The sequence below is a fragment of the Lepus europaeus genome, chromosome 17, assembly GCF_033115175.1.
Source record: "Lepus europaeus isolate LE1 chromosome 17, mLepTim1.pri, whole genome shotgun sequence".
In the NCBI taxonomy this organism is placed as follows: Eukaryota; Metazoa; Chordata; class Mammalia; order Lagomorpha; family Leporidae; genus Lepus; species Lepus europaeus.
The window spans coordinates 68,282,364-68,351,433 of NC_084843.1; the positions used below are offsets into that span (position 1 = coordinate 68,282,364).

The 69,070-nt window shown below is 55.3% G+C and overlaps 2 protein-coding genes across 2 annotated transcripts in view; one reads left to right on the forward strand and one right to left on the reverse strand.

The window, feature by feature from the left end:
- The first annotated feature begins 9,604 nt into the window (after nt 1-9,604).
- Nucleotides 9,605-53,758, forward strand: ANXA11 (annexin A11). Its single transcript, XM_062214263.1, has 15 exons — nt 9,605-9,764; nt 37,667-37,726; nt 38,614-38,726; nt 39,841-40,233; nt 41,357-41,444; nt 41,631-41,725; nt 42,436-42,549; nt 44,236-44,326; nt 44,654-44,733; nt 45,210-45,266; nt 47,517-47,610; nt 50,524-50,619; nt 51,056-51,114; nt 51,236-51,358; nt 53,021-53,758. The coding sequence occupies exons 2-15, from the start codon at nt 37,675-37,677 to the stop codon at nt 53,078-53,080; spliced, it is 1,515 nt and encodes a 504-aa protein (XP_062070247.1). The 5' UTR covers nt 9,605-9,764; nt 37,667-37,674; the 3' UTR covers nt 53,081-53,758.
- Nucleotides 53,759-59,837: 6,079 nt separating this feature from the next.
- Nucleotides 59,838-69,070, reverse strand: part of PLAC9 (placenta associated 9) — a 19,722-nt gene continuing 10,489 nt past the window's right edge. The window contains exons 2-4 of the mRNA XM_062215133.1: nt 63,230-63,321; nt 61,764-61,887; nt 59,838-61,375 (exon numbers count right to left, since the gene is read on the reverse strand). Coding sequence (XP_062071117.1) covers nt 61,365-61,375; nt 61,764-61,887; nt 63,230-63,321 — 227 coding nt within the window. The 3' untranslated portion in view covers nt 59,838-61,364. The remainder of the gene's footprint in view (nt 61,376-61,763; nt 61,888-63,229; nt 63,322-69,070) is intronic.

Below are 69,070 nucleotides of genomic sequence, written 5' to 3' on the forward strand. Positions count from 1 at the left end.
TGCTGGTGTTGGCAGCTGGGAGGACATCCAGTGGCTCTTCCCCAGCCATGTGTCCAGAGGTCCCAGGTAGTGCTGGCTGGCCTGGCTTGGTGATCACTTAGAACCTTCCCAACACAGTCACTGCACACTCCATCTACCTATCCATGCTGGAGACCTGCCTCCTTCTACATACCCATAAATTCACCTACCAGCTGTGGCTAACATGTGCCCTGGAGGCTTACTCCCTGCTTGTCCAATGAGGAAGATTGGCTCTGGCCCACACAACCCAGAAGACTTTCCTGCTACCCAGGGAACTGTGATATGCTTCTCCAACAACGTCTTATCTCCAGCCTGGGTGGAGGACCAGTCCAAGGCTGTACTTCCTTGAATAGTCTTCCTAACTGAAGGGACAGTAGCCCTCCAGGACTCCCTTTATATCACATAGATATTCTTTTTTTTTTTTTTTTTTTGATAGGCAGAGTGGACAGTGAGAGAGAGAGAGACAGAGAGAAAGGTCTTCCTTTTGCCGTTGGTTCACCCTCCAATGGCCGCCGCTGCTGGCACCTGTGACCGGTGCACCGCACTGATCCGATGGCAGGAGCCAGGTGCCTCTCCTGGTCTCCCATGGGGTGCAGGGCCCAAGGACTTGGGCCATCCTCCACTGCACTCCCTGGCCACAGCAGAGAGCTGGCCTGGAAGAGTGGCAACCGGGACAGAATCTGGCGCCCCGACCGGGACTAGAACCTGGTGTGCCGGTGCCACAAGGTGGAGGATTAGCCTATTGAGCCACGGCACCAGCCTCACATAGTTATTCTTTTATCCTAGCTTAATAATGCTATATTTCAAACTCCTATCGCATAAACACCATGCGGTTTCCATCTCTTGATTGGGCCCAGACTGATAGAGTACCTGTGGCCTCCAACATGGTAAGATCCACCATACCTTGTCCCAGATGAGATGAAAATATAAAATCTCAGCTCATTGCCTCACACATAGAAAACAACCAATCTCATCTGCCACATTGCTAGTATATGTTGGAGATGGAGATCAGTTCACCACAAAAGTTGGCAGCTCTGGAGAATGGCCCGTAGGCATTCTTTCTTGCCTGTTTGGCTCGAGTGGCACTCTCTTCTGTTGTAGCAATGAAATAGCAAGTAATTAGAGCTATTTATGAAATACCCGCTTCTTATCAAGCAGCGTGCCTGGAATTCTATATGTTCCACTTTGCAGATGAAAAAAAGCCTATGCCTAAAGAAGTTGGAAACCTGCCCAGGTTTTCACGGTTCACCTTGGAAATTTGAGCCCAGGTACATCCAACTCCAAAGACCAGACTCTTCACCACCACAATGTATTTCTTCATAGCAAACCTCTCTGTGTGAGACGATTCATGGTTGTCATGTACTGTATTTTCCACAATACCCCTGTGTGGGAAACAGTGTTTTATTCCTACTTTATAGATGAAGAGACCGAATGTCTGATCCAAAGCCACTGAACTAGTGAGTGGTGGAGGCAGGATTCAAAATCAGCCCTCCCTGACTTACAGCCCACACTTGTAGTATCTGCAGTGTCTCGTTTCCCTGGCTCATAGGACAGAAGTGAGTTTGGGTGAGAACGGACCTAGACATGGGGGCAGTGATGGGTGAAATAATGGAAAGCACGTGGCATGAGACCCACAGGCATACCCAGTGATGTTGTCTGTGTGGAGGGTAAAACATAGAAAGCTGATGGGGAAAAAGACACAGGACTACAGGGGCCATGTCATCACCCTAACACACCTAACCCTAACCCTAACCCATCCCTAAAGGAGAGGAATGATCTGCAGGCACTCATTCAAGACTGGTTTGGAGGATGGATGTTCATCTCCAACACCCACCTCCACCACCAGGAGGAGGTCTCTGACACTCAGCTCCCAGATCTGCCCATGGCAGCTTGGCCCACTAGATCACCTTGCCATGCTCACCCACTGTGCCAGGCTCAGGGATTATTCCTCTATGTCTCTGGCTTGTTCATCGAATTAACTCTAAGACCCTAGCAGCTGATGGGGAGAGGGAATGCTAAGATCCAGAGTATTTGCTGGTGGCCAAGAATCATTCCAGATCCTCAGTCCAAAGAGCATATTCTCCTCTTGGTCACGGTGGAGAGGCCACCTCGCCAGAAACACTCCCATGAGAGATAAGGGATCCACGTGAAAAACCTCACTTGGGGAGCTGGCGTTGTAGAGTAGCAGGTCGGGCTGCCACCTGCGACACAGCACTCCACATGGGTGCTGGTTCCTGTCCTGGCTGCTTCTCTTCTGATCCAGCTCCCCTGAAGGTGCTCTTGGGAAAGCAGTGGAAGATGGCCCAAGGGCTTAGTCCCCTGCACCCACATGAGAGACCTGGATAGAGTCCCAGGCTCCTGGCTTCAGCCTGGCCTAGCCATGGCCATTGTGGCCATTTGGGGAGTGAACCAGAGGATGGAAGATTCTCTCTTTATCACTCCCTCTAACTCTGCCTTTCAAATAAATAAATAAATCTTAAAAAAAAAAACACATTTTGTACAATGTCCCTGGGTGTACTGGATGGTCCTCCAAGCCAAGTACAAAGAATTAAAAGTAATTCTTCAAGGAGCCAGGGAGGCAGGCAGGCAGACACCTTGCTCTGCTGCTCTGGCTATGTTGTACTATATTTAAAAATAGTGCATATGTCTAGAGATCGAATAGAATATATATTGAGCTGAATAGAATATAGATAAGAGTTTGTGGGCACTTACTCACTAATAGCACTTGTCTTAGCCAGCTTTTGAGAAGTGCAGGAATGCTATGAGGTCATATTCTATTGGAATGCAGTGCTTTCCATTGCCAATTAAGAGAAGAATTGCACACCGTAACTGAGCCGGGGCTTTCATGGATCCTCAATGAAAACACCAGCCCCGGAGAGAACATGTTCCTGAAGAGAAAGCCAAGCCAATGTGTGCCAGGAGCAGCCCTGCAGGCAGAGCCAAGATTCTCTTCAGGAGGAACTGGGAGAGCTCTCTAACCATGCAGCAAACGGGTGATTGAGGCCCTGCAGCTACACATTATCACGTGCAATGGCAATTAAAATTAGCCAGGAAAAATTGTAAAGCAGGTGTACAATTGTACATCCCACTTGGCCACACACACACACACACACCCCTGCAGCATATCAAATTTCAAGCAACGGGCCATGCCGGTTAAACTGGTTGTGAAATGTACAGGTTAAGTAACTAAATAAGATGATTTCCTGTTTGTAATTATTTTCTTTATATTTACTTTCTAGAAATCACCTTAATGTTGGAGAATGTCTATCTAAATGATTATTTCAGACCCAGAGTTGGTAGCTGCTGTTCCTTTTTTTTTTTTTAAAGATTTATTTATTTATTTGAAAGAGCTACAGAGAGGCAGAGAGAGAGAGAGAGAGAGAGGTCTTCCATCTGCTGGTTCACTCCCCAAATGGCCGTAATGGTCAGAGCTGCACTGATCCAGAGCTGCACTGATTCGAAGCCAGGACCAGGAGCTTCTTCCAGGTCTCCCACATGAGTGCAGGGGCCCAAGGACTTGGACCATCTTCTACTGCTTTCCCAGGCCATAGCAGAGAGCTGGATCGGAAGTGGAGCCACTGGACTGGAACTGGCGCCCATATGGGATGCTGGAGTTGCAGGTGGCGGCCTTTCCTGTTACACCACAGCACCGGCCTCCAGTCCCTGTTTCTTTTCTTTTCTTTCTTTTTTTTTTTTTTTTTTTTTTTTTTTTTTTTTTTTGATAGGCAGAGTGGACAGTAAGAGAGAGAGAGACAGAGAGAAAGGTCTTCCTTTACAGTTGGTTCACCCTCCAATGGCTGCTGCGGCCGGCGCACCACACTGATCCGAAGCCAGGAGCCAGGTGCTTCTTCCTGGTCTCCCATGCAGGTGCAGGGCCCAAGCACTTGGGCCATCCTCCACTGCCCTCCCGGGCCACAGCAGAGAGATGGCCTGGAAGAGGAGTAACCGGGACAGAATCCGGCGCCCCAACTGGAACTAGAATCTGGGGTGCTGGCACTGCAGGCGGAGGATTAGCCTTGTGAGCTGTGGCGCCGGCCGAGTCCCTGTTTCTGACAGCAGTAGTACTGATGGTCTATGAGACCACACCTAGTCCACGATATGGACATCAGACAATCTGCATTCAAGAGGATGAGCGGCCAAGGGTTCTCTAGGACAGGGCAGGGCAAGATGCCAGGCACAGGCCATATTCAGCACCTGCAGGCACACACTGACGCTGGCTGGTGGGCTGCACTGTGCCTAGTGGTTAAGCAGGCCAGCAGGAGTAGCTGTTACCCGTTCTTCCCTGGCTCTGCCATCACCTGGAGCTGGGTCCTGTTTCTCTCTAACACAGTTTATACCAGGATACTGATGCTGCTGTTCTGGTCACCTTGTCTGGAGGTGTGAGGTTTAGGGAAGTGTTCACGGGCCAACTCTGCCAGTTCCTGTGGATTGGTTACTTGTCTAGTCACCCGCTGTAGCTGGTTGTGAGCCGAGTGCATCTCCCCAAGGCTCATGTGCAGGGAGCCTGGTCTCCAGTGCAGCAGTGTTGAGCTGGGGCAACCTTTTAGAAGCAGGGCCTAGGGGCATTGTGGTGTAGCAGGTTAAGCTGCCACCTGCAATGCTGGCATCCCATATGGGCGCCATTTAGTGTCCTAGCTGCTCCACTTCTAATCCAGCTCCCTGCTAATGACCTGGGAAAGCAGAGGAAGACAGCTCAAATCCTTGAGCCGTGGGAGACTGGGAGGAAGCTCCTGACTCCTGGCTTCGACCTGGCCCAGCCCGGGCTGTTACAGCCATTTGGGGAGCAAACTAATAGACAGAAGATCTGGTGTTAAAATTAATAAATAAAAAAAAAATAGGGCCTAGTGGAAGGTCATTAGGTCACCAAGAATGCTACTGTAACTTGGAAGGGATTAATGTAGTTCTTACGGGACCCTGGTTAGTCCCACGATAGAGGGTTGTTACAAAGACAGAGCATAGCTCCTAAACCATCTCCTGTCTCATCACATGTTCTCTTCACATGTGTTCCTGCCACTGTCATGCTGTCACCATAAGGCCCCTCCCAGAGCCAAGCAGATGCTTAAACCTTCCGAACTGTGAATTAAATAAACATCTTTCATATTTGAAAGACAGAGAGACATAGACAGTGAGACAGACAGATAAAGAGAGTTCCCATCTGCTGATTCACTCCCCAAATGCCCCAAACAGCCAGAGCGGGGCCAGGCTGAAGCCAAGAGCAGGAACTCAATCCAGGTCTCCTACGTGGGCGGCAGGAACCCAAGTACATTGCACACATCAGCAGGAAGCTGGACTGGAGAATGAAGCAGAGACTCTAATTCAGGTCCTCTAATATGGGTTGCAGGGGTCCCAAGCAGCTGTCTATCCACTACAGCAAACACCTGCACCATCTTTTTTCTTTGTAAAGAACTCAGCCTTGGGTAATTTTTAATAGCCATAGAAAACGGACAAAGACACCCTCCAGTCAGTAGCCATTTGGCCCCCTCTGGAGATGGAGAGCCCCTGTTGCTGCCCCGACACATGTAGTATATATTGCAATGCACACAGACAGGAATATGTGAAATGTATTCTTGGTCATTGCTGGTCTGCAATGGGAGCTCTGATCCTGTCCTCTTGCAGCTTCTCAGAACTTCCTCAGTACTTCTGATTCCCTGAGCATCCCTCTCATCTTTTTGAGAACAGTAATTTATTCTTCCCTTCTCATTTCTGGGAGTTGAGGCTGTAGAGGGAGACCACTGCTGTGAGAGGGAAAGAGCATTTCTACAAAAGAGAATTTTGCAGAATCTTGGCGAATGAGTAAGAGCAGCTAGAGTGGACAGGGAAGAAAGGGGTAATGCGACCGGCGCCGTAGTACACTAGGTTAATCCTCCGCCTGCGGTACTGGCATCCCAATATGGGCGCTGGATTCTGTCCCGGTTGCTCCTCTTCCAGTCCAGCTCTCTGCTGTGGCCCGGGAAGGCAGTGGAGGATGGCCCGGGTGCTTGGGCCCTGTACCTGCATGGGAGACCAGGAAGAAGCACCTGGCTCCTGGCTTTGGATCAGCGCAGTGCTGGCCATATTGGCCATTTGGGGGGTGAACAAATGGAAGGAAGACCTTTCTCTCTCTCTCTCTCTCTCTCTCTCTCTCTCTCTCTCTCACTGTCTGTAACTCTACCTGTCAAATAAAAAAAAAAAAAAAAAGAAAAGAAAGGGGTAATGTGGGCTGAGGAGACAGCCTGAGCCAGGTATGGAGGCAGGGCAGTACCAGGGAGGGTGAGGGAATGCAAGCACGTTGACTTTCTAGAGCGGCCAGAGTGCTGTGGCAACAAAGGGAGAGGCAGGGACGAAGACTCCCGCGTGTCATAGTGGCACGCTCCTGCACAAGTGCAGTCTGGAAACCACCAGGATGGGAAACTGGGAACGCAGAACAGAAGGATGGAGAGAGGGGGCAGAGTCAACAAATATTTGGAAGTAAAATCCATAGGCAAGCGGATTTTCTTTATTTCTTTTTAAAAATGTATTTATTTATTTGAAAGACAGTTACAGAGAGAAGGAGCTACAGATGGAGAGATCTTCCATCTGCTGATTCACTCCCCAAATGAATGCACTGACCAGGACTGGGCCAGGCCAAAGCCAGCAGCCAGAAGCTTCACTCAGGTCTCCCATGTGGGTGGCAGGGGCCCAAGTACTTTCCCAGGCCATTAGCAGGAAGCTAGCTTGGAAGTGGAGCAGCTGGGGATATGAACTGGTGCCCATATGGGATGCCAGTGTCACAGGCGGCAGCCTAACCTGCTATGCCACGATGCTGGCCTAAGATTTTCTACTATTGTTTTCTTTAGATATAATACAAATATCCTTCAGCATTCTATCAATGGGTTTTTTTGTTTTGTTTTGTTTTGTTTTTTTGGTAAAATTTGCAAAAGTGAGCTGTTTAAATCACAAACACTAGCACTGGTCATAACATGCAAGTTTTGATGACTATTGTCCAAGTTGGAAACACTTCTATCCAGTTTCAAGTCGGAACTAGAACACCCTAAGTATTCCTAGGCAGCATCTAATCGTAATTCTTCTGGAATAGATACAAGCATTATCCAGTTTGTCATGGTTGTTCTTATCGTAGGAGGTCAACAGCTCTGCACCAAGCAGTGTGGAAGAATTCTGATTTGAAACCATGGAATGGGGTACACCAGGGTGTTCCAGATGAGTATTAGCTCCACAAGATGTCAGTTATCATTATGAACTGTGAAAATCACCAACTAAAAGCAGAGACTTAGATGAATTTTGAAAATCTTGTAAAAAAAAAAAATGGCGTGTCATTTCCAAGAGACAAACCTAAACCAAGATACAGGAAGTCTTGGAAATGCTAGGGGTGAGAAAACGGAGGACGCGCAGCGTGAATGTCAGAAGCTGAGCTAGAACCCTCACACTGTGTTTCCCAAGCGGCACCCCCTGCCCCTGCCTTGAGGACCAAGACCTTGGCTAGGGCGCCTGAGCACCCCTCCATCCGCGGGCACGGTGCAGGCACCTCGTTGAAAACCCTAGAAAGGTGAGCACAGCGGTGGTTGCTAACCGTCCGGCCTTAGGCTCTGAGGCAGGTACGTGTGTGCTACACGCAGGAGGAATTCCTCCCCCAGAGATTTGTGCGTTATTTTTTAACGTGGTATTCAATGAAGCATTCGTTCAGGCCGAGAGAATGCTGGGCCATCAAAGAAGCTCCCCCGCTCGGCTGCAGCAGCGGCTGGGGCACGCGCGGGGGAATGAGGGGTGCCCCAGTCCAGTGTATGCGAGCCCACCACGGCAACAAGCAATGCAGGGAGAGTCCTTCCTGGTGCACCTGACTCACTAGGGGTAGGAGCAAGCAGCTTGCACTGGCCTCACTCAACATTTGCTGACCCTTGTCCAAACCATGCTGTCCAGGCCGAAAGACAGCCGTGCCCTCAGGTCCCTATTGGTTGACACCCCCACTTTCGACGTCACCCCCAATCCCACCCTCAGGGTCCATTGTGGACCCTGGCTCTTTTAGTTCTGAGCGCCCTTGAAATGCTAAACGGACCAGCATTGTGTTTTTTACAGTAAAAATTGGGCAACCATCTAAAGGTCGTGTGTTCAGGAGCTAGGAATAAAGAATGATGAGGTTGGGGCTGGCGCTGTGGCCTAATGGGTAAAGCCACTGCCCACGATGATGGCATCTCATATGGAAGCCAGTTCAAGTCCCGGCTGTTCCACTTCTGATCCAGCTCCCTGCTAAAACGGCCTGGGAAAACAGAGGAAGATGGCCCAAGTCCTTGGGCCCCTGCACCCACATGGGAGACCCGGAAGAAGCTCCTGGCTCCTGGCTTCCGCCTGGCCCAACCTGGCTGTTGCAGCCATCTGTGGAGTGAACCAGCAGATGGAAGACTTTCTCTCTCTCTGTAACTCTGGCCGTTAAATGAATAAATAAATGATTTAAAAAATGGCGAGGGCGCATATCGTGTAGCTCTTGGCAAGAAGCAGGTGGATCCAGATGTGTTAGCATGGGCACTTCTCAAGACACAGGGAGTTTTAAAAAATACCGCAAAAACCGTTTCTTTGAATAAATACACAGAGACAGAAAGTTCTGAAAGGACACTTCCGGGCTGGGGGAGCGAAGAGCGGGTCCGTTTTTATTTTTTGAATTTTTTAAAAAAATGTGATCTACGTATTTATTTTCACATTCTTTTAAACCAGCCAGGGCTGGCCGGGCCAGGCCAGAGCTGAGGCAGGAATTGCACGCGGGTCTCCCCCGTGGGTGGCAGGGACCCGGGTCCTGGAGCCACGGCCTGGGGTGTGCCGTGGCAGGAGGCGAGCGCTCCGAGGTGGGATGCAGGGGTCCCCGTCGGCGGCTGCACCGCTCCGGCTCCTCACCTCCACACGTGTAGGTCTGGTCATTGCAGAAGGTCCGTCCCCCGGACTTGCGGCTGGTTTTCTGTTTTTTTTCATGATTACATTGGGGCACCTTTTTCATGTGAAAAGTTTCCTTCCCTTTAAAGGAGCCGCTGACAGCGCACCCGGAGCTGCAGAGGGCTTGGGGCACGCTGTTCCGTGCAGGAGCGCAAATGCTGCTCAGTGCGTGCCGGCTTAGCGTCCTCCTCCGTCCGCCGGACCGAGTCCTACCTGCTTCCTCCTCAGCCGACCGGCAGGGCCCCGCCCCCGGCCCGCGCCCCGCCCCGCGCCCCGCCCCGGGGCACGCAGGGGCTGCCATGCCCGCGCAGTTTTCCGCCCAGCGGGCTCCTCCTCGGTCCCGCCCCCAGCCTCTCTCCTTGCCCTTTGCCTCCGCCCCTCGCCCCGCCCCCGGGCCTTGTCCCGCCTCTCGCCCCGCCCCGGGGCACGCAGGGGCTGCCGCGCTCGCGGAGTTTTCCGCCCAGCGGGCTCCACCTCCCGCCCCGCCCCCTGCCCTCGCCCCGCCTCCAGCCCCGCCCCACGCCCCGCCCCACGGCACGCAGGGGCTGCCGCGCCCGCGGAGTTTTCCGCCCAGCGGGCTCCTCCTCGGTCCCGCCCCCTGCCCTCGCCCCGCCTCCAGCCCCGCGCCCCGCCCCGCGCCCCGCCCCGCGGCACGCAGGGGCTGCCGCGCCCGCGGAGTTTTCCGCCCAGCGGGCTCCACCTCCCGCCCCGCCCTGACAGCCGCGGCACCCGCGGTCCCGAGTGCCCCGAGTGCTCCGAGTTCTCCGAGAGCTGCGGTGGCCCGGAGCTCCTGGAAGAACTAGATCGCGGCTCTCGAAAAGTCGTCCGAGAGAGCCGCTCACTGGGGCCAGGTGAGTGGGGGCCCGGGCCCGGGCGGCGGCTAGGGTGCGCCGGGGCACCCCCGGCTCGGCCCTGCGGCTTCCTGGTTGCGCAGCTTGGGGCAGGGGTGTCGGCCGCCCGGCTGCCCCGCCCGACCCACCGCGTGGCGTTTGAGGCTAAGGGGGTACACCGGCGCTGGGCACTCGTGTCCGGGACACGTGATCTTGCCGCGGGTGCCGGGTTAGGGGCTCTGTCCAGGGCTTGGGGTGGGTGAACCTGCGGGCAGCAGGCGACCGGGCTGGAGCGCGGGCCGTCCGGCCACCCTCGGCCCCTCCGGCCCAAATGAGTTGAGCAGCGTGCGTGCCGCTCCCGGCCGGCGACCCGAGGAGGAGGAGGAGCAGGCTGCCTTCAAGGTCTCTCCCGCGGGGCTGGGGGGAGGCGGTTCCTGGAAGCCGCTGCCCTTGTGGCTTCCTTGTGAGGGATCTAGGGAGTGACTGGGAGAGTGCGGGTCGGCCCCGGCGCCCGCCTGCCTCCTGCGCTCCTTGCAGGGGACTCGCGACTGGAGAAGCGGCCAGGGGTGCTGCTGGGCAGACTGGGGAGGGGGAGGTCGGGCTGGAGACAGCCTGCCCGGGACCCGCCCCTCTCACCGGGGACCTCTCTGAAGAGCCCTGGGCTGCCCCCTCTGCCGGCCCTCACTTTGCCGCTCCCCGCTGCCCTGCCCAGGTGAAGGGAGCCCGGCCCCGCCCGCCGGGGTGAAAGACTGGCAGGGCAAGGCTTGGGAGCCGGCTCGGCCTTTATGGCCCTGGTTATGTTGCCGTCAGTTATCTGGGATTCCAGAGGCATTAGCTGGGCCCCCTCCCACTGGGCACTCTCTGTGCTCCAGGCTATGCACTGACAACAAAGGCCCTGGGGTCCGTGCTGGATCCCTCATGAGACCAGTCCCTGCCTTGGGCTCCCCATCTGCAGAATGGGAATAATAAAACCTACCCCGCAGGCTGGTGAGGGTTCAGTGCTCACGTGCAGACCGGTTGGCACGTGTGCTCGTTGGTGCGCCCTATCTGTGGATGTCACAGGTGGATGCCCCCCCCCCCCCCCCCGCCCGGGTTTAGGTGTAAGGCAGGGCTCAGCTTGAAGGGGAGGAGCTGTGTGGGTGAACAAGGTAATAACTGTAGCAGTTATGCCCTCGCAGGCTTGCTGGCTTCCTTTCCTGAGCCTTCTTAGCGTGTGTGGCTGTGTCCTCCTGCTGTGCCCTCATTACCCCATCTTACCCTCTCACCACCCTCCTGGGAGCCATCCAGGTGCCCCTCTGTGCCCCGGCAGTGGAGGAGGTGGCCCTGAGCCACCCTGCCCTCCGCCATTCCTCTGTGACTCACCTTGTGTACTGTTTGTAGGGCCGTGGTCTCATGGTCCACTGTCTCTAGGGGGTGGGGTCTGTTTCGGACTCACCTCTTGGTCTTTTGCAGGGCCCGGGATGGGCCTTGTCTTCTCGGGTGCTCAGGCAGTATCCACTGACCGAAAGCATCAGATCGGGGAAGTGGTCTTCCTGTGGTTAAAGTATTGGCCTGCAAGCTGGCTTTGGCTGGGCAGAGCCACGGTCAGAGGGTGAGGTGGAAACGGATCCAGCTGGGGAGATGGAGAAGGAGCTGTCGGAGGCCGGCTGGCCTGCTTTATTTAGCCGGGACAAGGGTGCTGGAAAGGGCCCTCCCTGCCTGGACTGCTGTGTCTAAAAGGCCAGGATTGATTAGTGATTCCTTGGCCACGCGGTTGGGGAAGTCTGGGATGACGGAAGTGAGAGTTGGGCCACAGCAGGTTAGGAGCTCACTGCAAAATAAAGAAACCCAGTGTGGGCAGGAGGTGATGTGGAACTGCTAGATCTGCCCGGGCCCAGGGCCTTCCGGAACGCCGCTCCTAGATGCACCACTGTCTGCCTCTCTCCATAGCTGCCAGCTTGCTTCTTAAGCCTGAAGCAGCTCCTGGCACTTGGTCCCATGAGAGAGTCTGGTGGGTGTGTTCCACAATGAAAGCCAAGGGAACGCACCCACCCGGGTTTCCCTGGACTTGATCTCTTTGCGCTGGGAATATCAGGAATTCGAGTGGTACCCAGATAGGAAAGTCCTGGGGCCACATGAAGAAGCCCAGGTTTCCCGGGCAGGAGTCTACAGACTTAACATGAGTTGTTGACGTTGGATAGAACTTCCTGATAACTTCCTGCCTGACCCTAACCCCTGGAATCCAGGAGAGAAAGGTCTGATAGTCACATGCTTGGGAGGATCCTACTAGTCCAGGCTGAGCACTGACCTGAATCGCAGCTGGCCTTGTCTACACTGATGGGAGGAAGTCATGGGTGGGGGCAACTGAGGCAGCAGAGCACAGAGTTCCCATCTGTGTTGGGTAACCTGGACCGGAGCTGCCCAGGGCCCCTGGGTTCAGGACGATAAAATGAGAATCAGATGAGCAGATGCCTGCAGAGGGGGGTGAGATCAGTTAGGGGGCCGTGATGATGCTTTGGGGTCGTCGGTGTGTTACGGAGCCTGTGCAATGGGAGAGGTGTAAAGTCATAGTGTTCAGTTTCTGGGGCCTGTGCTTTGCTGTGCGAGGGAGAGAGGTACACCTGGGGTGTGAGGAGGCTGGCCTAGAGGAGGTGAGAGGAGGCCGAGGGATTGTGTGGCTCACTGAGCCTGGGGCCCGGTGGTGTCTCTTGGGGGAAAGGGCGTGTATGGGGTGGGGGTGGGGGTGTGATAATACACAAGGCCATGGCTATTTTTCAGGGAGTAGGTGACAAGGCATGTTTCTACTGAGCTCTCTCCCTTAGTGAGTACCTACTGTTTGCCTAGCCCTGTCCTATGTGCACAAAAGGAGAGGCCACCCCCACTCACCCTGGGCTCGTCCCCAGGGGTGTCCTTGGGACATGGGACACTGGATGAGCACTGGGTCGGGTCTGGAGAGCGGAGGAGATCTGAATACATTTAAGACGAGTTGTGGCTGCAGTGCCTTCCAGATGCCAAGCCGGCTGATGGAGCTGGGGCTGGGGAGGGGTCTGGGCTAGGCAGCCGGTTCTGTCTGGGTTGTAGTTGTGATTCAAGTCAAGGGCAGGGTGAGATCCAGGAAGGCTCCTTGAACAGCTGAGTTAAGGAAGATGAGCTGAAGTGGGGCGGGTGAGTCACAGCAACCTGGGGAGGCGGCTTCCGGGAGGGAGTCGGAGAGGCTAGTGTGGTAGGTTGGTGGGGGTGGTGGGAACAGGCCGGTTTGGAGTGAATGAAGGGGGATTGCAGGCTTTGAAAGAGGTGTCGCCGGGAGAGACTGGTTCTGCCTGCCCAGCTCACCCGCGGAGGGGCCTGCAGCTGGACGCCCCCACCCCCATCCCTAACCTTGTTCAAGCAGACAGAGGCACCTGCGCCTCTCAGCAAACGGCTTCGTTCTGTGCACTGTGTTCTGCAGTGTGTGTTTCCGACTTGCTTGTCGTGGACGATGGCTCTGGGTCACCGTTCTTCAGGCAGAATTGCCTGGTGTGGAGTTACCGTGGTTGTCTTTCCCTGCCTGCCAGGCGCTGAGATTGTTTCTTGTTTTTATGGACTTGAAACGCTGTTGGTGTAAACAATCTGTAAAGACCCTGATGGGGCTGTCAATGAAGGCCTTTATGTAGGAAGAATTGACATTTTTATGACACTAAGTTTTCCAAATCAAAGATTTACAAGCCTTGTAATAGTTCTTTATTAGATAGTAAGAATGAGATTCTTTTTCTTAAAGATTTACTTATTTATTTTGAAAGAGTTACAGAAAGAAAGGGAGAGACAGAGATCTTTCATCCCCTGGTTCATGACTGCCAGCACTGGGCCAGGCCAAAGCCAGGAACTTCATCCGGTCTCCTGCGTCAGTGGTAGGGACCCCAGCACTTTGTCCATTCTCCCTGCTTTTCCTAGGCCAGTAGCAGAGAGCTGGATCGGAAGTGGAGCAGCCAGGACGTGAACCAGTGCCCGTATGGGATGCTGGCGTGCAGGTGGCAACTTTACTGCTGTGCCACAACACAGGCCCCTGTGAATGGGATGTGCTATAATTTTAAATGTATATACATAATGTTTTACCTTTTTTTCCTGTTCTTTGGTCATTAACTTCTTGGCTTATCTTTATTCACTGCTTAACTATGATTTATTTTGTGGCTCTCCTTTTAATATATTAATTGGTTTATTTAATTATTTTAAATAAAAAAGCCTATAATGGTTAACTTCTTCGTTTGAGTGCCGTTCTAGCTGATGGAATTTTGTAGGAAGTGACCACCTTTCCAGTTTATCTACTCACCTTGGAAATCAGAAGATGGGGTCCCGAATTTCCACAGAGACAGATTTTTGGAATATGGTTATTTTTTCTTGTTGACTACTAGTTTTATTGGTTTGTGATTATTGAATGTGATCTTACTGGAGTGGATCAAGTTTTCTTTGTGATCAGTATTAAAAATCTTCATGCATTTGAAAGAAGAAAATAATTTTTTCTGTGGGACACAGACGTTGGACAAATCTATTAAGTTGAACTTGCTATTTATAGCCTTATGTAGCCATCTATCAAATTCTGAGAGATGTGTCAAAAACTCCCACTATAATTTTTTTAAAGTCCAGTTCTGCTTACATGTGCAGGAATTCTGGGTTTAGGAATTTATAGCTTTCATGCTTATTGTACCGTGCGCCATTTCTTGCATATTTTATGCTTTTGGTCTTTTTTTTAAAGATTTATTTATTTGTTTGAAAGAATTACAGAGAGAGAGGGAGAGATTGAGAGAGAGAGAGAGATCTTTATCTGCTGATTCACTCCCCAAATGGCCACACTGGCAAGGGCTAGGCCAGGCCGAAGCCTGAAGCTTCTTTTGGGTCTCCCACGTGGGTGGCGGGGGCCCAAGCACTTGGGCTGTCTTCCAATGCTTTCCCAGGCCATTAGTGGGGAGCTGGATCAGAAATGGAGCAGTCCAGACACCAACCAATGCCCATATGGGATGCTGGCATGGTACACACTGGCCCCTGCTTTGGGTCTTTGGCCTTAAATTCCATGTTTTCTTTTTCTTTTTTTCTTAGAATTTTTAAAAATTAATTTATTTTACAGCTAGAGTTACAGACAGTGAGAGAGAGAGAGAGAGAGAGAGAGAGAAAGGTCTTCCCTCATTTGGTTCACTCTCCAAATGGCTGCAGTGGCCAGAGCTGCACCAATCCGAAGCCAGGAGCCAGGAGTTTCCTCCCGGTATTCTATGCGGGTGCAGGGGCCCAAGCACTTGGACCATCCTCCACTGCTATCCCAGGCCACGGCAGAGAGCTGGACTAGAAGAGAAGCAACCGAGCAACCAGGACTAGACTGGTGCCCATATGGGATGCCGGCGCCGCAGGCAGAGGATTAACCTAGTGCACCACGGCGCTGGCCCCCATGTTTTCTGCTTTAGGAAAATATATGGCCAGGTATCAGGAGAATCCCTTTTTCCTTTATAGTTCTAAAATTAGCAAGTGCATTTTATAAGACAGTGAGGCTCAGAAACTTAGAGGCAGGCATTGCCCAGAGGGCATTCAAGCCGTGCCCGTAGGTTCACTCGAGCAGTTAATAAGCAGGTCTTGCTTCTCAGCTGGCTGCTAACTGTGAGTTCCCGTCCCTGACAGTCCTGCTGGTCTCCACCGTAGCCAGGCCTTTAGGGTGTGAAGGATAAAACGAGATTTGCCAGCGAACTCCAGGGAGGTGGCCTGGAAACCTCTCTTAGTCTTTCAGTGTTGCTATGATAAAATACCTGAGGCTGGGTGGTTGCTAAAGAAATGAGATTTATTTAGCTCACAGTTCTGGCGACCCAAGAGCATGGCCCTGACAACTGCTCAGCCTCTGGTGAGGGCAGTGGGCTGCGCCTCAATGTGGTGGGGAAGCAGCACGTGCGAGAGAGACTGCACAGGGGATGCTGGCCTGTGTGTCACAGTCAGCGCTCACAGCCACCCACCAGGCCCACAACAAAGCCGTTCCTGAGAGATGGGCATTGATCCCTTCCAAAGAGGGGGCTCCTGTGGCCTAATCACCTCCCACTAGGCTCCATCTCTCTCTCTCTCTCTCTCTCTCTCTTTCTCTAGGTTTATTTATGTTTTTAAATTTGAAAAGCAGGGTGACAGAAAAGGAGAGAGAAAGAGAAAGAGAGATCTTCCATCCACTGGTCAATCCCCAAATGCCCACAACAGTCAGGGCTGGGACAGACTGAAGCCAGGAGCCCAGCGGGTGGCGGGGTCCACCTTCTTGAGCTGTCATCCACTGCCTTCCCAGGCACATTAGTAGGGAGCTGGATTGAGAAGTGGAGCAGCTGGAACTTGAGCCAACACTCCGATAAGGGACGTGGGAGTCCCAGGCAGTGGCTTAACCTGCTGTGCCGTCTCTTAAGAGGCCTACCACCTCTCAGTTACACCAGGGACCGAGCTTCCAGCACAGGGACTGTTAGGGGACAAGCCACACCAAAACCCAGCAGAACCTCTTGTCTGCCTTTGCAGTGCCTGTCCAGGAGACGGATGCTTGGACGTGACGCACACATTTCCTTCCTTGTTGGAGGCAGCACCATGGCCTCTCTCTCTCTTCAAGGGAAGGGACCAAGAAGTTAGGATGCAAAAATTGACGTGGACCAAATTCTAGAAGCACAGACTCAGGTCCCCCAAGTCTTAGGCTGTTCTCTGCTTGTGCTTTAGTCTCATGAACTGCCACAATGGACTGGAGTGGCCTTAGCTTTGTTTTACCTTAAGACCCTGGTGAGTCATTTTCTGGGTCCTGTGTTTACAAATAAAGGCAGAGGGCCGAAAAAATGGCTGGAAAAAGCCCTCCGCCTGCTGAGTCCTCTACGTAATGTTCATTTTTCCACCTCTGGTTTTTCTTTGTGTGCCTGGTATACCTTTGCCCTACCCTTAAGGCTAAATCTTTCTCACTTAAATGGGTTTCTCATTAACAGCGTGTGGCTGGGGGTGGAGGAGGAAAGGGGGAAGGCAGTGCTAGCCACAGGCCCATGTGGGTGATTTCTGTCTTTGACAGAGGAGTCAGGTTGATCATACACTTCTGCACTGGATTTTACGCCTGTGTCTCCTTAGTTATTATACCTCTGCTTTCCTTGTCTTTGCCATCATTCCTCTTCCCACCCCACCTGTACTAGGATCCAGGTCTAGCTGTAATTTTTTTTTTAAAGATTTATTTATTTATTTGAAAGACAGAGTTATAGAGAGGCAGAGGGAGAGAGAGAGGTCTTCCATCCGCTGTTTCACTCCCCAAATGGCCGCAACTGCTGGAGCTGGGCTGATCTAAAGCCAGGAGCCAGGAGCTTCTTTCGTGTCTCCCATGAGGGGGCAGGGGCCCATGGACTTGGGCCATCTTCCACTGCTTTCCCAGGCCACAGCAGAGAGCTGGATTGGAAGTGGAGCAGCTGGGATTAGAACAGGCACCCTTATGGGATGCCAACACTGCAGGTGGCGGCTTTCCCCACTATGCCACAGTGCTGGCCCCCTGGCTGTGAATTAAGAAAGAAGCTTGCCTCTTGCTCTTTAGACATCGGAGTCCAGGTTTTGTAGTGTGTGTCCCGTGAGGTCAGCCCAGCACCAGGCTCCTTACATCATGTTGCTCCCAGCATTCTCCGGGGCTGAGGTTTTCAGACTTCGGCTTGCGGGAGAATCACCCTGAGGGCTTGTGCAAGCACAGGTTGCTGGCCCTCCCTGTGAAAGGTTCTAATTTGGGACGTCTTTGGCATAGGCTGAGCGTTTCAATGTCTGACGGGCGCCCGGCTTGTGCTGATGCTGCCGGTCTCAGAGCCACACTCTAAGTAGCACTGTCTGCTGCTGCCCTTACCGGCGTGGCCCAGGATGACCCACAGTCACGGCCGCAGGACCGGGTCCTGCCTGGCTGCCAGGAGCGTTTGGGGGGCTGCCGTGTGCCAGGGTGCAGTGAGTGTTCTTCCTGTTACTAAAGCAACTGAAGGCAGATGGTTGAGGGAGGCTGATCAGAAGTTTCTGGAACACCACCCACTGCCTCCTTACTTTGAAGCAACAGTAGGCCTTCTGTATCCACAGGTCCTGCCTCTGCTGAGTCAACCAAGCCCAGGTCAAAAATGTTTGAGACAAAAAGTTGTGTCTACTTTTGTCATTATTGCCTAGACCGCACAGGATAACCACTGTTTACGTAGCACTTACACCATGTTCAGTATTGTAAGGAATCGAGAGATGATCTAAGGCATGGGGGAGGAAGTGTGTAGGGGATGTGCAAACACTGCACCGTCTTTTTTTTTTACTGCACCATCTTTTTTTTTTTTTTTTTGACAGGCAGAGTTAGACAGTGAGAGAGAAAGAGAGAAAGGTCTTCCTTCCGTTGGTTCACCCCCAAAGTGGCCGCTACGGCTGGCGTGCTGCACCGATCCGAAGCCAGGAGCCAGCTGCTTCCTCCTGGTCTCCCATGCAGGTGCAGGGCCCAAGCACTTGGGCCATCCTCCACTGCCTTCCCAGGCCACAGCAGAGAGCTGGACTGGAAGAGGGGCAACCGGGACAGAATCTGGCGCCCCGACCGGGACTAGAACCCGGGGTGCCGGCGCTGCAGGCGGAGGATTAACCTAGTGAGCCATGGCGCCGGCTGCGCCGTCTTGTAGAAGAGACTTGAGCGTCTGTGGGTTTTGGTGTCCTTATGGATCCTGGAACCAATCTCCTGTGGATAGCGGGGACATCTGTGCTACTATGGCAGTCTTGCTGTTGTCTAAGCCAGGATCACCGAGGTTAGGCAGTGGGGCTGGATTCTCCTGACAGTGGCTGCCCCCTTCCCCGTGGGTGGCTTGGAGTGAGCGTGCCGTTCCCAGCTGCACGCTCTGGACCATCCAGCCCCACGGGGTCAGGGTGCGCACCTGCAAGACGCAGCTTTGGCCTGGGGAGTATCTTGTGTTGCCTCCTCGCAGCTTGCCTTGCTCCGCCTCAAGTATGACATGCCAGTGACCATTTCCAGGGGAGCTGGGGCCCGAGGCTGCACAGACGCCCCAGGAGCGATCACATCTTCTGTACGGCTTGCTTAGAAGGGAAGTGTTTGGGAAGCAGCACTCACTCTCCCGTGCTGTCCTCCCAGGTTAATCTTTGTGTCTCCTGAGTCTGCTCCCCGGCCAGGCAGATGGGATGGAGCCCAGAGGGTGCCGAGCGAGAGGAGAGCCAGCCTGCTCACAATGCATCCTGGACACTCGGTGACATGGTTCTGGTCCCGTCCTGTCCCCCGCAACTCAACCTGAGGCAGGCCGCTCTGCTCCCCTTCCAGTAAAATACGCCTGATGAAGCCAGTGCTCTCGTGAAGTCCCCTCGCAGCTCCCATGTCTTAGTATTCCAGTTCATCCAAACAATTCCAGTTCATCCAAACACCCGTGCGCTGAGAATTGACTTTTTTTCCTAAGACGCGTCTTTCAGAGCCTCGTTGTCCCCTGGCGAGGCTCTGGACACAGCTCGTCGCCAATCTCCCCAGGCGGGACCGCACAAGGTGCCAGCCCTCGGCAGGCAGAGTCGGAGGCACCACTCGGCTATTTTTAATTCCTGGCTTGTGGGTGGGGAGTTGACTGCCTTCACTGAACCTTCTGTAGGCTTTTTGTGTAGTGCCAGTCAAGCTAGTGGAATGCTGCCCCAGGCCCTCTGGCCTGCCCCGATGGCTTAATGGCACCTGTGACACACACTGCCGAGGGGAGGCAGTGCCCCAGGAGGGCAGGGCACGGGGAGGGCTCCTCAGCCCCTGCCCAGCGGAACTGGGGACGTGCACACGCCCTCCCACATCACAGTGAGTCCTGCCGTGGGGCGGGAGGGGGAGAGGGTAATGTCCTCCATGTGCCCTCGCTGCCCCCAGGATTCCCGGTGCCTACGCACTAGATAGAGGCCATCACAGCAGGTGACTCCCAGGGTGTGGAAGGGATGAGTCAGGACCCACTGGGGTTCTGTCAGTCTTCAGTCTGTGTGGAGGACTTCCGGGGCATCCCCGGGCCAGGTGTGGTGGAGGGCAGAGAGGGGAGAGGCCTGTGCTGTAATCTGCAGCGCTGACTCCCATGGAGCTGGGGGGGGAGCGAGGAAGAAGTGGTCCTGGCTCGGACACTTGGTAGCTGTGTGGCTTTTTGTGTCAGGATCCTTCACTGGGCCTTAGTTCCTCCTGGTGAAAACATCTATATAGAGGGTCATTGCAAAGGTTAATGAGGCGCTGCTTAGGAGCTAACAGGCTGTGTGTGCCCATCCTTGGAACTTGAAAAAGGGAGCATTATTAGAACATTGGAGGACGTAGGAAATACTTCAGGCCAAGTGCTGAGAGAGTTCCTGGATCCTTGGGGGTGGGCTTCTTGGAAGAGATGGGACTCCGTTTGGCTTCAGGAAAGGCCTGGAGACCCCAGGAGGACCAACTGTGCGGCAGTCCTACAGATGAGCTGTAGAGAGCTAAGAGCGTGGGTTCCCTGGTCTGCTCGGGGCTGGGGAGAGACCCTTTGTTGACTCACCGTTAGTTAGTGGCCCCATGTGATGCTTGGCCCAGCCTGGGATGCCAGCTGCAGAGGGGCAGCCATCATGAGGCCTGTAAGAGCATCTGCCTGTCCACTGGGCCCTGTGGGTTCTGGCAGGGCCCTCCTGTGGTGTGCAGTGGGGATGTTGTTACTGTTCGAAGAGCAGCATATGGGGAGACCTGGAAGAGCTGTTGCAGCCATCTGGGGAGTGAACCCACGGATGGAAGACTGTGTGTGTTTGTGTCTGCCTGTCTCTTCCTCTCTGTCTCCAACTCTGCCTTTCAAATACATAAATAAATCTTAAAAAAAAAAAAAAAAAAAAAAGACGACGACGACGAAGAGGCGCTGGTGTTGTAGCTCAGCGGGTTAAGCTGCCGTCTGTGATGCCAGCTTCCGTATGGGCACCAGTTTGTATCCTGGCTGCTTCCCTTCTGATCCAGCTCCCTGCTAATGCACCTGGGGAGGCATCGGAAGATGGTCCAAGTGCTTGGGTCCCTGACACTCCACCTGGATGGAGTTCTAGGCCCCTGGTTTTGGCCTGGCCCAGCCTTTGCCATTGTGGCCATTGGGGAGTAAAGCAGCAGATGGAAGATTTCTCTCTCTCTCTCTCTCTCTCTCTGTAACTGTCTTTTTTTTTTTTTTTTAAAGATTTATTTATTTTACTTGAAATTCAGAGTTAGAGAGAGGAGAGGCAGAGAGAGATAGGTCTTCCATCGGATGGTTCACTCCCCAAATGACCGCCATGGCCGGAGCTGTGCTGATCCGAAGCCAAGAGCCAGGACTTTTTCCAGGTCTCCCACGCGGGTGCGGGGGCCCAAGGACTTGGGCCATCTTCTACTGCTTTCCCAGGTCATAACAGAGAGCTGGACAGGAAGTGGAGCAGCCAGGACTAGAACCGGCACCCATATGGGATGCCGGCGCTTCAGGCACTTCAGGCTAGGGCGTTAACCCGCTGCGCCACAGCGCAGGCCCTGTCTTTCAAATAAATAAATAAACTCTTAAAAAAAATAGAGTTTTAAAAAAATAAAAACAAGAGCGGCCCTCGTAGGGGCTGTCTGGGAGAGGCTGCCTGTGTCTTCCGGGCGGGGTGAGGTGCCGCAGCTGTGTGCAGCAGGAAGAGACACTGAATTTCTTCTGAATTTGAAGGGGCTGAACATCCCCAAGAGGTGGGCACAGTCCCTTAGCACTGGGGGATGGGCAGTCCAGAGGGTGTCTCATCCCCCACTCTTCCTGGGCCTCTGCTGGGACAAGGGTCGGGGAATACTGACCCACGGCGCTGAGGTGAGGCGGCTCGTTCCACCCCTGCCCAGAGGGCTGTGGGTCAGCACCCCTTGTGAGGACAAACGCTGATGCCTGTGGGGACAGCCCGGATCGTGGGGCGGGGGGCAGTCAGCTGTGGGGCCAGCAGAATGTCACCACACGGAGGAGTAGGACCCTTCTGCCAGATCTCCCGTGTTTCCGTTGGTAGCGAGTGAGGTCAAAGTCTGTGTTTTGCGGTGCCTCCCCTGCCTCCCTTAGGAGATGTGTGTGAGCCAGGAAGCCTTCACCCGCCCCGGGGGCCGGGTTGGGCGAGGCCGAGAAAGCACGATGAGTCCTGGGTTTGCCCTGGCCCATCCGGGAGAAGCCAGTCTCCCAGACAGCCCTCCGTGCAGCTCCATGACAACGCAGCTCCCTGCTCCTCTTGGGAATACTGCTAAAACCCCGGGGCATGTTTTCCTGGAAAAGCAGGGTGGTGTTTATCTCCCCGGCTGGAGGGAGAGCCTGGTGCCCATCAGGGCTTTACTCTGGAGGAGTGGAGCCCAGCCCTGGTGGAGTCTCTAAGCTCATGAAGCTGAAGCCGCAGACCCCCACCCCCGCCAGCCCGGGCCTGCTGAGGCTCTGGGTGGGGCCCTAGCAGTGAAGTCCCTAAGTCACGTGCTTAATAAAATTTGCGGAAGCCGTAGGAGGTTTTATGTTCCTCCCTTAAAGAGGACTCCTTTTGGTCTTGTGTAAATGTGGATGCTGCTGAGAGGCCAGAGACTGGGAGAAATGACTCTGCTAGCAAAAGGTGTTTTGTTTCAATTTTTTTTTTTAAGATTTATTTTTATTTATTTGAAAGGCAGAATTAGAAAGAGAGAGATCTTCCATCCACTGGTTCACTCCCCAGATGGCCACAATTAGCCAAGCTGGGCCAGGAGCTTCATCCAGCGTTTCCACTTGGGTGCAGCGGCCCAAGCACTTGGGTCACCCTCCACTGCTTTCCCAAGTGCATTAACAGAGAGCTGGATTGGAAGTGGGGCCCAATGGGATGGCAGCGTTGCAGGTGGTAACTTACCATGGTGCACTATAATGCTGGCCCCTTGTTTTAACTTTTACCTAGAAATACATGTTTATTTTTTCAGAAAGTAGTTGGGTTCTCTACTGGATAGTTCAAATGTGCTGATAGATGGTAAGGGGTGCTGATTTTATTATTATGCTTTATAGCATCTATATGTGTTGTATTTATTGGTACACCGTGGAAATATTCCATAATAAAAAACGAGAAAAGTGAAATATATTGATCCGGAAGACTTAAAATGAAACAAGTGGTTCCCTGAAGAATCCTTGCCCTTTCCCAGTTGCTCCAGAGTTAACTATTTTTAACTGTCTCTGTGTCTCATAAGTTTGTGTTACTGTCTCTTAACTCATTAGTTTAGCCATGGGATTGATTGTATCAATATTTAAGGCATGCATTATGATGACCATAAACTACATTTTTCATTGCTGTGCCAGGCAATTGGCTGTGGCTCCCATGTGTGTTCTACACTTCTGAAATGGACACTTTCCCACTTTTTTTAGCTGGCTGTAGATTATCAGCTGAGGGTAATTTTCATTCAAGATTTTGAAGGTTGGGGCTGGTGCTGTGGCCTAGCGGGTAAAGCTGCCGCCTGTAGTCCCAACTGCTCCACTTCCAATCCAGCTCTCTGCTATGGCCTGGGAAAGCAGTAGAAGATGGTTCAAGTCCTTGGGCCCCTGCACCCACGTGGGAGACCTGGAAGACGCTCCTGGCTTCGGATTGGTGCTGCTCTGGCTGTTGCAGCCAACTGGGGAGTGAACCAGCGGATGGAAGGATGGAAGACCTTTCTCCCCCCCCCCCCCCCTTTGTGTGTAGCTCTGACTTTCAAATAAATAAATCTTTAAAAAAATTTTTGAAGGCATTGTTCCATTGTCTTCTAGTTTCCATTGTGGCTGTTAAGAAAGCCAGTGTCATTCCAGTTCCCCCAAAAAACAGCCTTGGCTCCTTTCTTTTCCCCAGCAAAGTTTCAGTGTCTTGTCTTTGCCTCTTGTTCTCAAATTACACAGTGATTCAGTTGCTGATGGTCTTTTTTCCTTCCGTTGGCCTGCCACTGGTAGTCCTCTCAATAGAGAGACTGATTCCAGTGTTGAGCAGTGTTCTTGTAACTTTGATAATTTTCTTGCCCTTATTTTTGCTTTTTTTTTTTTCTTTTGTGGAACTCCTTTTATTCAGATTTTGAGATCCCTACATCCTTTTGTTTCTTTGTCCTGTTTGATTTTTTTTCTCCTGGATTTTCTTGACTTGATCTTGTAAGCTTCCTGTTGAACTTTTAGTTTCCGATCTCACATTTTCAGTGTGTGAGCACGCCGGGCCGTCCTCTGATTGTTCGGCTTCCGTGGCGTCTTTGGCTTGTTTTACGGATGCAGCGTTTTTCCCGTCTGTCCCTGCTGGCTTTCTCTCTGTGTCTGTTTCCTCCACTACCCTCTCTCTGTTTTAGGGCCCCTCCCTTTCTTGTGGGACCCCTTTCCCAGATGTCTGTGATCCTTTGCTGTCTGTTTATATGTAGGGGGCGATAGTGAAAAGTCCATGCGTGGAGCGGATGGGAAGCTGTTGGGATCTCGTAGCATCTCTTCTCCCCTCGCTGTCTTTCCTGGAGGGCTGCCATTCCCCAGTATTGCAAAATTCATCGCTCTCAGCCCTGGCCTTCCGCAGTTCCTGCTTTTGTAGGCAACAGGTCCTGCGTGCACTGCCACTGACTGCAGAGCCCGGGGCAGAAGGAACAAAGCACCGAGTTGGAGAAGCAGGTCCGAGCCCCCTCTCTGAGCATGGAAAACCTAGGCAGACGATAGCTCTCGGCTCCGGAGTAGGAGGGCAGCTCCCTTAGGAGCTTGCTGCGTTGCCTTGGCATGCCACTTGGCCCCCTTTGGTGGTCAGTTTCCCCGTGCGTGGAGTGGAGAGACAGGGTAGGGTGGGTGGGAGTGAAGGGAGTCGCGTGGCAGGATCCTGGCCTGGTCAGCCTGTGACTGCTCGGCCTGCACTAGGGAGGCCGCCCGCCTGTGCCTTTGCTCAGAGCATTTGCATTGCTGGCTGGGTGTGTCTTGCCCGACCACACCACGGTGACTCATGCTGAGTGACCTTTGTCAAGCTCCTGTCTCCAGGTGTGCTGGAGAGGCGAGCACCTGCTCCCTCTGTCCATTGTTGGAATCTGGTTTTCCACGGTCTTGGTGGAGTAATGCAGCCTTGGTCAAAGAGCCTGCTGAGGGGGGCAGACAGGGAACAGGTCTCTTACTCAGAGGCCGGGCCTTTTCAAAGAGAGCACCCGGAGAATTGGGAGGGAAAGAGGGACGGAGTGGTCACTGCATGGGCCAGCTTTCTCTTGCTGCCCTAACAAATGACGGCAAGCCGTGGGTGGTAAAACCTGGGTATTATAAAATGCACCATTGTAGCCATTTTTAGGTGTGCAGTTTCGTGACAGTTCCCCACTCATCTGGAGAGCTTTTCCTCTTCCTGAACTGTGTCCATATACTCAACGTGAACTCCGCCCCACCCCCTGCCCCCAGCAACATTCCACTTTACGTCCTGGTGAATTCCACTGCTCCGGGTACCTCGTGTGCGTGGAATCCTACGGTATCTGTCTTTTTGGGTCCTTAGAAGGTCATCCGTGTTGTAGCCTGGGTCAGAGCATCCTCTCACGGCTGGGTGTGTGGCTACACCACGTTTTGTTATCCGTTCTTCCATCAGCAGGCACTGGGTTGTTTCTACCTTTTGGCCGCAGTGCACAGCGCTGCTCTGAGAAAGGATGACAAATACCCGGTCAGTGTCCTGTTTTCCTTGCGTTTGGCTTTAAACTCAGACGTGGGATTGCTGGAGCGTACGGTGGTTGTTCCATGTTTAATTTTTCGAGGAACCCCCATGCTGTTGCCCGTAGTGGCTGACCATTTCCCCATATTGCTTGCTAATCTACAGCTTTGTCTCATGTCCTCCTGGGTGTCCTGGCACTGGGCTGTCTCCCCTCCCTCTCCCCGCCTGCAGAGGCCCCTCTCTGCCACGCTTGGGTTCTTTCCTGCTGTTCTTGTCATTCTTCACCCAGCCAGGACAGGTCCTTTTCTACTAAGGGCTCTTGTAGTGGGATTGGGCCCACCGGGATGGTCTAGCATCTTCCTGGGTGCTGGCCATGACCGTGTCTGGATGGTCCATCTGCCATGTAAGGTGACAGTCCCAGGTTCTAGGGGCTCTCGGGGATATTTTTGAAGATCCTAACCAAGGGACCCTCTGCCTCCCTCTACTCCTTCTCCTTACCAACACTGGCCTGAGGGCCCCCATGACTCTAATGGCTGGCTCGGCATTCCCGTCATCTGGTAGACCACACACACACACACACACACACACTCAGTTGGTCACAGAGTAAAGCTAACTGTCACACTTTACAGAGCTTGTTCCTGTTCTTACTACATTCAGTCCTCCAAGCAATCCAGGGTAGGTGGGGCAAGTGATGTCTTTACAGAGAGCTTGGAGGTTCAGAGAGGTCTGGTTACCCAGGGAGGGTCACACAGCAGGTCGTAGGGTTGGGACTCTGACTTCCAAGCTGATGCTTCTTGAGGGGCAGATTAAAATGATTAGCGATAGTACCTGTTAATATGCATCTCTACCTACTTGGTGGAAAGCTTTGTATATGATATTAGTGCATGGATCCTCACGGCCGCAGAGTCAGGTGCATATACGTTCCCTCCTACGTCAGGAGAAAGGCTCAGAGAGGTCAAGCAGTATGTCCAACTGGAGCTGGAATCATTGTCCTCCCTGGGGTCACTCCACGGACCAGCAGCAGTGTCAGAAGATGACATCACAGCTGTGTGGGCCTGAGTAAAATTCATGCGGCACAGCTGATAAGTCTTGTGACCGTTCTGTGACATGTGTGGCCCTTGATGGGGGCGTGTGGGCTGTGCAGAGACGGGGAGCTGGCTTGGAGGGTGGGTGGGAGAGGGACCTGCTGAGTTCACATTGGAGCCAGAGCAGGTGATGCATAGGCTGCGTGGCCCGGGATGAGTGGCTCCCTGCCCTTTCTCCACCACATGAGGGGAGCGCTTAGAATTCCTCGTGGTCCCTGCCTGCTGAGCCACATGCAGGGTGCAGGGCTCAGAATGTGGATCACCTCGGGGAGAAGGTGGGAGGAAGCCGGGCTGGAATTTCCAGGGAGTAGGGAGCGAAGAGGATAGGTACCGGGAAGCTCACACACCCCTGGGACCTGTGCTCACTTAGCATCAGCCCCTACCATTGTTCTGCTGGTCCATGCTGTGTCTCGCTGGTGGTTCTGGGAAAAGCCCCTTCTGAGCAGGCGGTGAAGCCGGGAACAGCTGCCCACTGCCCATGTGGACGCAGACCTGTTTCCTCCAGCAAACACAGCCACAGTTCCCCTTTTTGAGGGTGTGTGTGTTTGCTTTGTTTCTTTTGGTTCTGTCCTAATCGGTTCCGGCTGTTGTTATGCAATGCCATAAACCAGGTGGCTTATAAACAACAGACTGTTGCTCATGGCTCTATGGGCTGCACAGGCCTACGAGGGGTCATGTGGATCAGGATTTCAACAAACTTGGAAGGACACAAACGTTAAATCCACAGCGGGTCCTGACCACACCTTGGGCGTAGGGCTTGGGTCAGGTGCTTTCTCTGTTGCCACTGTGTCCACAAGAACCGCAATGTCTGCAGAGACCACCAGCTGAGACCACATCGCGTGGCTGCCCAGGTGCCATCCGGAGGCGGGCACTGTATCCATGTCCACCCTCCTCCTCTGTTGCTTGCTTCCCACATGGTTGGCACTTGCTGAAGTGTTGCCTCTCAGGGAGCCCGCTGGGTGTGGGCATGGCTTCCAAGGGGAGCTCTCCTCCTGGAGAGGCACAGCCCAGACCTGCAGAGAGCTGGGCGGGAGTGCAGCCAGAGATGGTCCCACATGGAGGGCATGGCCCCCGACCCCTCCCTGCCTCAGCTCATAGGACCTGGGCCCTCCTCCCAGGCAAGCTCCTCCCAACTCTGGCCTCCCGGCACCTTCAGTTTCTTGCCTCTACTGCTTCCCCACTCCTGGAGCAAGCTCCAGACACCCAAGTGTGTGGAAGGGATGGACGGAGAACATCGCCATCATGCTTTCTCCATCACGAGGTTGGCAAATCCAGGGCAGCCTATACCCATGTGCTCTGCGCCCACCCTTCCTCTCCCTCCACACTGTCCTGCCTGCCCCCTTCCATGGTGCTCCCCACCCTTCCATGAGCCCCCACAGTTCTTACACTGGGTATTGCCAAATGGCCTGGGGTCTGCTGGGACCCTCATCCTGTTAGGCATTTTGTATGGGGGAAATTGATATAATGAAAGGTTAAGTGACAATAATAAGAATAAACATATTGAAGTACTGTTATTCCCATTTTACAGACATGGAAAACTAAGGCCCAGAAAGGTTAAGAAACCTGCCCAAGGTCTTATGACTAATAAGGAGCAGAACTGGGATTTGAAGCTGGGCACTCTGGCTTCAGAGTCCGTGTTCTTCTCCACCACCCTACACTGCTTTTTTTTTTTTTTTTTTTTTTTTTGACAGGCAGAGTGGACAGTGAGAGAGAGAGAGACAGAGAGAAAGGTCTTCCTTTTTACCATTGGTTCATCCTCCAATGGCCGCTGCGGCTGGCACACTGCGCTGATTCGAAGCCAGGAGCCAGGTGCTTCTCCTGGTCTCCCATGGGGTGCAGGGCCCAAGCACTCGGGCCATCCTCCACTGCACTCCTGGGCCACAACAGAGAGCTGGCCTGGGAGAGGGGCAACCGGGACAGAATCCGGCGCCCCGACCGGGACTAGAACCCGGTGTGCCGGCGCTGCAAGGCGGAGGATTAGCCTGTTGAGCCACGGCGCCGGCCCCTACACTGCTTTTAATAAAGTGCATAGATCAGACAATACCCCAGTATTTCTAAAGCTCCAGCCTTGAAGCAGGAGTTGCTGGGGCTGCTGCGCTCTGTGGGGAAGCCGAGTGTCGCAGAGAAAGCCCTGGGCCTTGGAGCCTGGCTTTGAATCCTGGCTCAGCCGCCTGAAACCTTGGAGGACTTACTGAACCTCTCTGTGTCTCAGTCTCTTTCTAGTCTGCATTTTGGTATTGGCCTCATAGAGGTTTTGCAAGGTTAATTCCATGTAAAGCACTTAGCACAAGGCGTGGCACCTAAACAGGAACTGTCCCCATGCCCTGATAAGTTTGGGGAATTTGCGGATGGAGTTGAGCAGGCTCCTGTGTTGCAGGACTTCCCAGAGCTTTTGCAATGCCCCCTGTGGATTGGCAGTTACCTGAACGGGGATGTAGAAGTTTCAGTCCGGAACTTACGGTGGCATTTTAGCTGCAGACCCATAGGCTTCATGACTTGCAAGATACTGAATTGGTGTCAGAGTACACAGTTGTGTGGCACTGAGCTGCTTCTGCTCAGCTCTAACCTGACCAGGACTAGCCTGGGGAGAGGGTGCAGGCTAGACCTGAGTAAGACTTTTGGGGGCAGTGGATGGTAGGAGAGCTCAGAAGTAAGGAGGTCTATGATGAAAATGAACAGTGATGCCTGGAGAAAGTAGATTGTGCGCTCGGTCCCTGTAGCTGTGTGGCTGCCACATGCCAGGTGGGTCCTGCTCTATAGAAAGCCAGGGTGCAGAAATCCATTCTGAGGGGCTTCCCACCCTTGCGCAGAGCTGTGGGTTCATAAGTCTTATTCTGCTGTTCCTTGCCGGGCACGTGCAGGCCAAATACTGTGCCCCCTCCTTGATGCTTAAATGATCTTAGGAGCCAGTGAGGGATGAGCTTATAAAGGAGAAAACTGAGGGCCAAGGATGTTAAACCACATGGCCAGGCCCACTCAGCAGCCACCAGCAAAGCAGAGGGCAGGCTCTGCCCACCCTCCATTCCTGTAGGTGAGCCCCGTCACTAGATGGCCAGGGACAGTGGTGACCAAGCCTGTGTTTGTGTTTGACCAGTGCCCTGGAAGATGACATTCCCAGGTGGTGGGGAGATCATCACCTACCTCTCCGTAAGCCCATGGTCCAGGCCTGGCAAAGTCTGGCAGTGACAGGGCCCCCTGGAGCATCCAGATGAGAGGAGTCAGCCCCCCAGGCCTGGCTGGCACAGTGGCTACTTAACTTAGCGTCCCGGCTGTATTACAGTTACATAAATCAATATCGATAGGCATGTTGATACGTAGAGTTACTAAGAGGTACTGTACTGTCATTTAGAGATATGAAAAATGACAGGTGAATTAATAAACAATATTTGGGATCTGCTTCAGAATAATTCAGGGCTGAGAGTGGAATCTGGGTGAATCAGGATTGGCCTTGAGGTGATAATCGTAGTTAAGGTACTCTTCCGTTTTGTGTAGGTTCTCCATGATTAGACGTTGCCAACAATGTCAGTCATTATTAACCGTGCTTTGGTTCTGTGGTTCACGCCTCGGAATTCCAAAGCCACTGTTCCTTGCGCGGTCTGCTAGGGCCAGCTCCGCCAGCTGACTCTGAACGCGTGTCTGTAGCCGAGTCTTCCTCCCCTGTAGCTGGGACAGAAGTGAAGTGATGAGGGCCGAAGCACAGAGGATTTTCTGGAACGTCCAGCCTTGAGAAGTGACCGTGGCAGAGCCCTGTTCCGAGCACACGTGCAGGACACTCCCCTTCTGCCCTTGTTGGAGGGGTCTTAGGGTTGTTTGACAAGGCAGGACCAGCTGGGACCACCACGCCAGCCCCACCTGCAGGCCCAGCTCTCTCTCTCTCTGGTGCGTTTGTGATGTGAGCAAGTGAGTTGGACACCAGATAATCTCCCAAGATTTTTGCCAGTATGAACATTTTGTGAGTCTGGAAGTCTAGAGTGTGGGGTGAAAGCTGGAAGAAGTCCTAAGAGGAAAGAGCTGGTGTCCTTGTCATACCCACCGGGACAAGCCAGCTTGAGGTAGGGTGGGCCTGGTCCCAGCCCATCCTTTGCTGGGCGAGATTCCCAGAATGGGGCTTTGTGAAATAGCATTTCTGTCCTGAGTTTCGGGCTGTGGCCTCCCCGGCCTGCCCCATTCCCTGGGGAGGGAGACTCAGCTGCTCCCAGGCAGTGTGTGGAGGGCATGAGCCGCTCAGACTGGCTCAGGGGTGAGTGTGCATCTCCCCCAAACAGTATCAGGGGCATGCCGGGTAGGAATGTGGACTGAAGGGGGAAAAAAACAAGACAGAAGCACCTCCCCTTCTTTTTGTTTCTATTTATTTATTTATTTGAAAGGCAGAGTTAGAGAGAGAAAGTTTTCCATCCCCTGGTTCACTCCCCAAATGGCTGCAATGGCCAGAGCTGGACCGATCTGAAGCCAGGAGCCTGGAGCTGCATCTGGGTCTCCCACGAGGGTGCAGGGGCCCAAGCACTTGGGCCATCTTCTGCTTCCCCAGGCCACAGCAGAGAGCTGGATCGGGAGTGGAGCAGCGGGACTCCACCTGGCGCCCATATGAGATCCCGGTGCTGCAGACCACAGTGCCGGCCCCTCCTGTTGAGTTTTAAGAGCTCTTTGTTTTGATAAACAGTCCCTTTATCATATGTGTGTGTTACAAATATTTTTCCATCCTGTGGCTTTTCTTCTATTTATTTTTTTAAAGATGTATTTATTTATTTGAAAGACAGAGTTACAGAGAGAGAGCGAGAGCGAGAGCGAGAGCGAGCGAGAGAGAGAGAGAGAGATCTTCCATTCCACTGATTCACTCCCCTGATGACTGCAATGGCCAGAGCTGAGCTGATCCGAAGCCAGGAACCAGGAGCTTCTTCCCAGTCTCCCACTGGGTGCAGGGGCCCAAGGATTTGGGCCACCCTCTACTGTTTTCCTAGGCCATAACTGAGAGCTGGATCGGAAGAGGATCAGCCAGGACTTGAACAGGCGCCCACATGGGATGCTGGCACTGCAGGCTGGAGTCTTAACCCACTGTGCCACAGCACTGGCCCCCTTCTCTTCTGTAAAAAAGTTTTCTGAACTGTGTGGTTTAAACTCTGTATTTAAATTTCCCATGGAATCAGCTTATAGATTCAGTATTTAAAAGCTAATAATACGTGAGTGACTATTCCAGCCATCAGACTGCTAAGGCCAGGGGAGAGGTTCATCCCAGCACAGCCTGCGCTCCTGCCCTGGCCTGCGTGCCTCTCACCCATGCTTCTAGGCCTTTTTCTCTCAGCCACAGTCTGGAGCGGGCCATGTCCCAGCATGAGCCCTGTGCCGCCCTCCTGGGGAGGATTCTTTCCCACCTGTGCCAGGTCCGGCCTTGGCAACAACTTCTCCTCCTCACTCTTCTGTGTCCCAGGAAGTCAGGCTGGACCCCAGCTAATGTGCTTAACCTTGCCTCACTGCTGGCTGGGGCTAGATCCCCATCTCCCACTGCTGGCTCCCTGTTGGCTGAGTGAGGGCATTGAGGCTCTTTTTTTTTTCCGGACAGGCAGGGTGGACAGTGAGAGAGACAGAGAGAAAGGTCTTCCTTTTCCATTGATTCACCCTCTAATGGCCGCAGCACTGCGCTGATCCGAAGCCAGGAGCCAGGTGCTTCCTCCTGGTCTCCCATGCAGGTGCAGGGCCCAAGGACTTGGGCCCTCCTCCACTGCACTCCCGGGCCACAGCAGAGAGCTGGACTGGAAAAGGAGCAGCCGGGACAGAATCCAGTGCCCCGACCGGGACTAGAACCCTGTGTGCCGGTGCCACAGGCAGAGGATTAGCCTATTGAGCTGCGTCGCCGGCGCCGGAAGCATTGAGGCTGTTGTTCTAGGCGGCTTTGCCTCTGGTCTGAACACAGCATCTCTAGATCCCTGCATTTGGGGACTCTGGTGGGTGGCCTTGTGGGGCCTTTGCCATGTGAAGGTATACTTGTGTACCCTACAGGGAGCAGGCCCTTCCCCAGTCCCCGAGAGGCCCACAGGTAGGGCTGCTCCATCAGCAGTGTTACTGGGCTCTGGGGGATTGGGCTGTGTACTGTATGTATATATACTGTGTATTATACTGCAGACCCCGCCCCCGCTGCTAGGGCCCTTTGCTGAAGCAGGAGTTGGTTGTTATGAACAACAAGAGCAGCCACAGGGTGAGTAGGACAGAGCAGGTGGGCATCTCCGGTAAGGCCTGGGAGCCCAGTCCGCATTCAGAAAGGCGTTCTCACAGTTTGGGGTGGGTGGGGTGCCTCCTGGGTGGAGGGCTTTGTGGGTGTGGAATTCCTAAAATTCCCTCCCAGAGCTTTCTAAGCCCCCTTGGGGAAGGACCGCTGAGAGTCCCCCTAAGCTGCCCCCAGGGAGAGGGCTGGGACCCGCCCAACCTGGTTGCTGGCGGTGTGGCAAGACTTCGGATATGTAAATGTGCTTTGTTGCTGCTTTCCTTCCCTCTCAGACACACTAAAGGCCCATCCGAGGTTACTGAGCAAGAACAAAACTTCAGCTTGCTTCTACGCTTTTCCTTGTTTCGCCCTGCACAGAAACTCCCCCATTTGTCTTTGGCCTCTCAGACACACCCGGGTTAATGTCTACCTGGTTATTGCGACAGGGTGAATGGGGCCAAAGCATCAGCGTTTCGGCGAGCTCTAAGCAGTGCTGCTCCAAACATGGCCCATGGCCACCTGGCATCAGCACCCGCTGGAAGTGTGCTGGCCCCGGCCCCTCTGGTTTGGAGACTTGGGGAGGTGGGGTTGCAGTCTGGGGTTTAATGAGCCCAAGTGATTTTACAGCAGCACGGGGAGTCACAGCTGGATGAGACCAGGTGCACAGCTGCAGGGAGGTGTCCCCGGTGAGGAAGGAACGGTGGCATTTGTGCCGCAGCGCACCCAGGAGAGTCAGGACCAGCGGCCGGAAGTCCCCAGAGGCAGGTTTCTGAGAATTGGAACGTCCCTAGGGAGACCAGCTGCTGTCTTGTGCTGGGGGGACCTCCCCAGTGGGTCCTTGTATCCAAGTGATCAGAAGTGGGCATAGAGCAGAGGACGTGCCCTGGCCTGTTGGAGTCCTGGAGTCCCCCACGCACCCCTCCCTTCCCTCTTTGTTGAAGGCCAGGAGTACAGGGGCGTGGTCAGAGCTGCAGGCGGGGGTGGGGGGGTGGGGAGGGGTGGGGAGCTGGTCTGCAGCACTGTCAATCACCGCGTTCCCCTGGGTCCTGGGGAGAGAGGGCTGGGCGGGGCTGGCGGAGGAAGGTGAGTTCCCTCGGAGACCAACCCGGGAGGGGGATGGTAGCCCTGGGGTGCTGGCAACTCCGTGGCCTCGTTTGGGACAACACAGAAGGCAGAGATACCGAGTCCACTGGATACTCAGCAGATTGCTTACTTTTCAAAAAAGGGAGGAAGACTGTAGAATCAGAGCTGCTGACCCCGCCACCCCGTGGGGGGGGGGTTGTTGAGGAGGAGGGCGGCAGCTGCTGGGAGCCAGGCAGTCCACCTGAAGGCTTGCTTTTCTCCCCGGACGCCGCCTGGGCCGGCTGGGGCAGACCTCTGATTAGAACTGGGGGAGTGTGCTGTCGTGGCAGAGCCGGGAGGGGCTCGCTATCGGAGGCCTGTGCCCGCAGTGGTGCTTGGTGTCTGATGTCCACAGCTCTGGAGTGACCTTGGCTGTTTTGTCTCGGTTGCTTGGAAGAACGCCAGCGCTGTGCTTGCCCGATGGGCCGGTATGCAGCAAAGCTGAGCAAGGGTGCTCAGATGTTTGGGCCTCGGCCCCAGGAACCTTAGCAGAGAGAAGCAGCAGGATCTGCCCAAGGCCTGCTGTGTGGATCCAGGGAGAAGGGGAGTCCCTGGGGGAGGGGGAGAAGGGAGGCTGGGGGCCACCCTGCACTCTCCAGACCACACCCGGGGGCCTTTGGTTCTGAAAAGAGCTCAGAGAGAGAAAGTGAGGAGCAGAGGCTACTCCAGGTGCGAAATGGTGTTGGGGGGGTGAGGCAGAGGGGAAAACCTCTGTGTACTGGGGAGAGGGAGACCCTGGGCCTGCAGCTGAGCAGAGTGACCATGGGTTGGGGAGTGGGGAGCAGCCCCTGTGGGGCCCTCCAGGACAGAGCCCAGTGCCTAGGAAGCAGCCGAAGTCCCTAGGGCTCCCCATGCCCCCCCCCCCCCCGCTGTGCCGGTGCAGCGAGAGCCAGCACCTTGTGTTAAGGCTGCGCTGGCCTGCGGTCCCTGCTCTGCGTGGGGCTGCCTGGGACTGAATGGACTCTGTGTGCGTTATTTTCACCCTGGAGAAGCGGCCACGACCGAGAGGCAGGAGAGACGGCCTCCGGAGAGCTCACAAACCCCCATCGGAGTGCGGCCTTTTTTTATACAGCTGTTTTATAATAGTGAATACTTGCACGTGGCAGAAGTTCAAGGGCTGTGCCTAGGAAGGCTCTTCAAACAGTCCATGGCAGATGTGCATTTTTTAAAAACTCTGCATGGGTTTCTAAAAATATTTTGTATCAAAATAAACTTACCTCCTAGTTTCATTTTCCACAGACTTTTTGAACTGCCCTTGTGTAAAGAGTAAATCTCATTTTCAGCCCCAGTTGCACCCCCTTCCCCCCAGAAGCGACCAGTGCCACCCAGTTTCTTGTTTGTCCTTCCAGGCTCGGTCTGTGAATGTGTGTGCACAAAATCTGCTTTGTATGTGTCTGGGTTGTTTTTTTTTTTTTTTTTCCCTCATTAATTTAGTGTGCACACAGTTCTGCCCCCTGGTTAATGATGAAGGTCACTTCACATCCCCTTATATAGAGCTGGCCAATTCTGAAAATAACCACAGAGCATCCGTTGTAGGAGTCGGCTGTGGCTTCTTTCACAGCCTCCCTGGTGAAGGGTTAGACTTTATTTAGTTTTTAAGGTTTACTTTTTTATTTGAAAGGCAGAATTAGAGAGAAAGGGAGAGACAGAGAGAGAGAGAAAGAAAGAGAAAGAGATCTTCCGTCCTCTGGTTCACTCCCCAAATGGCTACAATGGCTGAGGCTGAAGCCAGGAGCCAGGAACCCTATCCAGGTCTCCCAGGTGGGTGCAGGGGTTCAAATACTTGGGCCATCTGCTGCTGCTTTCCCAGGTGCATTAGCAGGGAGCTGGATTGCAAGCTCAGAGTATCTGATATGGGATGTGGGGCTCTCAAGTGGCCACCAAACCTGCTGCACCACAGTGCCATTCCTGTTTGCTTTATCATGCAGAGTTGTTTTTTTTTTTTTTTAATTTTTTTATTTATTTGAAAGTCAGAGTTACAGAGAGGCAGGGAGACAGATCTTCCATCTGCTAGTTCAGTTTCCAAATGGCTGCAGCAGCCAGGTGTGGGCCAGGCTGAAGCCAGGAGCCAGGAGCTACCTCCAGGTCTCCCACATGGGTGCAGGGGTGCAAGCACTTGGGCCGTCTTCGCTGCTTTCCCAGGTGCATCAGCAGGGAACGGGATCAGAAGTGGAGCAGCTGGGACAGGAGCTGGCGCCCATATGGGATACTGGCATCGCAGGCAGCAGCTTTACCCACTATACCACATTGTCCCCTAGCATGAAGAATTTTTATGCCTTTGGGGTTTTGGACTGCTTCTGCCATTTAAACCTTTGGCCTGGCTTACATATATTTGCTGTATTGATTGACACAGTGGGGTCCAGCTTTTTTCTTCCCCCTGCCTCATAGGGATCGGGCCTTTTGGCCTCGTTCCTCTGGGCAGAGACAGGGAACAGGGTGGGGCTCTGGTGCTGAAGGGCCTGCCCTATAGTGCCTGCAGAGGGGAAGGGCCCAGGAACCATTGCAGCTCCACCGGCTCTGCTGCAGGGCAATGCTAGCCTCCTGACCGGTCTCTTTGCCATCCCCTAGGCTGCCTCCTCCCTCCGAGGGCAGAAGGGTCAGTCCAAGGACAGGACCTGGAGGGCTGTGCACTGCTGACTCACCCAGCTTCAGGGAGATGCATCTGGGGACCCTCAGCCACCATAAACCGAAGGGTTCAGAAAGAGCCCTGCAAGGGAGAGGGTCCTCGGGACCTGCTGCGGGCACCAGTTCCGGCTTACTGCAAGGCTCTACGATGCCACCTGAATCCCTGTTGCTTGCCCATGGTCACCTGTGGATCCACTGACCATGCCCACCGGCCTGAGCACCAGGCCCACTATGGGGGACCAAGCAGCTTAAGGAAGTCTCTGCAGCTTTCTGAGCCCCAGCGAGACCCAGTGGACAGAGTCCCCCAGCGCAGTGGTTCTCAACGTGGGGTCTTCAGATGCGTGGCATCACCCAGGACCTTGTTCAAAATGCATATTCTGGTTTTAGTGACCAGGAAGCCTGGGGCCCAGCGGTGTTTTCACAGACCCGGTGTATCAGGAGGAGCAGCTCCCTGGGGGGGCGGGGGGCAGCAGGTGCTGGCTGAGTGGTCCCAAAGGTCTTCTCACACACCCTCACCTGCCCGTGCGTGCTTCTGCCAGCTGCAGCCAACAGCTGCCAATAGCAGGAGTGAAGCCTGCAGGGTGGCTGGTGTCGCGGGGGGTGTGTGTCCCTCCTGGGCAGCTTGATTGGCATGAGGCGCTGCCGAAGCGTTTGTGTCCAGAGGACTTGGTGAGAGCCCATGTCCCAGCTGGCAGGAATGGGCTCTAGGACTCTTTCCTTCCCCCTGCTGGCCTGCACGTCACTCACGGTCTCTGGGCTGCGGCGGCCTCACCTGCAGAATCAGGATGGTGTTGTCTCATTTGCCCAGCCCAGGCCCTGCATCCAGAACCCCTCCCGACGGCACTTCTTGTTTCTGGGAGCCGCTGTGATTCTGTACCTTGCCTGAGGGACCAGAGGTTGGAGAATGGAGAGTGCATGGGCCAGGTCCTGCATAGGGGGCTGTGGGTGTCTCGGCACAGGGAGACGGGGCTTGCTGCCTTCCCCTGTTGCCAGGTGGCTGGTGATAAGGACATGGGAGGGGAAGGTAAATAAATACAGACCCGGAGCCCTGAGAGGGAGGCAGTGAGGCTAGAGAACAGGTCCAGACACACACACCGCACCCGTGGCAGCAGAGGTGAGGACGAAGCTCAGGTGAGAGCCTGCAGGCCCGTGGGCTTTGGGTCCTGCTGCAGCTGTGGGCCAGGCAGCACGCACATCCCGGCTCTAGCTGCAGGCCCTGTGCGTGGAGGGTGGACTTGGCTTGCCACAGCCCGGCCTGATGCAGCTTCTCTTGCAGGGGCCCCCGGCTGTGGTTGGTCTCACGCTCCTGCGAAGCTCGCACCAGTAAGCCTGGTGAGAGGCCTGGTGGGGCCTGAGTGTGTTTTCCTTTTCCCTTCCAGATCCAGCCATGAGCTACCCTGGCTATCCTCCGCCCCCAGGTGGCTACCCACCAGCACCAGGTAAGAGGGTCTGTGGGCTGGGGTGTGTGTGTGTGTGTGTGTGTGAGACCGCTCCTCTCTGCCCAGCGGCCAGGGGTGGAGAGAGCGTGAATTGCCATGTGCTCACTGCCACTCCTCACTGTGGCACACCCCAGGGAGAGGAGAGGGCATGGGTGGGGGAGGAGCCGGAGAGACCTGGGTTTGAGTGACCCAGTGTGGCTGAGAGGAGTGGGCAGATGCCTTCACTGCTCTGTGACTCAGTTTCCTCTGTAAAGTGGCTTGGAGGATCTCCCCCTCGCTGGGCCGTCTCAGATGCTAATGCAATGTCCGGTCTAGCCTCTGGCATGCTGCCCCCTTGGCGCGTCTCCTACCCTGTGCTCCCGGAGCGTGCTGTGTGGCAGGAGGAAGTGGAGGCAGATACTAAGGTCACATGTCACTTGCTGCAGCTTGAGTGACAGAGTGAGGCTGTATCTCCCTGTCAGGGGATCAGAACCCAGCCAGGGCAGCGCACGTCACTTTAGGCCCCTCCTCCTTGTCCTGGAATGAAATTTGGTCTCCTTGGTGGGAAAGGAAGTGGGAGGGCTCCTGGGACAAGGGGCGGACAAGGGCATTCCAGGCTGGTCACCCTGAGGGTGCCTGAGCTGTGCTGCCCCCGCCCCTGCCCTTCCACTCTGTTAAGGTGAGCTTGGGAGGGCAGCGCCCCCCTGGGTCCAGTCTCCCTAACGCTCCACAGAGCATCCTGGAGGTGTTTGCCGAACCTGCCCGCTTCTCTAGAAAGAGGGGACGGCTTCCTCTTCTTGCTCTGTCTGTCTCACCCTAGCGCTGTGTGTGGCTCGCTAAGCGTCCGGGAGTCTGCACCTCTGCCTGCCCCGTCCCCGTTTGGCTAAAGGCCTTGGTGTTGATTTCAGGTGGCGGTGCCTGGGGAGGCGCCGGCTACCCTCCGCCCAGCATGCCCCCCATCGGGCTGGACAACGTGGCCAACTACGCAGGGCAGTTCAACCAGGACTACCTCTCAGGAATGGTGAGTCCGCAGCTGCATGGCCAGAGGGACCAGGCTGCTGGCTGCCTGTGGCTCAGAGGATCTGTGTGTCCACCGTGGGCGTGCGGTGTGTTGGGCTGTGTCTTAGGACAGGAGGGTTTTCATCAGGGCACTGCCACCTTCTCTGCCCGCCTCTGGGAAAGGGGAGGACCTTGACCCCACGGTCCCTCGGGTTCTTCATAGCTCTGGGGGATTGGGCAGGGTTGGGGGGCGACTGAATGGCTATCCTGGGTAGGCCCGGATGGGAGTAAGTAGCTTGGCTGTAAGGTAGCTTGGCCAGACGTGCTACGTTCATTTGTTGTTTTGCTGATAATACATTTTTGTAATCTGAAAGCAAATGTAAGCTTAATGGTAATAGAGCAGCCAAAACACAGCCTAACATGTGCCAGACTGGTTATAGGCACTAGGGACAAGTGAGTAAAACAGATGCTAGTCTCAGCCCAGGTGCACTTAACATCTCATGGGGGGAGACACAATAAGAATAGGTGGACGACGTGGCACTCTGGAAAGTGTGGGTGCTGGGGGAATGACAGGAGCAGGGTGAAGGGGTCAGGTGTGGGTGGGATTTTAGGTTGGGGGGATCAAGGGGACATTTGAGCCCAGATCTGAGGCAGGGGAGGGATGTGCTGTTTGAATGTCCAGGGACCCCCAGACCTTGAAGTGCCCTTGGACCTGGGACAGTGAGGAGATCCGTGTGTGGCTGAAGGCGGGGAGGGGTGAGCTGAGCGTCGAGGGTGGGGGTCCAGCTCTTGCAGGGCATAGGAGGTGTCATAGGACCCTGGCATTGATTCTGGGTGGGGGCAAATCCACCTGCCCGTGGCTGCTCCGTTCACTGGCTGTGCAGCTACGAGCGAGCGTGTGTGTCTCTGAGCCCATTTCATCCTGTGGGAAGTGGAGGAAGTGAGACTCCTTCTGTCAGAGTGCAGGTGCCAGGAGGCTGCGGCTGCCGAGGGGTGAAATGAGCCCGGCACACGCAGGGCCTGCAACGGCGCTCAGCTCTGTGCAGGCGGTGCCTGCGGGTCGGCTCTGGGAGTCCACAGTGGACTCGGCTCGGGGAAGCGGCCCTGGCCCTGAGGCTCTGCTTTGTGTGTTTCAGGCGGCCAACATGTCTGGGACGTTTGGAGGAGCCAACGTGCCACCAAACCTGTACCCTGGCGCCCCCGGGGGTGCTTACCCTCCGGTCCCCCCTGGGGGCTTCGGGCAGCCCCCTCCCACCCAGCCGTCGGTCCCACCATATGGAGTGTACCCACCCCCTGGAGGAAATCCACCCTCTGGGGTGCCCTCCTACCCTCCATTCCCAGGGGCCCCCGTGCCAGGCCAGCCCATGCCACCCCCTGGACACCAGCCCCCAGGGCCCTACCCTGGGCAGCCCCCAGTGACCTACCCTGGGCAGTCTCCAGTGCCACCGCCTGGGCAGCAGCAGCCGATGCCAAGCTATCCAGGATACCCGGGGTCCGGGACCGTCACTCCTGCTGTGCCCCCAGTCCAGGTGAGTGCTGTCTGGGTCTGGACCCCAAAGGCGGAGACGTGGTGGGGGAGGCGGGGGACTCGGAGCTATAACCTCTTATTTTCATAAAGGCTGTCACTCTGTCCCAGTCACTCTTCCTTGGGTAGCTTTCTTTCAGTCTGAGGGAGCTCCCCTGCCCCTGCCCTCCCTGTTTGCCTGCTGGGGCCTTGTGTCATTGCTGCCTGCCCTGTGTGTGGTAGGAGCCACCAGGCCACTGGTCTCAAGGCATATGCCCAGTGGCTCCCTGTCTGCAGTGCCCTCGTACTGTTCTCCCAGACAGGTTTTGGAAGATTGTTAAATTCTTAAAAGGAAAATGGTTGGCAGTTCCTCCTGGGTTGATCTTGGCTCATGTCGGAGAACTGCTCCTGTTTGTGGAGCCGAGAACTCATTGTCATGGTTACATGGCCAGCCCTGCCCAGCACTGAGCTGTGGTATGTGCTGGGTGACTATTTTAGACAGAGGGACCCCTCTTCTCTACCCCGCCTCCTGCACTGCCCTCTGCCCTCCCTCTCTTATCATTTCTCTGAGCTTATCTCTAACTGTATTATCACCAGCTTGTTCCAGTCACCAGGAGACACCTGCCAGGGGACAATTTAGCCTGATGTGTCCAAGTTGGCTGGGGTTTGCAGGCGGTCAGAGTCTATAGAGATCAGAGCCAAGGGGCTGGCCCTTGTCTAGGAGTAGTGGGGCTGCTGTGTGCTGTAGGGCAGGGTGGGTGCCTGCACCCCCTGAGGGTACCGGCCCATCAGGAGTGCTCATGCGGGCTGCGCTGGGGAGGCGTGTCGGGGAAAGCCGATGGCTCCTGTTCCCAGGTCCCACCTTTTGCCAGGATCTGGCCCCCAGCCCCGGAGGACCCGGGCGTAGAGCAGATTGTCAGCATCAGGACTCAGCTGTAGGTGGGCTCCTGGCCCCGGCAGCCAGGCAGAAGCTTCCATACCAGAACACCAGGACAGACCAGGTCAGGCTAGGCAGACTCTATGTGGAGTGCTCTGTGTAATTAGTCGCCGGCCCCATCAGGCCTTTGTCCGAGTCTGGGGGTACAGCAGCTTTGCATCTGGGGCAGCGACATGCAGGTCATTTGACCTGTGACTGTTTGCCCCAGTAGTTTGGAAACCGAGGCACCATCACAGATGCATCCGGCTTTGACCCCCTGCGCGACGCCGAGGTCCTTCGGAAGGCCATGAAAGGCTTTGGTGAGAGACCCCTGGCGGCTCAGACCCTAGCCCCCCTGCCTGGTTCCCCAGGCCTCTTCTAGTGGCTCTCTGGGCTGGGGTGGCTCCCACTGGCTATGGGAGAAAAGGGGTGGGTGGGATGCCCAGGAGAATGCAAGGGCCCAGGCCAGGAAAGTCTACACCCGCAGCCCTGCTCCCCTCCCCCAGGGACGGATGAGCAGGCCATCATCGACTGCCTGGGGAGCCGCTCCAACAAGCAGCGGCAGCAGATCCTGCTGTCCTTCAAGACAGCTTACGGCAAGGTGAGTGCTGGGGGACGTGGGAGGGCGGCGAGCCTTGGTCCCCCAGAGCCAGGCTCTCCACCGCCAACACAGCTCTCCTCACCCCTGCTTTTCCATGGGATGGACCATGAGCTGCATTAGGGTGTATCCTGCTGCCCGCCCAGCTGGTGGCCTCCCCAATGCTGGCGCCTGTTAGATGTGAAAGATTCCCCAAGGACAATGTCTCCAGTCTTTGGGATACTGAGTTTTGGGGACAGGTGCCCGGATGTCTGTCTTCTGTCCCTGTTCAAGTTAAGCCCCCTGCTCTCGGGGACCGTGGACACAGCTTTCATGCCCTCTCTCCCACCTGCCCTCAGTCTCCCCTCCCTCCCGCTCTTCAAGACTACCCAGGAGGCTGAGCTGATGGGCGAGCATCCAAGGAAAAGGCTTTAGTGTGCCACACACATGCAGGGAGGGGGGTACGTTTTGAATTTTTGGGTTTTGAATCCTAGAAGCTGAAAATGGGGTAAATCCAGCCCAGGGCTTCCCAAACTGCTGTGTGCTGTGGGCTGCCGGGCACCTTGTCCCCTGTGTAGGCTCTAGCTTGGCAGGTCCAGGCTGGGGCCCGAGTGAGGCCTTTCTCCCAGGTCCCCCGTGCTGCTGGCCCTCAGATCTGGGGTGTTGTTTAGATTTCATCACCTTCTGTGGTTCCTAAAACAGGCTCCTCTTTGTTTATTTCAATTCCCAACCAGGATTTGATCAAAGATCTGAAATCCGAGCTGTCAGGAAACTTTGAGAAGACCATCTTGGCGCTGATGAAGACCCCGATCCTTTTTGACGCTTATGAGATAAAGGAAGCCATCAAGGTGTGTGTGTGTGTGTGTGTGTGTGTGGACACAGCCCAGGAGGAGGCCTGCATGGTGTGGTACAGCCTACTCATCCGCTCCTGCCTCCCCTGGGTTAGAGCCCGCGTGCTGGAGAAAGGGATGTTTTCCGGAGAGGCGGATAACTCGCCGTTTGTCATCAGAGGGCAAACTGCGCCCCGCTCCGTGTCTGGACGGTGGGAGCTGGGCTGTGGAGGAAGCTAGTGGTGGGGGCGGGGTGAGCTGAGGAGGTGTGGGAGGCCGTGGTTGGTGTCTTCATTCATTCTGACCCTGTGGTCAGCAAATAGCAGAACCGCGCTTGAGGAGTGTAGGCGAAACAGGTGAAGACGCGGCTGTGAGGACCGCGAGGCCCGGCAGGGAGAGGGCCGGGAGCAGGGGCTGCAGGGGCAGAGCTGGGCAGGGCTGCCCCTCGTCTGCATTCTCTCCCTTGCTCCTGTGCCTTCTCTTCCATGCTGCTTCCAGCCGGCCTCGCCCCTTCTCCTGTCTACCTGTCAGATCCAACCATACAGGAGCCCAGCTGCCCCTGTCCAGATTGCAAATGGGGGCAGCTTCTGATTGGCTCACCCTGCGCTCCCTGTGGCCCCTTAGCCCCTGGGGGTGAGTCCTCTCCATCCCACGCAGTGCTTGGGCTTTGCACGGGGCTCCTGTGTGTGCGGCCCGTACCTCGGAAGGATCTGTGACCGCAGGCCTGGGAGGCACCGCGAAGAGGGGCAGAGAGCTCGGTGCGGTGGCCTGGCACGGGGAACACTGTGCAAAGACACACCTGCATGATCCATCCTAGGGAGGGGGACAGGAGGCAACTGGGGAGGGCCACGGCCTGGGCCGCCCCCAGCAGCTTTGGCTGGTGATAAACAGCACAGGCTTGGGTGAGCTTGGCTGTTGCTAAGCAGCTGTGTGTCCTTGAGCATCTGTGATGGGCGCAGAGGATGCTCTCAGGGTGTGGTGAGCACTGGATAATGCGGCAGATGGTCTGACCCTCATGGCAGGGGTCATCCTAAAACAGCTGCCGGTGCGTGGGGCTTCCTGCCTGGCCTGCGCTGGGTGCTCCACCCACATTAACTCATTTACTTCTCGTGTCTTCCCTGTGAGCTCGGCACCCCACCACTCCCATTCTGTAGACAAGGAGCCTGAGGCACAGAGAGGTTCAGTAACATGCACAAGGTCACACAGCTGATAAGCCGTGGAGCCAAGGGTCAGGTCGGCATAGAGCCAGGCTGCCGGCCTGGTCCTGTGCCTTCCTGCCACCCCTGGCCAGGTCATTCCTGCTGTCCTCATGGTTACTGCCTTCTCACAGGTGTCTCCAGACTCCCTCAGTCCCCTTGGGGACTGTCACTGTTCTCCATGTCCACTCTGCTCACTCTCACCTTTAACCCATTGTCTTAGTTGTGTGTCTTCTCACGGGCGGAACTAGAATACACAGACCGTGGGGCACATCTCCTGGCCGCGTGCCACATCTGATTCTTGGTTTGCCGCTCTGCGGGGGGACGGGCCTTTAAGCGATCCCTGCTCATGCTCGCAACCCTTGTCCCCGTCGTCCAGGCTGGGGAGCCGCACGCTGGGTGTGTCTGTGCTGGGGGCCCCTCCTGCCGGAGCACCTGCCATCTTTGCTGGGCGTGGGTGAGGGCACGGTGCCGACCGTGGGGTTTGTTGTGTTCTCTGCCGTGGCAGGGGGCTGGCACCGATGAAGCCTGCCTGATCGAGATCCTCGCTTCCCGCAGCAACGAGCACATCCGGGAACTGAACAAAGCCTATAAAACAGGTTAGGCTGCCCTGGCCCGGGCCGGCCGCGGGTCCCTCTGCTTTCTCTGCCTTGGACTCACCTCTGTCTTATCACTCCATTTCCTGCCACTCCCAACATGCTGAGCTTTGGCCTAAGACCCGTCCCAGCCTGCACGTGACTAAGAGGGGGGAGACCCGGGGAAACCCTCTTGGGTGTGTTTGAGGCCGAGCCTGAGCAGCCAGGTCAGAACGGAGGTCATCGACCTGGTCATTCCTGGAGGGCCACCTGGGCCCCGGGCCCTGCCCTGGCCGGCGCCCACTGCTGCCTGTGTAAGCAGCAGGGCACTCCTTCTTGTCTCCTTGTCAGAATTCAAGAAGACCCTGGAGGAGGCCATTCGGAGCGACACGTCGGGGCACTTCCAGCGGCTCCTCATCTCCCTCTCCCAGGTACCTCCCCGTTGCAGGGCCCGCACCAGCCATGCCTGCACGCACTGTGAGGAGGGGGCAGAGGAAGTCCTTACTGATTCCACTTGCGGGATGTGCTCCCATCGGAGGGTGGGCGGAAGCTTCACGGGCTGGGAGGAGATGGCTGGCACGCAGGTGTGCCCGGCGAGGCAGAGCTCCGCTGGAGGAGGGCGGTGCAGCCTCCCTCCGCTGCCCGGGCCCGTGCTTCAACTTAGCGCGTGTGACCGGACTCGCTGGGAACACAGAACGCGGGGAACTTTCAGGAAAGTGAGTGGGGAGGCAGAACCAGAAGTTCCTGTGTGTGGGGCGTCCGGGGAAACCCGATGGAGGCACAGGCTGGGTCATTTCTCACCGCAGGGCTTACTTAGCGCTCCGGGGGGCTCAGAAGGCAGCAGTGGAGAGGAGGGGGATGTGTCCTCCAAGGAGGGGCCTTGCTCAGCCAGCCTGCTTCTTTTCAGGGAAACCGGGATGAAAGCACAAACGTGGACATGTCTCTCGTCCAGCGAGATGTCCAGGTGAGTGTGAGGCCGGGCCAGGAACCCGGCCCGAGCTTCCGAAGCCAGGGTGTCCGCCACTTTCCTGCTTCACAAGGGAGGTACTGTGGGGCGTGAGGAGCAGCAGCAGGGAGTTTCAGCCATGCTCTGCTGTTCATCGAGCCGGTCACCCCAGCTTCTGGCCTCAGTTTCCCCACCTCTGTGAGGGAGCATGTGAGATGATAAATATGGCCAGAGGAGCTATGTCACAGCTGTGGCTTTGGAACGTCATGTGGCCTTGGTACACTGCCTGTGTTTTGTCACCTGTACCTTTCAGTTCACAAGGCTGTTGAGGGTCTGAGCCTAGAAACAGCCATCACATTAGTTGTGCAGCCTGGGAATTCTGCCCTTGTCCCCCATATGAGTTGTAGACAAAAGAGAGTAAGTCCAGGCATCTCAGCTCCTCCCTAGAGAAATCTGCATTTCCCACTAATGGATCAGACCACATGTTCTGGCTGGGGAGAGCCACAGCTTCCTGGTGGGTTGGAGCTGGGTTGGAGCTGGCTGTACCTCGTGTCCCCGCCCCCTCCACCCTTTCCTCCGCTCCTGCCACCCTCGGCAAGGCGTTCACCATCAGCCGTCGGCTGCCATCTGTCGGGTTGGACCAGGACCTTGTGAGATGTTCCCTGGTTAGGTGAGGGGAGAGCTGCTCTCTGCCTTGGTCCTTTTGTTTCCAGATGAAGACACTGAAGGTCAGAGGTTGAGCCTGTGCCCAGGGAAACCTGGAGGCAGAGCCTGGGGGAGGTCCAGCCCCCTGCTTCTGTTCCCCAGCTCCAATAGCACCCACCTGCCCTGCAGGTCTGCCTGAATCGACACCTGCCCGGCTTGTGACTTTTTTTTTTAAAGACTGGTTTATGTATTTGAAAATCAGAGTTACAGAGAGAGGGGAGAGAAGAGAGAGAGAGATCTTCCATTCTCTGGTTCACCCTCCAAATGGCCGCAATGGTCAGGGCTGAAGCAATCCAAAGCCAGGAGCCAGGAACTTCTTCTGGGTCTCCCATGTGGGTTCAGGGGCCCAGGCACTTGGGCCATCTTCCGCTGCAGGCCATTAGCAGGGTGCTGGATCAGAAGTGGAGCAGCCAGGACTCAAAGTGGTGCCCATAGAGGATGCTGGCATCCCAGGCAGCAGCTTAATCCGCTGAACCACAGCGCTGGCGCCTGGCTTGTGACATTTGTTCCCTGCTCTGGGTTCAGGGCTGCAGGTCCTGAGGCTCTGGCTCTGATTCTTGGCCCCGTGGGAATTTCACAGACCATTGCCTCGCGGAGGCGGAAGTTGGCTCAGGTGCAGGGTCCCGTGCTGCGCCGCTTCGGCCTCACCTCCGCCTGCAAGATCTCTGGGTATCTGTCCTCTGCTCATGGGCGTCAGTGCCCTCAGGTTCCGAGAGCTGCTGCGTGAGGCCGCGCAGGCACTTCGGGGCCATCCAGGTCAGAGGTTGCAAACTGGGCAAATGTCCTGGACTCGAGCCAACCCTTGAGGAGCTTAACAGACAAGCGCAAATTCTACCCCTCCTCAGACATCATGTCTAGGCCATAAACCTTGGGGGAAGTAGAAAATCACATAGGATCCACACCTGCAGCCGTCATCAGGCAGCTGTTGTAATGTTTATGGTCTCACGTGTTCCTTCTTAGGGGCAGGGGAACTGCTGTTTAAGGCTGGGAAATTTCCACGTAGAAATCTAGATTAGTGGCCTTGCTGGGCAACGGACCTGGTGGCTGGGAGCCTGCTGTCTGCTCTTTGTCCATAGCTGGTGCTGAGAAACCGAGTTATGGCTGGCCTGTTGCCCTCAGTTAAGGGCCCCGGCTGTTCCTCTGGGCTTTCAAGCTTGTGACCCCAAATCGCCAGCCTTCGCCTGTTAGGGAGAAGGAAGCTAAGGCCGAGAGGGCCTGTGGCTCGCTGCCAGCAGAGCTGGGACTTGAGCCCAGGCCTCTCATTCCATTGTTTTCTCTGCGGTGCAGCTCCCTGGGTTGGGTTAGGGCTGTTGTTCCTTGCCTGACCTGGTTGTCCTGGCCCTGAGCACCCCTGCCCCTCCATGCCCCAGCTGCTCCTGTACCACCCAGTGGGTGTCTGGCTCTGCAGAGGCTCCACACAGCTGCACCCCAGCAGCCAAACACTGTGCCCATATCCTCTTCTAGACCTGCAGAGCCAGCCCCTCCCAGCTTTCCTAGGTGACCTGGGCTCGGTGTCTGGGCTGAGGAGGCCTGCATTGCATGTGTGTCTTGCTATCTGTCCAGGAGCTGTATGCAGCCGGGGAGAACCGCCTGGGAACAGACGAGTCCAAGTTCAATGCCGTTCTGTGCTCCCGGAGCCGGGCCCACCTGGTGGCAGGTAAGGCAAGGCCGCCCAGGGGCAGTTAGATGAGGTTCGGAGCAAAGCCTGCAGGAATGCATGGCTGCTTCTCGCTCCCTGGGGCGTTCGCTTCCGCAGAAGCGCCCCCTGGTGGTGACTGCAAAGATGCGGATCCAGGGTTTGCTTGAGGTCTGTGAGCCGCCCGCTGTGGAGGAAGCAGAGAAGGCAGGAGACAGAGGCTGCCCTTGGCTGCATCTTCCCACGCTGGGAGAGGCCTTGGGGGCACCCAGCCAGCGTGTGCCAGAGTGTCGCGTACGAAGCGATCCCAGCAGTAGTACTGGGTGACCTTCATTTACTTGTCCACCCAACACATAAATGGAGCTCATGCCCATGCCAGCCCCTCGGTAGAGCAGGTGTGGGGGAGCAGGAGTGCACAGAGCGCCACGGAGCCCCTGTCGTTGCTTGTTTGGAGAGACAGACTTGAGCAAATGCTAAGTAAAATCATAGCAGGCGGTCAATTCCGCAGGGAAATATGATAAAGCTGACACCAGGGACAGGGAGCGTGGACTGGGGGCAGTCCTCACCCAGGCGCTGCCATCCGACTGAAAAGCCTGAAGGACATGCAGGTGCAGAGGCCCTGGAGGCGGTCCGTGTGGCTGGAGCGGGCCGAGTGAGCGCAGGAGTGAGGGCAGAGGTGGTGGAAAGCCCCGCCCACAGCCGCGTGGAATCCACGCACTGAGTCCCAGGGCTGTGACCGGCTGGTGGGTGACGAATGGAGTGAGGAGTCCATGGCACATCGGGGACAGCAGTCAGGAGGCCGCACGGGTCGGGGCGGTGGGGTGGGGTGGGAAAGGTCGGGCTCTGGCCCTGCTCGCTGTAGGCGTGCAGTGTGGTGCATACAGAGGAGCGAGGATGACCCCGGAGTGTGTGGCTAAGCCAGTGGGAGACGGGAGAGGTCCTGGGTTGAGCGTGGACAGAGGGACTGTGGACAGAGCAGGCTGTAGGAGGGAGGGTGATCCCAGGTAGGCTGCTGGGTTTGTGAGCCTGAAGGTCAGGAGGGGACCTGACCAGGCCTCCGTGTGGCAGGTGCGAGAGGTGGGAGGTATTGGAGGCTTCAGGAGGGACTGGGGAGACAGAAAGGCTTTGAGCACTGGGCCCACCCCAGGTACCAAGGAGACCAAGAAGGAGCAGGGTCAGGTGCAAGGACCCAGGGAAGGGGGAGTGCTGGGGGCCGGCTGCATTAGAGCAGTCGCTGTGAGCCAGAGGGGGATGGCTGAGAGTGGTGAGCACCCCCAGTGTCCGGAGCGGCTCTGGCCAGAGCTGCTCGGTGGGTGACAAGGGTGACAGCCCGAACACCTGCTGTCCTGTGGTGCAGGAGCTGTGGTTGTTTTACAGAGAAACCGGCAGACACCGCGGTGGTTGGAGCAGTCGGGTCACGCAGCTGTGTGTGGCCGAGCTCAGATCTGAGCCCAGCTGCCCAGAGCACGCTTCTTTCTTAAACATTTAAAAAAGCTTTACTTAGTTTTATTTGTTTGGAAGCAGAGTGACAGAAAGAGAGAGAGAAGTACCAGACTTCCATCTGCTTGTTCACTCCCTGGATTCCTGTACCAGCTGGGATTGGGCCAGGCTGAAGCCAGGAGTCCAGAACTCCATCCGGGTCTTTCATGCGGGTGTCAGGGGCCCAAGCATTCGAGCCATCATCCGCTGCTTTCCCAAGTGCACTAGCAGGGAGCTGGAGCAGAAGCAGAGCCAGGACTTAAACCCAGATATCCAGTATGGGATGTGGCACCTTAACCACTGTGCCCTATCCTGTCCCTAAGCAGTGTTGTTAAATGTATTTTATTGACAGAAATATACACACACACACAGAGGCAGAGAGCGTGCCCCTGTGTGCTGGCTCACTTTCCAAATGTCTTGGAGCCAGGAAGTGGGTCTGGGTCTCCCATGTAAGTGGCAGGGACACCAGCACTTGGACCATCATCGCTGTCGTCCAGGGTGCGCATTAGCAGGAAGCCGGACTCGAACTAGGCACTCTGAGAGGCGCTGTGGGCATCCCAGCCAGTGCCTCCCCCGGGGCACACCTTTTAGCCGCCTCGCTGTGCTCTAATAGTTATTTGAATAAGACTGGGATGAAAGTAGTACATTAAACCCATGGTGTCTCCCACGTGACTTAGTAGAAAAGCATCACTGACGTGGAGGAAATAGGGATGAGATGGCTGGAGATGCAGCGGAAGTCATGAGGCTGCTCTGTGCGTGACCCGCGTCAGGGCTGGGGAAGGAGAGATTGGACCCAGAGTCAGCGCCTGTCAGGATGCCCACCTCCGTGGCAGCACAGTCCACAGCAGGGGGTTCAGCCGGTCTGCTGGGGCGGGGCTGACCCGAAATAGTGGAGATGTGGGTGCACTGCCAGTGCCGGGGATTTGAGAAGGGAGGAGTGCTGCTGGGGTCGGGGTGGGAGCAGGGGACCCTGTGTGGGGGATGATGGTGTGATGTGGGTGAGCCAACGGAACAAGAGTGCGGCCACCTTGAGAACTGCAGGCGTGCTAGGTGGGGCCCTCCGGGGCTCCCGGAGAGGCCTCTGTGGGCAGCCAGGACCAGATACCATGGACGAGGTGGCTTCAGTGGCACGGTCTCCTCCCTCACAGCTGGGAGAGCCGAGGTGATGCCAAGGCGCTGGCAGGACAGCAGGACCACTGCCTGCTGGGGGCCTCTCTTCCTGGCCGCACACAGCCACCCCCTGCTGCGTCCCCTCCTGCTCTGGCCCCTGGGACACATCCCTGGTTCCTCCGTGTCTCCTCCCCTTAGCTTGGCCGCCCTGCAGGCCCTGTCTTAACCAAATCATTGCTTCTGAGACCTTGTGTGCAGATCCGGTTGCGTCTTGGGCACTGGGGGTCAGAGCATCCGCGCGTGCCGCGGCTCCGTCCCTGACCTGTCCTCCCATCTTCCCGCTAGTTTTCAACGAGTACCAGAGGATGACAGGCCGGGACATCGAGAAGAGCATCTGCCGGGAGATGTCCGGGGACCTGGAACAGGGCATGCTGGCCGTGGGTAGGCGTCTTGTCTGTCTTCCGGGTGGGGGCCGGAGGATCCCGCAGGGTCCCGGGTTGCTAAGTCCAGCGTCCGAATGGTGGGGACTGCTCCGTGGGGCGCTGTGGCGTGGGATCCCCGGCTGTCCCGGGTAGGGTGCCTTGTTTGTCTCCAGCGCCGCTCTGGGGAAGGCAACCACAGCGTGGGCACCAGCGGGAGCCCATCCAGCCGCTCTGTGGAGGAAGATGACTCACGTCCTGCCAAGTTCCCTCTAAAAATAACTCCCCTGCAGGCAGTCGGGAGATGTTTGTGATGGAAACACGGGGAAGATTTTTCTTTGCAGCCGCAAAGCAGGCTGGGCTCCCAGGACAAGGGTGTCTCCCCGCTGCGGTTCCGAGGCCCCTGTAGCCCCTCTGGGTCCCCTGCGGCCTGGTGACGCCGTGCTCCTCTCTTGCAGTGAAGTGTCTCAAGAACACCCCGGCCTTCTTTGCCGAAAGACTCAACAGGGCCATGCGGGTACGTAAGGCCCGGGGCTGCGCGCTGAAGATGGAGGGCGAGGGGCCAAAAGCCACACCTGTGTGGCCCCCGGGGGCCGGGGCGGTGGCGCCGCTCATGCTCTCTGGCCAACTCTCTCCAGGGAGCAGGGACCAAGGACCGGACCCTGATCCGCATCATGGTGTCCCGCAGTGAGATCGACCTCCTGGACATCAGGGCCGAGTACAAGCGGATGTACGGCAAGTCGCTGTACCACGACATCTCGGTACGGGTCCTCTGCCTCACGGGGGCCCTGGCCCTCCCACTCTCCCTGCCACCCCTCTCCTCTGGGAAGGGCCACACGCTGGGCCTCTGTGCCACACGGCTTGCTCGCAGATTGTCGGCGTCTGAGGGTGGGTGGGATGGGCCCTGACCCTGCTGCTGGCCCCACCTGCGTCTGCCAGCATCCAGGACACTGCTGCCCAGAAACTGGCTGGGGGCGCCTTCCCAGGGGAGCAGAGACGACTCAGGACCTGACCTTGAGAGACCCCTCTCTGTGACCTGGGCTGGCTCTCATTGTCACTTGTCCCCAGTTTTACTGCAGTTCAGAGCAAGGGTCCTGGGGTCGGTGTGACCTCAAGCAGTTTCCCTAAACCTCCTTGAACTCCATCCAGCTCCACTGTCTTTTTTTCTTCTTTTTTTAAAAATTTATTTATTTATTTATTTATTTGAAAGTCAGAGTTACACAGAGAGAGGAGAGGCAGAGAGAGAGAGAGAGAGAAGTCTTCCCCAGATGGCCGCAACGGCCGGAGCTGCGCCGATCCGAAGCCAGGAGCCAGGAGCTTCTTCCGGGACTCCCACACAGGTGCAGGGACCCAAGGACTTGGGCCATCTTCTGCTTTCCTAGGCCATAACAGAGAGCTGGATTGGGAGTGGAGCAGCCGGCGCTTCAGGCCAGGGCGTAAACCTGCTGCACCACAGCGCCAGCCTCCACTGTCTATAAGACGAGGAGAAAAATGGGTCGTCCCTTACGAGGGTCATGACCACTGGATGAGGCATTCGGGCTGTACATTGGCTACGACGAGGCCCCTGTGTATCAGGGCCAGGCTGGGTGGCCTGACAATGAAGTCCTGGCTCACCAGCACCGGGGCCTGATTTCAGACGTGCCAGCACTTGATGATGTTGGGCACGTCAAGGAGAGAAGTGAAGAAGCCACAGGCCTTGTCCTCAAAGCTCAGTGTGGAAGGAAATGGTTAGAAGTTCGCTGAGCCTGGCCTGCCGCCCCCCTTCCCCCATCACATGCAGCGGGGGCAGGGAGGCCTGAGTGACGTCACCACCCGGCATCGATGGGAAAGCCTCGCTCCAGCACAGCATTAACGTACTGGGAGGGGAACAGCGTTGGGTAGCCCTTGGCAGTATCTTTTAGGTTTTTTGTTTGAAAGACAGCATTACATAAGCCAGGTTGTGGGGCGACAGAGAGAGAGAGAGAGAGAGAGAGAGAGAGAGAGATCTTCCATCCATTGGTTCAATTCCCAGATGGCTGCAATGGCCGGGGCTGGACAGGGCTGGAGCCAGGAGCCCAGGAGCCTATCTGGGTCTTCCATGTGGGTGCAGGGGCCCAAGGACTTGGGCCATCTTCCACGCTTTCCCAGGCCATTAAGAGGAAGCTGAACTGAAAGTGCAGCAGCCGGAACACAAACGAGTGCCCATTATGGGATGCTAGTGCCGCAGGCCTCTTAGGGTGATTATTGGATTCCCCTTTGGTTCTTTATTTGGCTTTGATTCCTGGGGGCTGGGGAGGCTGGGCTGTACTGTCTGTGGCCCACAGGACTAGCAGGTGGGACGTGTGCGTGGAAGGGCCTGTCTCTCCATGGGAGAAAAGTCAGGAGCCAGCAGGCCCAGTGGCCCTGCCTCCCTTAGCTGACGTCTTCCTTGTTTCTGTGGCCAGGGAGACACTTCGGGGGATTACCGGAAGATTCTGCTGAAGATATGTGGCGGCAATGACTGAGCGGTATCCCGGGGCTCACGGCTGCCCACCCGCCAGCAAGGGTGAGGACAGGAAAAGGCTGGAAGAATGTCTCTTTCTAACGAATCCACCCAGCAGCCCCCAGGCGCACCGTCCGCAGAGCCCGAGCCGGGCACCCTGCTGAAGGGCCCGGCTCGGTCCACACTCTCAGGATGCCTCTCCCTCCCCACGCGGCCCCGCAGCCTCTCGCTGCTGGAGTAGATGTGTGCTTTGCTGACTCCTGCAATCGTCTCCCGTGCTTGTGCCTGAGCCCCCATGGCTTCATTTTAGTGGTGAAAGATTCCGTTTCTGTCTGTCGTCACACTCACACAGGTCTGTTTGCTGGGGGCACGTTTCTGGTGGTGGTGGTGGTGGGGGTGTCCTTTCCTCACAGAGGCGGAAAAGGGAGGACCAGTGAGGGTGATCTTTGCATCTGGTGAGAATGTGTCATGAGCTTTGTTATTGCCAAACTCACTCCTTTTTTAGGAAAAAAAAAAAAAAAAAAAAAAAGGCCAGAAAGTCTTCTGTTGCATTTTCTATGTAACCACGAGGACAAAGCCAGTTCCCTGCCAGTGACGAAACTTCTTGTACTTTGGAATGTGCCTTAAACCTGAATGTCTCTAGCCAAAAACTGTTTTTCCAAATTAAAGTTAGCCAGTTCTGGAATGTTCTGGAAATGTCTCCCTGGTGCCAACTTGTTTTCCTTCGCTTCACGGCTCTGCTTCAGGGCTTCCAGCCTCATTAACCAGTGAGAATTCACATAGCTTTAGGTAGCAAAGTTTACAGTAAGTGGCTACAAGGACACGGAAGGGAAGCTCTCCAAATGCATGCTGGGACCTGGGTCAGGTGCAGTGATGTCCCCTGGGGGCACAAGGTGGTCTTTCACCCAGACCAGGAGAAGGGGCTGGGTAGAGAGGGTGTGTATGACTCCTAGGGTAGAGCTTTCAGCCGGAGGCCCTAGAGGAGGGTGGAGATGCCCCAGAGGTGAGCACCCAGTGCCTCCCCCAAGGTTGCCTCCGGTTTGAAGGCCCTGGCTCTGGTCCCCATGGTTGGGGGAGTGCAGCAGAGAAAGAGTTTCTAGGGATCCCTGGGTGACAGGCAGACGCACAGCTCTTGCCCTGCACATCAGGGGTCTCCACTCACGCACGCCCTCTTGGATCTCCTGCGTTGCAAGGTTTAGAAAGGGGAGAATCAGCCCAGGATCCCGGGAGTGGCTTGTCTATAGGGCAGACATCTGCTGGGGGGCACTGTCTGACTCCTCACAGCCCCTAAGCGGCGAGAAGAGGGATGGACCCTGGGGGGCTGGAGCAGCTGGGAGCTGGGCACCAGACCTGTGCGGGCACTCAGGTGGAGGGCAGGTCCTGGTCACCACGTCCGCCTCTGGGTGTCCGTGCCAAGAGCTTCCTGAGCTAGAACAGTCCTGCCTGAGGCCCCACCCTGTTGATCTCCAAAGAAGACCCTCCCCTAGGCAGGCCCTCACCAGGGTGCCAGATGGGACCTACCTGATGGAATGGACTCCTGGCCATTGTCCAACGTGCCATGAACCCAGGCTGACTGTGGTGGCCTCCTGAGTGTGATAGGGCCTAGACGCGGTGTGCTCTGATGTCACTGATTGTTCCGCCACGTTACTTTGCCATGTTGTCTGCACCAGTTCCCTCAGCCCAGCACCCAGCAGGCTTTATCAAACTTATAGGTAGATGCATTTACTTCAGTGTCCAAAAAGTTCTTTGTAGGGACTGGGACTGGCATTATGGCATAACAGGTTATGCCATCCCCTGCAATGCCAGCATCCCATATGGGCACGGGTTCAAGTCCTGCCTGCTCCACTTCTTTTTCTTTTTTTTTGACAGGCAGAGTGGACAGTGAGAGAGAGAGAGACAGAGAGAAAGGTCTTCATTTTTGCTTTTGGTTCACCCTCCAATGGCTGCTGCGGCCGGCACATCTTGCTGATCTGAGCCAGGTGCTTCTCGTGGTCTCCCATGCAGGTGCAGGGCCCAAGCACTTGGGCCATCCTCCACTGCCTTCCTGGGCCATAGCAGAGAGCTGGCCTGGAAGAGGGGCAACCAGGATAGAATCTGGCGCCCCAACTGGGACTAGAACCTGGTGTGCCGGCGCTGCAAGGCGGAGGATTAGCCTGTTAAGCCACAGTGCCGGCCCTGCTCCACTTCTGATTCAGCTTCCTGCTAATGCAATTGGAAAAGCAACAGAAGATGACCCAAGTGTTTGGGCCCCATCACACATGTGGGAGACCCAGATGAAGCTCCTGGCTCCTGGCTTCAGCCTGGCCCAGCCGTGGCCTTTGTGGCTATTTGGGGAGTGAACCAGCAGATGGAAGATGTCTTTCTCTCTCTCTCTAACTCTGTCTTTCAAATAAATAAACATTTTTTTTATTTTAAAAATAAGAGTTCTTTGTAGAAACTTGAATATTTTGCCAATATTGAGAGATTTCATATTTTAAAAAAATCTGGAATTCAGGCTTCTCTCAAAAACAAAACAAAACAAAACAAAAAAACAGAAACTGTGGCAACACTAGGCGCGCATCCCCACGTGGCTGGAGCCGAGCTGCAGCCTGCTGTTCAGGCTTGTGCTCTCCTGTCGCCGCAGTCCCCACCACTCCCTGTCGGGTTCCACCAGTCCCGGGCAGGTCGTGGAGACCTTCGCTCTGCGTCCTTGGGATCGCCTGTGTTCACCCCAGTCCTGGTGCCCCTGACTTCCTGTCTCTCTTGGTACACCCAGGGGTTCCGGCCCATGCAGAGCACAGGCAGGAGGACCCTGGGAACAACTCGTAGAGATCACGCTAGGCGCCAAGGTCCCTGAGGGGCTGGGCTCAGCACTGTTCACTGCACGCAGGACAGGATAGGTGGGGAAGAAGGCAGGCAACCTTACAGGTCATCTTTCTGGCCTGTGTAAGTGACCTTGGGTAGCAGCAGGGGCCTTGGCCCCTAGCGTGATCGCTACTTCTGAAATGGTAACTAGAGGATGGAGTCCCAGTTGAATCCGGCCCTGAGTGGATTTTCAGCAGCTGTTGGGGCACTAACGGGGAGCCCCATGTTAGAGGCAGGGCTGGAACTAGGGTGCGGGGCAGACAGGCATTCGTGGTCAGGTGCTAAGTTTAGGAAAGGAACTTGGAGGTGTTCACCTAGCGTGTGGGTAGGAGTGCTGGTTCTCGAAGCCAAGTGTGCATCAGAGGCCCGTGCCCCTGGGCTCTAGCTTCAGATTCTGTGCAGGTGTGGGGCCCGGAGGCAGCATCTGGAACCCGCTGTAATCCGAAGCGATCTGAATACAGCAGAGGTTCCTGCAGAGGGCAGGTATGCCTGGAATCCGGTCAGGTGGTGGGAGCTTAGATGAGGCGCTCCCCATTTAGGGCAGGGGTCTGCAGGCTGAACCTCAGCGGGTGCCCATGGTCAGAAGGCTGCAGGCCACACCGTGTCCATCCTCAGTTGGCCTTGGCAGGGAGTTACCACCCTAGCCTGGGACTTGGTCCCTGATGTTTGCTGCCAGCTCTCTGCTGCCCTGTTTGACGTGTAGCGGAGACCAAATACCTTTTCCCAGGCAGGCACCAGCTTACACTTTTCATCCCATCAGACCCGGGAACTCTGTTTGCCTAAGGGATGAGGGAAACTTCCTCTATACAGTGCCCCCTCTGCCAGGGACTCGGACCCACAGCGCCTGTCCCTTGGGAGGCTGCCCGCTGGCCTAAGCACAGATGGTCATCGACCCCATGGCTGGGTTCTCAGCTGCAGGAGCTGCTATAATCCTGAGAGCCACGCATCCCTGCCCTGATCTGAGCCCAGCCGCTGACCGGCTGTGGGACCCTGGACACACTACCTCCCCTCGCTGGATTTTGTGAAATGAAGGGTGGACTAGTTCACAATGTGGTCAGCAGAAACGGTAGGACAGGGAATCCAAAAGTCTGTCCCTCAGACAGTTAGCAAGAACTGTCAGAATTACCTTCACTGGCACCCTGGGAACTAACGGGAAGTTTACATTAGCCAGCTGAATGCTTATATATATATATGTGTGTGTGTGTGTGTGTGTATTTAAAAGATTTATTTATTTGAGAAGTAGAGTTACAGACAGAGAGAGGGAGACAAAAGAGAGAGGTCTTCCATCTGCTGGTTCACTCCCCAAATGGCCGCAATCGTCAGAGCTGAGCTGATCAGGAGCCAGGAGCTTCTTCCTGGTCTTCCACGTGGGTGCAGGGGCCCAGGGACTGCTTTCCCAGCCTATAGGAGAGAGCTGGATTGGAAGAGGAGCAGCCAGGACCTAGAATCGGCGCCCATGTGGGTTGCCAGTGCCGCAGGCAGCGGCTTAGCCTACTATGCCACAGTGCCAGCTCCAAATTGAATGTTTTTAAAAAGCCCTGAATTCAACAACAACAACAAAAAGCCCTGAATTCAGTGAGAAAGCGGCATTGCATTGTAGCTTACCCTGGCCCCTGCTACTTTCCAGCTTGGTGGCAGTGTTGAAAAACACATCCCACATTTCTAGTACTGCAGGGGATCGAAATGGACTTTAAAGAATTAGGGTTTTAAATTCTCATCTGCCTGGTTGCTCTCTGAAAGACTACTCAAATGACATGATTTTATTTGGCCTAATTTGGGACTGTCCCAGGTGAAGGTGACAACCCAGAGGGACATTTCAAAGCCAATATATCAGCTGCCCGTGCCTGGGGAAGGGACACCAGTTGGGGCAAACAGGAAACAACCTGAAAACCCTGTGGCTGAAAGGCTGGGGAGGGAGATGCAGTGGGGAGTAAGGGCTTTGCGGAGTTCCTGTAGGATCCTGGAGGCTGGAAGGCCACAGGCGTGCCCAGGGCTGGGCGTGTGCTTAGGCAAGACTTGAGCAGCCCCTGCCCTCCCCCTCCTGTGGCTGACCTTCAGGCTGTGTGTGTGTAGGAAGCAGAGGCTAAGGCAGAGTCAGAGGCCGCCTGGCTGAGGGTTGCAACCTGGGTCCCCACCCTGCCTGCCCGGCACTTCTTCAAAGGCTGGGAGGGTTTATGTTCCAGGGGTTGGATTTGTTCCATTACTCGCTGGCTGACCACTGACTAACCACACAGACTTCAGCAGCCACATCTGACAGAGACCACAAACTTTAAAATGGCCTTTCAGAAAATCTAAATTATAACAAAGAAGTGAGCAGCAGCAATGCACTCCGAGAAGGGGCAGAATCTGAGTTCCACAGTGATCACATTACAGTGTTGGCAATGTTCAGGCTTCAATAAAAAACATGGGGCTTGCAAAGGAACAAAGTAGGGGTCGCACACAGGGCAGCAGTGGGGAGAGAAAGAAACCCATTAATAGAAACCAGGGAAGGCCAGACGGTGGCTTTAACAGACTGTAAATCATTTGTCTTAAAATAAATAAATAAAAGCTCCAAGAGGTAAAGGAAAACATCAACAAAGAACTACAGGAGGGGCTGGCACTGTGGTGTGGTGGGTTAAGACACCACCTTCTATGCCAGCTTGCCAAATGGGCACCAGATCAAGTCTCAGCTGCTCTACTTCCGATCCAGCTCCCTGCTAATGCGCCTGGGAAAGCAACAGATGTCCCAAGTGCGTGGCTCCTGCACCCATGTGGGAGACCCAGATGGAGCTCCTGGCTCCTGGCTTTGGCCTGACCCAGCCCCAGCTCTTGTGTCCATCTGGGGAGTGAACCAGTGGGTAGATCTCTCTCTGTAACTCTGTCTTTCAAATAAACAAAAATAAATCTTGAAAAAAATACAGGAAACCAGAAGAGAGATGTCACATTAAATAGAGAATATCAATAAGGAGTTAGAAGTTAAAACAACACAGAAACTCTGGGACTGAAAAATATACCAGAAAACAGGAAGAAATACAACAAATTAAAAAATCACTAGCAGGGTTAAAGAATGATTTTTGTAGAGGCAGAAGGAATCAGCAGAATTCAAGGTGGATCAGTTGAGGTTACCCAGGTTGAAGAGCAGGAAGAAAAAAAGTGAAGAGAAAGAAACTGATGGGGCCAGCGCTGTGGCGTAGTGGGTAAAGCAGCCGCCTACAGTGCCGGCATCCCATACAGGTGCTGGTTCAAGTCCCAGCTGCTCCACTTCCGATCCAGCTCTCTGCTGTGGCCTGGGAAGGCTGTGGAGGATGGCCCAAGACCTTGGGCCCCTGCACCCACATGGGAGACCTTGAGGAAGCTCCTGGCTCCTGGCTTCAGATCGGAGCAGCTCCGGCCGTTGCGGCCATCTGGGGAGTGAACCAGCGGATGGAAGACCTCTCTCTCTCTCTCTCTCTCTGCCTCTCCTTCGCTCTCTGTGTAACTCTGACTTTCAAATAAGTAAATCTTTTAAAAAGAGAAAGGAACAGGGCCCACGGTTCCTGTGAGACAGCGCCAAGGGCAGCAGCACACACACGGGAGTCACAGGAGAGGAAGGAGAAAGCAGGTGCGCCTGGGGAAACAAGGCTGGGCACCTGGTGACGTGATGAAAGGCATTAGGCATCCAGGAGCTCAATGACTTAAGCAGGAGAAGCTCAAAGGATCCCCCACCCACCCACCCGGGGAGGACGCATTATAACCGAGCTGCCAGAGACAAAGGCGGCATCCTGAGAGTAGCAGGAGCAGCAGCCTGTCACGCAGAAGGGATCTGTGGGAAGGGGAACAGCCGATCCCTGGTCGGAGGTCAGAGGCTGGCAGGGCCGCTCTTGCAAAGGCATGGCAGCAGCACTCCCGCGCCTACCGGACGCCCTCCAGAAATGAAGAAATCCTGGATCAACGAAAACCGAGAGGAGCCTTGCTGGTGGACCTGCCTTCCGAGAACTGCCCAAGAGAGACCTTCAAGCTGAGGTGCAAAGATACTGAACATAACTCAAATCCACATGAAGAAATAACATGGGGAAGGGCCTGCGCTGTGGCCTAGCAGGTAAAGCCGCTGTCTGCAGTGCCAGCATCCCACATGGGCGCTGGTTCGAGCCCGGCTGCTCCACTTCCGATCCAGCCCCCTGCTAACGCACCTGGGAAAGCAGTAGAAGATGGCCCAAGTGCTTGGGCCCCTGCACCCACTTGGGAGGCCTGGAAGAATCTGCTGGCTCCTGGCTTTGGGCTGGTACAGCCTTGGCCATTGCACCCATTTGAGGAGTGAACCAGCGGACAGAACATTCTCTCTCTCCTCCACCTCCTTCTCTCTCTCTAACTCTGCCTTTCAAATAAATAAAAAACAAATCTTTAAAAATAAAGGTAAAATGTTTAAAAAGCAGTCAGCAAACGAAGAGCAGAAGGAAGCATTTTAACCCAAGAGAGAGCATCTATGGAGGGGTCAGGAAAGGTAAAACGGCACAGCTGACCTGCAGGATGGCCGGGTGGCTCCGCCCTTCCACAAGTTCACACAGTGCTACCATCTGCCACAGCAGTGTCATTCCTCGGGGTCAGCCCCAACAGGAACAGAAGCGTGTCTGCACAAAGGTGTAGGTGACTATGCACAGCAGCGTTATTTGTGAGGGCCCCAAATGCAAGAACTCCAAGGCCCATGAACTGAAGAATGAATGACTAAGACGTGGACCCACACAATGGAGCACTGGTCACAACAAGGAGTGGGGTGCTGGGACACGCTGCAGCCTGGAGGAACCTTAACGACGTGCTTAGTGAAAAAAGCCAGGCGCCAGGAGCCACGCATTTTACAATGATGTATCTAAAACAGTGCCGAGTAGTGCAGGGTCAGAAAGCGGAGTGATTTCCGGGGGTGGGGTGGGGTGGGGTGGTGGTGGGGGGTGGTGGTGGTGGTGGAAGTGACGGTGTAATAGGCACAGGGTTTCTTTTGAGGGAGACAAAAAAATCTTCTGGAATTGGTGGTGACAATTGCACAACATTGTGAAGGTCCTGGAAGCCACTGGATTTGTACAAAATGGTGAATTTCACCTCAATAGGACATTTTATGGGCACACAGATCCCTGAGGAGTCTCAGTACAATGCAGGTTCTGATTGCAGAGGTCTCTGTGGGGCCCAAGGGTCTCCACTGCTGACAGAGGGCCAGGTGATGTGTGGCAGCTCACCCGCAACAAGCTGAGCAGCAAGACCACCCAAGGGCCGCAGGTGCCGGACTCTGCCCCGTCTCTCCCCACCAGTCAGGAGGGCGGACGCACCGATGGACAGGGACTCGCGGGTCTGAGCCCGGGGCATGGCTGCAGAAGGTGGGAAGCGGCTGCGGTTACAGGGGTCACTCTGGCAGCACACGCTGGGGGACCAAAGGAGCAGCTTTCTACCGCACAGAAAGCTGGGGATGGAAGGGCGCACGCATCGCCTCGGGCTGCCGACTCCTCCGCCTCTCGGGCTCAGGAGAGATCTGAAAGACAGGGGGCAGCCCTGGAGTGAGCAAGCTGTGGTGCCCAGCCGCCTGCCCCTCCCCTTCCCAGTCCCCGGGGCACACACTGCTGGGGCAGGTGGCGACCCCCCTCCTGACCAGTGCGGATGGCAGCAGGGACGGAGCAGGAGGGGTCCTCAGGTGAAGGGAGCCATAGGAACTGTGGGGCAGGAGAACAGCCCGTGAGAGAGGCAGCCCGTCTTCCAGAAGCCCTGGCCTGGCGCCGGGCTGCAGCACCCCTGTATGGGGGAGGGCGCCCCTCACCTCTCCCCCTGCCTGTCTGGGCCACCCCGGTGGGGGTGAGGCAGTCATCCCAGCCCCACATGCCAGAGGCCCAGAGTCCATGGTCTCTGCTCCCTGAACAGCTCACCGCCTGCGAGGAGGTCAGGGGCCGGACCGAGGGGGGCCAGGGGCAGGTTCCAGGCCAGCTCCTCCAGCAGGCCCAGCAGGCCTTTCACTTCCGCCTCCAGGTGCTCCACCGTCTTCTCCACCGTCTAGAGTGCGAGGGGCAGGGGGAAAAGTCAAAGACAAGGGCAGCGCCAAGCTCACTGGGTCCAGCGGGATGTGGTGGGGAGGGGACTAGGTGCTGCGGGACTGGGCCCCATTCAGGGTGTGACCCTGCCTCAGTTTCCCCAGATGACAGCATCTCAGGGATTTGCTGTCCTGGCTTTGGCCCTCAGTGGTTTCTTCAGCCAAGGGTGAAGCCATGGGAAAGAGCTTTCTCCCTTTGGGCCTTGGCAGCCTCAAGCCCACATTCCCTTTACTGCCCTGCCCCCTGGTGGCAATTCTGCCAAACAACAGGTAGGAGATTTTATTTTTTTAAAATTCAGGATTCTTAGGGTTTTTTGGTTTGTTTGTTTTGTGCCAGTCTGCTAAGGCCTGCAGACCTCTTCCCAGACCAGTGCTTTTGGGGCACCTGGTGCAGTGGTTAAGATTCCACTTGGGATGCCCAAATTCCATATCGGAACGCCTGGGTTAGATTCCTGGTTCCATTTCTGATTATAGCTTTTTGCTAACATGCAGGAAGGTAGCAGGTGATGGTTCAAGTACTTGAGTCCCTGCCACCAAAGTGGGAGACTCAGCCTGACTTTTGGGCTCCTGGCTTTGGTCTGGCCCAATCTGGGCTGTTGTGAGCCTTTGGGGAGTGAATGGATGTGGTTAGAAGACCTATCTCGCTTTTTGTCTTTCTCTGCCTTTTAAATAAATAAAATATTTTAAAACCACCTTAAATGCAAAAATAAAATACATACAATTACCAGGTGCACCAGGTGGATCAAAATATTATTCAAGTATTAAAGACTAGAGTTTTGATATCATGTATTGTTAACTTACTAAATACCACGGTTCAGCACAGGACCTCACAAGGACAGTCATTCTGATATACTGAGGAATACAAGTGACAGAGCTATTCATAACTACAGTGGGATGAGGTTATCTGTGATTTCTACTGATGACAAAGTCAGGAATGATACTGCTAATAAGCTGGGGTTTGCGGTCTATACTTTAAAAAAAAAAAATAGGAATACTAAAACTAAATGAAAGATTTGTGCCAGTAAAGATAGAAGTTTTTCCCCATCCAAGTTTACGTACTCAAGTTCCAAACCCCGGCTGTGTAACCGGCACAATGACTGAATTTCCACCTTCCCACCCAGTCACCCTGGAAGGGTGACCAAAGCCACTGGGAAGCCAGGGGTGGAGAAGGCAGGCCAGCCCCACAGCCCCAGCATGCCCAGAGTTCCTGACATTGCATAGCAAGGTTGCACCTGCGCCCCAGCAAACCACCAGCCTGGCAGACAGTCCTGAGGCTGCCCCCACCCCCGGGGTCACCCGTGTTACCTCCTCCATGATGTCTAAGCGGCCGTGGAGAGCCACGAGCTGGTCACAGCTCCCAGCTGAGTCTCCTCGCGGTGTGCTGAAAGGCTCAGCAGCTGGGGGAAGACAAGGCTTGTCACTGCGGGTCCTAGGACTCCGGCACAACACTGGGTCTCACAGAGGGCAGCAGAGAAATGCCCGGGTGTGGGTCAGTGCCCACATTTCAGCCACCCCCATCACTCACTGGTCTCCACGGCAAGGACACGTAGGGACTCGGGAGCCTGCCTGAACCAGGTGAAAAGGGAGGAGAGGTTCCAGCCCGGGAGACCAGCCAAGCCAGAGGCATGACCCAGCGTGGCTCACTGGGCAGCCCTCCCCAGGGTGGGGGCTGGCTGGAATGTCCAGGGTGGGTGGGAGAGGGGACTGGCAATGGGAATCCTGCAGATGAATCCACCAGGGTAGAGCTCGATCCCAAGGTCTTAGAAAACTAATTGTGATGTTTGTTTGGAATTGATTTAACACCAGGGTTATTTTGAAGTTTTAAATCCACAGCTCGAAAGACAGGTCTTTGAAGGCTGGGGCTGCTGCAGCAGTCGCGTAAGAAGTGATGTGTGCAGGCGGGGGCGGGAGGAGGAGACAGGAAGAGTGGCGCTATTACAGCAGCTGATTGACATCCGGGACAGCCTGTCCTAGCGGACATTTGCTGTGTGTTGACCATGCACCACACGGGAGTGCAAGCGAAGGTGCTGATCCGGTCAGCCTATCCCCAACTTATACACAAGGAAACGGAAGCCCAGAAGAGGGAAACAATATGAAGAAAATCACACTGCTGGGGCGGGCGCTGTGGCACAGCAGGTTAAGCCACCACCTGCAACACCAACATCCTATATGGGTGCCAGTTCAAGTCCTGTCTGCTCTACTTCTGATCCAGCTCCCTACTAATGCACCTGGGAAAGCAGCAGAAGATAGACCAAGTCCTTGGGGCCCTGCACCTACCTGAGAGACCCAGATGGAGTTCCAGGCTCCTGGCTTCTATCTCATATAGCCCTGGCTGTTGTGGCCACTGGGGAGTACACCAGTAGATGGAAGATCTATTCCTCTGTCTCTTCCCCTCTCTCTCTGTGACTTTCCTTGCAAATAAATAGAACAAAATCTTTTTTTTTTTGGACAGGCAGAGTGGATAGTGAGAGAGAGAGAGACAGAGAGAAAGGTCTTCCTTTTTGCCGTTGGTTCACCCTCCAATGGCCGCTATGGCCAGCGCATCTCGCTGATCCGAAGCCAAGAGCCAGGTGCTTCTCCTGGTCTCCCACGCGGGTGCAGGGCCCAAGGACTTGGGCCATCCTCCACTGCCTTCCCGGGCCATAGCAGAGAGCTGGCCTGGAAGAGGGGCAACCGGGAGAGAATCCAGCGCCCCAACCGGGACTAGAACCCGGTGTGCTGGCGCCGCAAGGAAGAGGATTAGCCTGTTAAGCCCCGGCACCGGCCAAATTTTTTTTTTTTTTTTTTTTTTTAATCACACTGCTAGGAAGCAGAAGCTCTGGGATGCATTCAACCTGCTTAAGTCTTCATTGTTTTTCTCTTAAGATTTATTTATTTGAAAGGCAGAAAAAGAGACAGAGAGAGAGAGAGAGAGAGAGAATCTTTCATCTGCTGGTTCGCTCCCCGAATGGCTGCAACAGTCAGGTCTGGGCCAGGCCAAAGACAGGAATTCCACTGTGGTCTCTAACATGGGTGCAGGGGCCCAAGTCCATGGCCATCCTCCACTGCTTTCCCAGGTGCACTGCCAGGGAGCTGGATCAGAAGCAGAGCAGCTGGGACTCGAGTGCCGGAGCTGCAAGCAGCAGCCTAACCTGCTGCAACACCTCTGCCCCTCAGCTCTTGATTCATTGTGTTTCTCCTCAATATCGGTTTTGTTTGTTTAAGATATTATTTATTCATTTATTTTGAGAGGTAGAGTTACAGACAGAGAGAGAGAGACAGAGAGAAAAGTCTTCCATTCGCTGGTTCACCCTCCAAATGGCTGCAACGGCCGAAGCTGCGCCGTTCAGAAGCCAGGAGCCAGGAGCTTCTTCCGGGTCTCCCAAGCAGGTGCAGGGGCCCAAGCACTTGGGCCATCTTCTACTGTTTTCCCAGGCCATCAGCAGAGCTAGATAAGAAAAGCAGCTGGGACTTGAACTGGCACCTATATGGGATGTGGGCGCCACAGGCAGAGGCTTAGCCTACCTCGAAGCCAGCCCAGTGTGTTTTGTTTGTTTTTCTTCTGGTGCCATCAATCCTAACTCCTGAAAACTTAGCCTTAGCGGTCTGGCTCTGAGCTCAGGTTTCAGAGTTGGTGGCTCTGAGATGCCTGCAGGTCATCAGCATTGCCCAGGAATGTCACTGGAGGAAAGGCTGTGGAAGCCGTGGGGTTGTCTTCACTAGGGTTCTTGTCTTCATGCAAGAAAGAATTCAGGCATGAGACAGAGCGGAGTGATAAGGCTTTATTGGGGAGAGGGCATCCATCAGGACAGAAGGACAGGGAGAGAGAACACCCAGGCATTTGGACTGGGGAGAGCGAGGTTACTTGGTTGAGTGGAGAGCATACACAGGTAGGAAGTCAGAAATTGAGCCTGTGTGTTTAAGAGAAGGGCCTGAAGACCAGCACCCACTGCGGAGGCTCCAGAAGCCCAGCATCTTGTACTTCACAGTCCTGCCCAGACCCTGATCACCTCCCAGGTGGTCCTAGCCCCTCCCCCAAGGAGAGCTCCCAGGAGAATTCTCCCTCCTCAGGACCAAAGGGGTTACCTGACCTGATAACATGGGGCAGTAAAACCGTCACAGACTCCCTAGGAGAAGCCCCTCTGCTCCACTCCCATCCTTTGTCCTGGAGGAGAGGGGGAGGCAGGTTAACAGACTCCCTCAAAAACCTAGGGAGTCCAACAGGACTGCGCACTCAGCCCTCTGCCTCTCAGCTGAGCCCGCCTGGCCGGCCCAGGTGTACTCTCTCCACTCAACCATGTCACCTCGCTCTCCCCCAGTCCTAGCTACTGGGCGCTCTCTCTCTCTCTGTCCTTTTTTTTTCTTCTTTTTTTTTATTATTTAATAAATGTGAATTTACAAAGTGCAGCTCTCTGTCCCTTCCGTTCTGACGGATGCCCTCTCCCCAATAAAGCCTTATCACTCCACTCTCTGTCTCATGTCTCACTGCATAAAGACAAGAACCCCACGGCTTCCACGGCCTTCCCTCCGGTAACATTCTGATCCAGCTCCCTCTTCAAACACCTGGGAAAGCAGCAGAAGATGGTCCAAGAGCTTCGGCCCCTGCATCCGCTAGGGAGCTCCAGATGGAGTGAACCCGCATATGCCCCGCCCCCTTCAGTTAAACAAATCTGGACTGACTGAGAGTGATAAAGCCAGGAGCCAGCATGGCCTTGGGGCAGCAGGGAGGACTTGACAAGATAAGGACAGGGAAAGGGAGCCCCAGGAGAGCCTTGCAGTGGGGGAGGGGGGAGGGTGTGCTTAGGTGACAGGAGGATGAGAAGGGAGAGGGAGGTCAGCAGGTGACCATGTGGCTCCTGGAGAACTGGCCCCTGAAGCTTCGTTTGTGAGGATCACAGGGTCTGGAGAAGTGTTTATCGTTGTCTTTCTGTTTTCTTAAACTTTGGGGAAACACAACCAGACCCAGTGACAGGAAGAAGACAGGGAATGCATTCCCTGGAAGGAGGCCATGGACTCCCCCAGGGCAGGCGGGGCAGCCTGGGGAGGGAATGTGGCAGACAGGCCAGCGTTGGTCTGCAGGGCCAGAGAGCTGAGTGTGCTCCCCAGGGCCTCTGCTCCCTCTGCCAATCACAGAGAATCACCTGCTGAACCCCGCCCCCTACCAAGAGCTTGTGTTTCCAGGAATTCTGTAAGCGGGTTGTTGAAAGGCGGTCATGATGAGAATATTTACTTATATCATGGAAATCTACAAGTGCTTCTTAATTTGTTTTTTGTGTTCTTGAGAGGCCGTCCACTGAGTAGGGGACTTGAATAGCAGAGGGTTTCCCCCAGGGGATGTGGAGGAGGGAGGCATAGTAAGAAGACCATGCAGGATGAGCCAGCATCTGTTAGGAATACACCTGCCCCAAGCGGGGCTCCACAGATGGGGTGCAGAGCAGCAAGAACAAAGGTGGACGGAGCCGGAAGCTGGGATTCTGCAGGATGAGCCTGGTGCAGCCAGGAGCCAAGGACGTTCGACGTGACCAGCCAGGGGTCAAGGGAGAGAGCTCTGGAGCACAGCCTGGATAAGGGAGGGAATGAGGGCCAACGAGCTGGGATACATGGAAGGGCCAAGGCACTGGAGGGTCGCAGGCTATGGGAACGACAGAGGGAATGAGTTTCACACGCTGCCGGAATCAAGGCTCTGGCCATGGCCATGGGCATCGGAAGCAGGGTGCAGTAGGAGTTATTGGAATCAAGCTCTCCAGATGTTAGGTAAGAAGTCAGATATGAGCTTATGTGTGTGTGACAAAGGCCTAAAGAGAAGATGACCATGTCCAGCATATGCATCTGCATCTCAAAGTCATCCTGATAATGTTTCAGGGGCAGCCCAGTGTTAGCATCCTGCCCTGCCCCCTTCTACCTGATAACCTGCGGGTGGCGGGTGGGGGGGGGAGTGGTACTGCCCCTTCTGCTTGTCAACCCTCCACAATCTTCCAGATGCTGCCCACTATCTGCATTTCAAATATACCCTGCTCCCATCCTGATTCTCCAGGGGGTCTTGGTGGCCCTTCCTCTAAGGGGGGGGGGGGGGGTGTTGCCAGCCAGACTTCCCCCTGTCTGATAAACTCCTATCTGAGTTTTCTCCCTGGAGTTTTTCTATTTACATCCCAAAATCCTTTGTTCCAAGAGGAGCAGAGGTGGGAAAGCAAGACCCATCTCCTTAAAAACCCCCTGCCTCAACCAGACTGGGCGCTCAGCCCTCTGCCTCTCTGCTGAGCCGCCCGCCGGCCTGCCCAGGTGTACTCTCTCCACTCAACCATGTAACCCCGCTCTCCCCCAGTCCAAGCGACTGGGCACTCTCAGGTCCTGTCTGGAGAGGTGCCCATCTGTTCTTACGGATGTCCCTTCCCTAATAAACCTTGCTATTTTACCTCCCACTACTCTCTGTCTCACGCCTGAATTCTTTCTTGTGTGAAGACAAGAACCCTGCCATTCACCGGTAACACAGATGCAGGTTTTTTTAAAACTTACTTATCTATTTGAAAGGCAGAGTTACAGAGAGAGATGAAGAGGCAGAGAATGAGAGAGAACTCCTATCTGCTGGTTTATTCCCCAAATGACCACAATGGCCAGGGCTGGGCCAGGCTGAAGCTGGGAGCTTGGTACTCCATCTGTGTTTCCCATGGAGGTGGTGGGGGTCCAAGCACTCGGGCCATCCTCCGCCACCTTCCCAGGTGCATTAGCAGGGGAGCTGGATTGGAAGCCAAGCAACTGAGACTGGAGCAAGTGCCCGATGGGATGCTGGCGTTGCAGGTGGTGGCTTAACCCAATGCACCACAACGCTAAACCCTGGGGCAAAATTATTTTTTATTTTATTTTTTAAAGAGTTGTATTTATTTGAGAAGTAGAGTTACAGACAGAGGGAGGGAGAGACAGAGAGAGGGAGAGACAGAGAGAGGGAGAGACAGTGAGAGAGAGATTCCCTCAGCTGGTACACTCCTCCAATGGCCGCAATGGCCAGAACTAGGCCAGGCCAAAGCCAGGAGCCAGAAGCTTCTTCTGGGTTTCCCACATGGGTGCAAGGACCCAAGCACTTGGGTCATCTTCTGCTGCCTTCAGTGGTGACTGTTAAGCCTAGTGGTTATGGTGCCAGTGTCCCACTATGGAGTGCTTGGTTTTGATAAC

What these genes read in the sequence shown, in the direction of transcription:
- ANXA11 (XM_062214263.1), top strand. Translation starts at nt 37,675, where the DNA reads ATGAGCTACCCTGGCTATCCTCCGCCCCCAGGTGGCTACCCACCAGCA. An exon ending in TCAAGACAGCTTACGGCAAG is followed by an intron (nt 41,726 to 42,435) that starts GTGAGTGCTGGG and finishes ATTCCCAACCAG; the next exon opens with GATTTGATCAAAGATCTGAA. An exon ending in TCGTCCAGCGAGATGTCCAG is followed by an intron (nt 45,267 to 47,516) that starts GTGAGTGTGAGG and finishes CTATCTGTCCAG; the next exon opens with GAGCTGTATGCAGCCGGGGA.